This window comes from Ostrinia nubilalis, chromosome 16 (genome assembly GCF_963855985.1).
Source record: "Ostrinia nubilalis chromosome 16, ilOstNubi1.1, whole genome shotgun sequence".
NCBI lineage: Eukaryota > Metazoa > Arthropoda > Insecta > Lepidoptera > Crambidae > Ostrinia > Ostrinia nubilalis.
The window spans coordinates 11,254,402-11,325,550 of record NC_087103.1 but is presented as its reverse complement, the minus strand read 5'-3'; the positions used below and the strand labels follow the sequence as shown (position 1 = coordinate 11,325,550).

The 71,149-nt window shown below is 39.8% G+C and overlaps 9 protein-coding genes across 10 annotated transcripts in view; 5 read left to right on the top strand and 4 right to left on the bottom strand.

Annotated features, from left to right (window-relative positions):
* The window catches only part of LOC135079413 (secretory carrier-associated membrane protein 1), an 8,915-nt gene extending 8,572 nt beyond the window's left edge, over positions 1-343 (top strand). Inside the window, exon 8 of the mRNA XM_063974072.1 lies at positions 1-343. This exon is cut by the window's left edge and continues 1,023 nt beyond it. The gene's annotated coding sequence lies outside the window, so the exon portion shown is untranslated.
* Positions 344-399: 56 nt separating this feature from the next.
* LOC135079410 (pre-mRNA-splicing factor RBM22) lies at positions 400-2,997 on the bottom strand. Its single transcript, XM_063974070.1, has 7 exons — positions 2,724-2,997; positions 2,582-2,635; positions 1,845-2,338; positions 1,585-1,758; positions 1,357-1,499; positions 1,137-1,249; positions 400-1,034 (listed from the first exon to the last, which is right to left on the bottom strand). Exons 1-7 carry the CDS (start codon positions 2,775-2,777, stop codon positions 840-842), a joined length of 1,227 nt encoding a protein of 408 aa, XP_063830140.1. The 5' UTR covers positions 2,778-2,997; the 3' UTR covers positions 400-839.
* A 4,101-nt stretch (positions 2,998-7,098) lies between these two features.
* Positions 7,099-9,281, top strand: LOC135079157 (superkiller complex protein 8-like). Its single transcript, XM_063973744.1, has 7 exons — positions 7,099-7,278; positions 7,353-7,465; positions 7,542-7,708; positions 7,903-8,138; positions 8,359-8,546; positions 8,886-9,057; positions 9,147-9,281. Exons 1-7 carry the CDS (start codon positions 7,261-7,263, stop codon positions 9,234-9,236), a joined length of 984 nt encoding a protein of 327 aa, XP_063829814.1. The 5' UTR covers positions 7,099-7,260; the 3' UTR covers positions 9,237-9,281.
* Positions 9,282-22,218: 12,937 nt separating this feature from the next.
* LOC135079414 (superkiller complex protein 8-like) lies at positions 22,219-34,841 on the top strand. The gene is made up of 7 exons (XM_063974073.1): positions 22,219-22,461; positions 22,562-22,650; positions 22,730-22,878; positions 22,962-23,197; positions 23,602-23,789; positions 24,359-24,527; positions 34,709-34,841. The coding sequence occupies exons 1-7, from the start codon at positions 22,444-22,446 to the stop codon at positions 34,817-34,819; spliced, it is 960 nt and encodes a 319-aa protein (XP_063830143.1). The 5' UTR covers positions 22,219-22,443; the 3' UTR covers positions 34,820-34,841.
* Positions 34,842-38,327: 3,486 nt separating this feature from the next.
* Positions 38,328-39,230, bottom strand: LOC135079401 (cuticle protein 8-like). Its single transcript, XM_063974057.1, has 2 exons — positions 39,203-39,230; positions 38,328-39,031 (listed from the first exon to the last, which is right to left on the bottom strand). Exons 1-2 carry the CDS (start codon positions 39,212-39,214, stop codon positions 38,393-38,395), a joined length of 651 nt encoding a protein of 216 aa, XP_063830127.1. The 5' UTR covers positions 39,215-39,230; the 3' UTR covers positions 38,328-38,392.
* Positions 39,231-41,803: 2,573 nt separating this feature from the next.
* LOC135079402 (cuticle protein 8-like) lies at positions 41,804-42,651 on the bottom strand. Of its 2 annotated transcripts, XM_063974059.1 has the most exons (3): positions 42,611-42,651; positions 42,034-42,471; positions 41,804-41,988 (listed from the first exon to the last, which is right to left on the bottom strand). In XM_063974059.1, the coding sequence occupies exons 1-3, from the start codon at positions 42,620-42,622 to the stop codon at positions 41,878-41,880; spliced, it is 561 nt and encodes a 186-aa protein (XP_063830129.1). In that variant the 5' UTR covers positions 42,623-42,651; the 3' UTR covers positions 41,804-41,877. The 2 variants fall into 2 exon arrangements, with proteins under 2 accessions (XP_063830129.1, XP_063830128.1); XM_063974058.1 differs by having other exon boundaries at positions 41,804-42,471.
* A 2,197-nt stretch (positions 42,652-44,848) lies between these two features.
* LOC135079404 (uncharacterized) lies at positions 44,849-48,972 on the bottom strand. The gene is made up of 3 exons (XM_063974060.1): positions 48,939-48,972; positions 48,053-48,742; positions 44,849-45,398 (listed from the first exon to the last, which is right to left on the bottom strand). The coding sequence occupies exons 1-3, from the start codon at positions 48,948-48,950 to the stop codon at positions 44,913-44,915; spliced, it is 1,188 nt and encodes a 395-aa protein (XP_063830130.1). The 5' UTR covers positions 48,951-48,972; the 3' UTR covers positions 44,849-44,912.
* A 1,208-nt stretch (positions 48,973-50,180) lies between these two features.
* On the top strand, positions 50,181-51,323 carry LOC135079400 (cuticle protein 8-like). Its single transcript, XM_063974056.1, has 2 exons — positions 50,181-50,270; positions 50,522-51,323. Exons 1-2 carry the CDS (start codon positions 50,259-50,261, stop codon positions 51,221-51,223), a joined length of 714 nt encoding a protein of 237 aa, XP_063830126.1. The 5' UTR covers positions 50,181-50,258; the 3' UTR covers positions 51,224-51,323.
* An 18,480-nt stretch (positions 51,324-69,803) lies between these two features.
* Positions 69,804-70,840, top strand: LOC135079399 (cuticle protein 21-like). Its single transcript, XM_063974055.1, has 2 exons — positions 69,804-69,874; positions 70,125-70,840. The coding sequence occupies exons 1-2, from the start codon at positions 69,863-69,865 to the stop codon at positions 70,785-70,787; spliced, it is 675 nt and encodes a 224-aa protein (XP_063830125.1). The 5' UTR covers positions 69,804-69,862; the 3' UTR covers positions 70,788-70,840.
* Positions 70,841-71,149: the final 309 nt, after the last annotated feature.

The following is a 71,149-nucleotide window of genomic DNA, read 5'->3' as shown; positions in this document are numbered from 1 at the left end:
TTATACTTGAAAGATTCCTTCACTGCACAATAATGGTGTAATATAAATAAAGTGTAAGTGACAACCAACTCTTACTAGTCACCGACTACATAGCTTTGAAAATTGACTTTACTAAAACCGCTTACAATATTTATAATTTTACATGACTGTCTTTAAGTAGGATACACTCAGTAAGTAGTATTTATGTATCTGGGCCTAGTGTATGTACTGTAAATTATTTACCAGACCGTCCTTACCCAGATAATGGTAAGAGAAGGCGTGTAGGTTTATCTAAATGTTTACTGTTTTGTAACGATTAAGTCATGTTAAACTTATAATTAATATTAATAAATATAGTTTCAGATTCTATTGTTTCATTTGCTAATTAGGAGTAAGGAGTTCTAAATAATAGAGTTTAAATTTGTGTTCAGACATTTATTATAATTTTATATACAGAATCACACTTGCTTAATATTAACAATTTTGTTATATAAAATAATACATAAGTACTGTTACAAATGTTGGTAACTATTATCCACAATATTTTGGAGTCATAGTTCATAATTTTACAATATACAAATCAAACATCGAACACAATATTAAATTCATTAAAACTTATATCTAACAAAAAAAAGATGAATGGCAAAGCCAAACTAAAAAACTAGATTACAATTTGCGGCGTTGTCTGACTATGGAGATAACTCCGGTGCCAAAGGTGTGTCACAACATGCGACTTTCGCTCCCATCGTCGCCGACAACGGTGAGCCACTGGAGCGATAATCGTCGATCGGCCCGAAGAAAGCCGTGGCGGGTTTCGGTCAGCCGCTCGGGTGCCGGCTTGTCCACCGCCCGGCGATGCACTAGGTCTGGGGTGTATTTGCGTGAGCGTGGGCGCCCAACCGAGCGGGATCCTGGCTAGGGTAGTGCAACGGAAGAGGTGCAGGTGGTGGCGGCGCTGGTGGCGGAACACCACCCGCCCAACCACCCCAAGCGGCCGGCCCGCCGTAGTGGTGCAGATTGAAGAAGTCGTTCGGACGATTCGGCGGAGGTGGCATCTGTTGACAAAGAAAACGAACATTAATAACGTGTCACAAGTCGAAATAAAACAAATCGAATCAATCTCATACTAGAGGCATAAAAAAGTCGATGTAACATACCTGTGGCGGGAATGGATGTAGGAACGCCGGCGGTGGTGGCAGAGTCCCTGGTAGTCCAGGAACAGGCTCCAAAACTGGTGCTGGCTCGTTCTTGTCGTTGATGCCTTGCCGTCCTAAAAAGACAAGAAAAATTGGTTAGTACAGTTAATATAATGACAAAATATAGGTTAATAAAATAATATTCAAAATAAATGAAATAATATACTGAAAGATAAATTACCTTGCGATTTGCCCCATTTGATGGTAAGGCGTTTTCCTCCAATAACAAGTCTGTTGAAAGTCTTCTCAGCAGCATGCTCTGCAGCGCTTCTTGTTGTGTACTGGACGAACGCACATTGCGCCCTCGGCACCAAGGTCAGCGATCTGCAAACACATTGAACATTAGAATCCCATATAACAAAGAGTGAGAAATTAATTAAATTTTATAATTTTCTGGGTTGATACGAACCTAATTTCTCCATATTGGTAGAAATGTCCTCGGAGCTCCTCTTCAGTGATGTTATCAGGTAAGTTGCCAATGTAGAGGGTAGTGACGGTTCTGTCTTCTGGCGGAGGCAACGCTGGCATGGCAGCTGCTCTACGCATTAGCTTCTCTGCTACAGGATCATTCACACCGTAGTATCTGTGAAAAAGCACAATTTATTAGAGAAATGAAAACAAAATGGGTAACTAATACAAAAAGTAATTGTAGATAGAAGGGTTAAGTACCTGTCTTTGATATTTTGGTCTGCAAGAGGATCATCAGGATCTGTTGGCTTCTCGTGTCTGTATGGGCACTCTTCGCCTCTCCTGCATTCTCCTTTCACCCAGAATGAACACACATGGGGTCTGTTTCTCTTGTAGTATGGGGCAGTCCTCGCTAAGCGCAACAACAAGTCCGATGCTCCCTTAGACTTGAGAGCAGAGTTGCTGGGTTGCGTAGAATCAAACTTAGACATCTGACTATCTAAGTTCTGGATGTAATACTCCTTATTCACTTCATTCCGTGGAAGATCATCTTGGATTTTGAGTGCTGCATCTCGCACTTGGATTGGAAGCCCATACTCAAGGTCTAGAAGACAAGTTTGACAGACATTCTTCAGTTTTGAGCACGTTTGGCAGATTTCAGTCTTCTTGAAACGCATCCTCGCTCCAGGGCACCAGCGGAATACAGTGAAGGGACGTGCACATATCTTACACTCCTTGCCATATTTTTCTTTTGTCTGAAACAAAATAATAACAGTTGTAACATCATGATAGAATGAAAACCAAGGAATTAATAGGAATTATACTTTAAATTACTATTAGTAGGGAGAAAAAAAGGAACAAAAATAACCTCCCATCACTTTAAATGGACACAACATTTAAATATACATCAAATAACTCTAGGGGTCGTTATGTAAATGAAAATGTATTACATAGTCAAAAAGCATGCTACAATTTAAAAGGCATATGGAAAAACTTACCATTCGAATATAGGGGTTATCTCCAAGACAGGTCTGGCACAAAATGGGAAAATCCTGCAATAGAAGAAACCTGTGTTAACAATTTGTTCAATTTTCAAATGAAATACAGTAAAAAATTCACACAAAAGGTCAAATAACTTACGGAATCTTCCCAATTCTGACGATTGTAAGTGTTAGTTGATTTCGATACTGCCATTGTGATTCACGAAACACAAGTTCAATTCAACGTTATCACAGTAAATATAATAAAGTTCGTAATAAACACACAGAATTATTGCTTGGTTAAGGCAAAGATCAACACAAAACTGTGGCTTCACTTTTCAGACACAAACAGAATGATGACACCTCGTAGATGCGACCACAGACAGCGCGACCGTTCACGGCTGACGCAACGCACACACTGACGAAAAACGGGTAACGTCAGGGCCTTTTATACCCAGTGATGTCCGCTGCGAGTATTTGATCGAGTGAATGAATCATTTGTTAATCGATAAGTGACTAAGCGATTACAAGCCTTAAGTTGATTATGGTTGTTTTTACTTAATAAAATATAGTAATTACATAACTAATTATTTATGATTTTGCACTTACCTACACAAATATTATAAAGAGGAAAGATTTGATTGTAGGAAGGTATATTTAGACTATTATTTTTTTATTGGCGGTATGAAAGTCGCCGGTTAGGTTAGGCTAGTAATTGAAATATTAAGAAACATTCGCAATACTTATGATTTAAATAATGATTATTTAATATCAACTCAAACATCTTTGAATTTAAAATTTTTATAAGAAAAAAACCTGTAACTTGTATTTAGCCCACCTTTGATTCAAAATTCTTAGGTTAGCTATTTCACTACTTTTAACTGATAATTGTATGATGTATTGTGGTTCAGTAATGATACTTAAAATAGTATGATAGATTAAAAATATTTTTATAATAATAATCAAAATACAAATTGGAGTTTCGTTATCCTACTTAAAAAAAAGCTGCATTTTGCTACCGCAGAACTCCATCAATTTACTATATAAATCACGATTTGGTCCGATAAAAAATGTATTCGTTTAGTAGTTTCGTTTTCAAAGCAATGTAAAAGAAAAAAGTATGTACCTACAAATACAAAACCTTACTCATTATAATAATGTAGGTAATAATAACAAAATCATTTATTAGCAAGAACATGGTTACAGTTTGGTGATTTTGTGTTTTTAATCAATTCCAGCAACAGCATATTAGGTATTCTGTCGCATGCGACGAGTAAAAGTTCTTGTTCTTATTTATTAATTTAAAGACACAACGACAGAATATGTTATAGTTACTTGATAAATATAATTTATTATACTAATGAAGTTTTCTAGACTCAGAAGCTGTTGTTCTACTTAATGCTAAATCAGTCAGTAAACTAAGAATAAAAATTTAATACATATTAGAATAACAATGTGCCTCCGGTTGCTTGTGTTCAATATTATATTGTTTCTGATCAGTAATAAGAAATTCGATAAAGTATTATAGAAAAGAATACATTAAAATGTATTATGTTGTATGATTTATAGGTTTTACATCGGTATGTAATATAATTATTCTGCTTTATCAAATATTATTAGTACCTATCTTATGTCAATTATTACTTTTTATTGCGTATATTTTATTCTTTGACTATCAAAATTTGTATTCGTCATTAATGCAATACATTCGCATAAAGTTATACTATACTAGGTATTATTGTACCATCTGATAACAACATTAAGGCATGTTCATTATTTTTTGTCTTAAAAGTTACAAAAATATTTATGGATCATTAAGTAATTAGGTACTTTAATGTTTTCACGGATTGCTTAATCAACAACGTATCCATTAAGCAACTAAAACACGTGATTACATAAATACTTACGTGAGTCAGTAGTAGAACTTAGTAAGCAGACATTAATAACGTATGTAATTAACTTATTCTTTCATAAAAATAAAATAGACACGTGTCAATTATTCACAAAAATAGATTATACCTTTTGTTTTACAACCTCGGTACTCAAGTTCTTCGAAAATTGGCAAAAATAAGTCTTTGGCGGTATGAAGAACTTTCTTGATTCTAGGAATGAGTTGGATTATGGCATTAGTGATGAATGGCGATGTTTCTTAAGATTTTAAATGATGTATCGTCTAAAATAAGCCTAAATAGTTCCACATTATGATTTATATCATCGTGGTAAAACTTGGAAAAATATAATAATCTCATTTTTAATCCTTCTACAAAAGCATTTTTCACATTGTATTTTGTTATCTTTCTTACACACAAACCCGTAACCACAATACTTTGGTGTTATCTGTGCTTTGGTGAAAGTGCTAATTTGTTGTTAGTCATTCTTACACAAAAGAAAAGTCATTAGTGTTGGTGTTTTGTTATCTTTGTTTCAAAAAGCCGTAACAAAACTATGACGAATGTTTTAAAAGTGTAAACGTTATCTGGTGTTTTGGTTATTCTTACACAAAAGAAAAGTCATTAGTGTAGGTTTTGTTATCTTTGTTTCATAAAGCTATAACAAAGCTGTGGTGAATGTTTTGGAAAAATAAACGTTAACTGGTGCTTTGGTTATTCTTACCCAAAACTAAGTCATTCATTTTTCTTGTAATTATTTGTATATTTTCTTTCAAGAAGCCGAAAGTCGAAACCAAACTTGTATACTACAACTAAATATAAAAATTATACAAAAAATATTTTCTACACAAAATAAACATAATTAGGTAAAAGTGTTTTGTAATCTTTCTTCCAAGAAGCCGAAATAAGTTTTTAGTAATAATGTAGAACTTTCGAGATTCTACGAATGAGTGTTGGATTATTTGCATTAGTGATAAATGACGATGATTCGTAAATAAGTTTATAATTGTAAACATTATCTTTGCAGTCTGATATGCCAAATTTAACACCTCCATAAGTTTTGAAATTAAAGTGGGTATTCCGAATTTTACCGAGTTATAGATTTTAAACGATGCTTTTTAAATCTAAAATTCGATAAATAATACCAAGTTATGATAATTATTTTAGTGGCGCACATTCTGGGAAATTATTAATATGATCTACATATTTTTAATACTTCTACAAAAGCATTTTTATTGTATTTTGTTATCTTTCTTGCACAAACCTGAAACAATACTTTGGTGTTATCAGTGTGCTTTGGTGAACGTTTTCTTGAAAAAAAAAAGTGCTAATTTGTTTTGAGTCATTCTTACACAAAAGAAAAGTCATTAGTGTTGGTATTTTGTTATCTTTGTTTCAAAAATCCGTAAAAAAGCTATGAGGAATGTTTTGAAAATATAAATAACGTTATCTGGTGTTTTGGTTCTTCATACACAAAAAAAGTCCATTAGTGAAGGTATCTTCTTATCTTTGTTTCAAAGCCCTGTAACGAAGGGTTGGTGAATGTTTAGGAAAAATAAACAAGGATTAGCGTTTTTAGTCACACTTACCTACATAAAATAAACTTATTACTAGTGTGTTTTGTAATCTTTCTTCCAAGAAGCCGTAATAAGTTTGAAAGGTGCTTGAAATTTTGTTATCTTCTTGTCTATATTCACTACAAACTATGTCTCTCGGTACAATAAATTATTATTCTGTACAATATAAAATATTTATTTATTATACCATATAAATATAGTTGGTTTGGTACATACATAAGGCGAACTTATTGTCATTGAGCATTTTCTGCTAGTTAACCTTTGGGCTAAATAGGTAAAATTCATTCGGCAATTAGTTTAAAAGAATGAAATGAGAGGAAAAAATAAATCATATAAAATGCTTTATGTAGGTACTTATATGATACGATAAATGTTATCAATTGAAAATTATTAATTACCGACAGACGAGGTAAAAGTGATAAATTAAAGACATTCATCAGTGATTATTTAATCATGTAACCTTAGTAATAACGAATATCATAAAAGAGAACACCGGCTCGTGTACAGTTCTCGTATATAGCCACACATTTTGAACGTTTTGATATCATAAATATTAATGTAAATTGGCATAATGAGTTTGGATTGTTTCTTGAGTAAAATCACTTTTCCATAATGCCCAATTAACCAAATCATGCGTTTATTATTCATAATTTTCACATTTACCGTAACATAAACATAAATCTTAATGTATCATATATAATTCAATATAAATAGAAATTGAACTCGATTAATCATTATGTTAACAACACTACTATCCATAGACAAAATATATTTGTAACTTTCATATTATCAGTCTTGGCACTTATCGTATTTAGCCAATTAGATTCTTCAAGAGGAAATGTAGCATAAAAATATGGATTGTATTGAATTGCTAACTGAAATAATTTCGATATTATTGGTTAATGTTAGTGGAAATCGAGCTTAAGAGTAAAGCTCAAAGCTAAATAAAACCAAAAAAAATTGAACTGCCACTCTTTGTTGCTCTGTGGTTGCAGCACGTCAATGCACAGATTAGAGAGCTCTAATCCATATCCTCTAATCCATATCTGTGTCCAAATCTGTGTTAGAGAGTATGTGTCAATGTCAATTTGCTTGCTACTGTCAAAAATAGCGAGTTTTCGTGTTTGTGTTTTTTGATTTGATTGTATTTTGTGATCTTTAACTTTAATTTTATTGGACGATACAATTCCTAATATTAAGGCACCTATAATTTACAATCACTTAAAGAAACATGTCTATCACTACACTGGTAATCAAAAATTTTGTTAAAGTTATTACACGACCCACCGGCATTCTGTTTTCAATATTGTTTGGTTTTTTCAGTACTATTTACAACTAAAAAAAGAAAATGCTCATGAAGATTCTGTTTGGTGCTGTGGATGGAGTAAAATTGGTAACGAGAAGCCCAAAGACGATGAAAATGTTGAGCAATCTCAGTAAGTATTTTATAACCTTACCATCCATCATCCAGCGCAGTGTTGCAGTGAAACATTATGTATTATTTAATTTTAGGGACTCTAATCATTCGCAAGAAGCCGCAGAAACCTATGTAATCACTGGAGGTCTTGATGACCTGATTAAGATATGGCAGTTGGAAAATGGTAAACTTGAATTGAAACATAAACTAGAAGGCCATTCGCTTGGAGTTATCTCAGTTGCCGTAAGCCCCGACGGAAAAAGTAAGCCCGATTACACATTAATTTATAGTACAGTTTTTTGTAGGTATGATCTACTCATTACTTGTTTGTTGTGTCATGTCTCTTTTATTTTAAAATAATAATTTAAAATCAACATTGGCAAAACCAGTGTGCTTCAAATACGCAGCATTGAAGCTATTAGGCAGAATAATCAAGAGAACCAACTTTTTTTTCAGCTCTAGCCAGTAGTTCCCAAGATTCATCACTAATACTTTGGGATATTGCATCTGGTGATAAAATAAAGACAATGGAAACTGGGTCAACAGATGTGTGGACTTTAGACTTTTCCCCCGATGGCAAGCATGTTATTTCAGGAAGCAATGCTGGCAAGATATTGATTTTTAGTGTGGAGACTGGGAAGCAAGAACAGACCTTGGATACTAGAGGAAAATTCACACTGAGTGTAGCCTATGTAAGTTTTTTTTATAGTTTTACTAGAAATATTTATATATTTTGTACAATATCTTGTAAGCAACAATATTTTACCCATGGTACTGACCCTACTGCATTCTTTTCAATGACTGAAGTCTGCAGAGAAACAACTTTTAAAAATTTTGAGTGGTTTAACCATCATGAACTAACAGAGTAGTAAAACAGGCCCTTTAATAACTTTCAATTATGAATATTTTCAGAGCCCCGATGGCAAGTATATTGCCAGTGGAGCGTTGGATGGCATCATCAACATATTCGATGTTGCACAGGGCAAGATCAAGCACACACTAGAAGGGCATGCTATGCCGATCCGCAGCTTATGTTTCTCTCCCGACTCACAACTCCTTTTGACTGCCTCTGATGATGGGCATATGAAACTGTATGATGTGTAAGTGTAATTCTTCTTTCTACATAATGGTAACTTGTGTACAGACTTATGCTGTGGGAATAGGTGCTATTACAGATTTATGCTGAGGGAATAGGTGCTATTACAGACTTACGATGTGGGAATAGGTGCTATTACAGACTTATGCTGTGGGAATAGGTGCTATTACAGACTTATGCTGTTGGAATAGGTGCTATTACAGTCTTATGCTGTGGGGAATAGGTTCTATTAGACTTATGCTGTGGGGAATAGGTGCTATTTTGCTTCAAAAATTTATAGACTGTTTCTATACTTCCTATGTGTGAATAAAATTCTTCAAAACGATTCTACTATCATTTCCAGGGTCCATGCAAACTTAGCAGGCACGCTGTCAGGGCATGCATCCTGGGTGCTTTCTGTAGCATTTGCTCCTGACGGCAAGCGGTTTGTGTCAGGCAGTGCTGACCGGACCGTGCGTGTTTGGGATCTTGACAGCATGCAGTGCCAAAATGTGTTCAAAGAGCATACTGACCAGGTAAAACTGGAATATTATTGTTTTCAATTTTTTAAAGCTATATCACCATGAAATCGTAGCCTGACTGTACATATTTTTTTATGTTTCAGGTGTGGGGAGTTAAATTCAATGCAGAAAGCAACAAAATTGTATCAGTTTCAGAAGATAAAAGTGTAAATATTTATGACTGCCCATTATAGCGAGTTATAATAATGTGTATTGTAATATAATGTACTTTTTAAGGACTAATTGTTTTTTATTTCTTATTATAAATAGGTATGTAAATGCAAAAATGGGGGGGGTGCGCGATTGTCTTTCAATCTTCGAATTGGTAGGTAACCCCTCATCTGGGCAACTGGCTGACGAGCCCTAACACGTCTTTTTAGCTCGTCCCACATGTGCTCAACGGGGTTCATGTCTGGGCTTCTGGCTGGCCAGTCCATAACTGTGATGTTCACATCCCGAAGATATTCCCTGACGATGCCGGCCGCATGGGCTCTTGCATTACCATACATAAAAAGGAAATTTGGGCCCACATAGTCCGCGTATGGTATCACGTGAGGTTCTAAGCACTCACGAATGTACCTTTCAGCATTTAATGTTGGCAGCCGTGGTCCTGTAACAACCTCAAGTTGAGTTTTGCCGCTCGCGGATATACCGCTCCAGACAGTCCATGAGCCACCGCCATAAGCAACGCTCTCTTCAAAGCAGCATTCGCAGCATTGTGCGAAACGCCCTCCCTTACATCGGTAGACCTTTTTCCTTCCATCATTGCCATGTTACATTATCGTAGCATAAATATTTACGAAGATACAGATGTGTCAGCTGGGGACACGTGTCCTCAGCCTACACACAGAAAACAACTCATAGGTATGAAGTTCTAATGGGTCTAAATGAATGACTGAGAGGTTTGATGACTCTAATTAGGCTTTTATTGATGGTATACTTGGAATTGCTCTAGGGCAGGGATGGCGAACCTTTATGTCTCAACGTGCCACTTTTCCGAAAAAAATATTTGATGTAGTGTAGTCATAGACGTGCCATCAAATAACACCTAATGCTATCAATGAGGAGTATAGATAGTACAAGTTAAATTTTGTGATTGGTGGCGTGCCCTAAATATTGTGGCGCGTGCCATTGGTTCGCCATCCCTGCCAAAGAATATATTTACTCTGACGAGAAGAACGGCGACTCCCTAAAAAAAAACTGGACTTTTCTTAACGCCATCTAGTGAGTGACTTTGGTACTAACTTATTATCATGAAATATCATTGATCATGACATAAAAGATTAATATTATGTCATTGATTTTATGTTCTACCATTATATAATGCAAAAACTTTTCAGAGGTAACTAAGCCCGTCAATAAGATGAAGAAAATGATACTCAAAACAATTAGAAACACATTATTCTCTTTATTAAATATGATGTCTCGTGTTTTTATAAAATCATCAATCAAGCATCGCATAATCGAATGTGAAAAGATATTTTGCATAACTCACTATAGTCCGATTTTTAATTCGACGGAATTCTGACAGCTGTCATTTTTTGACAATTCAGATGTAATAAGCCTTTTTTGCTTTGAATTATTAATAGTACAAGTTTTACAAAACAATAAAACTTGTATTATTGAGCAGAGACGATGCACAGCATCTGGTGAGAGATGCGTCTACTTCCGGTGTAGTTTTTTAGCATTTTATACCTTAAATGACGTCATTTCCGCAATTATTTAATAGGAATTGATTTGACTTACTTCCGTTTGCCGCCATTTTAGTCACCTGGGGGCGAGCTTGCTCGGAGTTCTTCATAGAGAGCTCACCAGGAGGCCTTCTTGGGATGCTGTGCATCGTCTCTGCTCAATAATACAAGTTTTATTGTTTTGTAAAACTTGTACTATTATTCGGCATGTGACGATGCACAGCATCTGGTGAGAGACTTGTTTATTAGCTCCTGGTGACTACTTACCAATGGCGCTATGTGATGAAAGTTTTCGAGTTTCTGTAACAGAACTAGATTAGAACATGATTAATTTCAGGGTATTAACATGTTTTGTTCTAGCACATGCACAGTGAGAGCAGCACTAATATCACAAAGTAGGAGGGTTTGTACTTTTGTATGTTTGAAATGAATAAACTGGAAAGCTACTGAACTGAATTCAGAAATTCTTTCCTCATTAAAATGCAGATTGAGTGTGTATTGATATAATTTGCCCGTATGGCAGTAAGATTCATGCGAGTCATCAACATAAGTTTATAATACAGCCGTACGATGTGATTGAAGAGTATCCAACATGCATGCTTTAGATCTGTTGATTGAAAGTTATTAATTAAATAATATGTTATTTGGTGTATCGGTCGTAGATCAGTTAATAAAAGTGTCTGCCTTATAATATTGCTATTATTGTTCTGCCTACACCAATATCTCATCAAATAATTTCATCTATATGGCTAAATATCACCCAAATTAAAGATGCCAGAACGAAGTCAACAATGCCAGGAGAGGTTTTAAATCTAACATCCTTTATACTGTTTTTATCCATGTAGATTCCTAGCATTACTTGGTGTTGAAAAAATAAATAAATAATGTGTTATTATATTCCGCTGTTCGCCTCTGCTCGCCTGATTCCAGTAACTTACGCAACCGTAACAAGGGCATACCTATGTTGTTTTTTGGGATTTGCTGTCATTTTTCCCAGTTGTTTGTATGATGCCGTAACGGTGCCGAACTTACTCGTAGGTCAAGGTTTATTAACTTAATCTTGAAATTATTCAGGTGAGACTATGTTTTGTCATGTCTGCAGCTGATGTAGATGGTAGGAGAAAAATATACATATTAAGCTAGTCTACGAGAAGCCTCGTAAAGGTCACATTTTAGATACCTACTGTTGGGTTTAAGGCCTTTATCAGGAAGTGAAATTGGTTAAGCTTTTATGCTTAGTAAGAAAATTAAAGTTATCTTTAATATAGTTTTAGATTAGTAATACCAGCCCCCCTAGACAAGTAGCACTTTTTGATCGAATCGAAAATTGGATACGTTATAACTTCATATAGAAAAAAAGAAGGCTAATCGACCATCCCTCGACCGGTTCGCGACTCTAAAGTAAATTTTGTCTAGACCCACAGGGCATAAAGGTAGTAGAAGAGTAGATAAACGATTTAGTCTAGCAAATAAATCTTGCTGTCGAGCTTCAAGAGGTAAGTATATAGCTACGACTGTTTTCCTTAGGCCATTAGTTTAACCACCAAGGCCAGGTTATTTTATAAGTTTTTAAAGTGGATTTTTGCCAGGTATGTTTTAGGAACGATACCTTATTACCCCCAACTCAACATACTAAAAAAATTACATGTTACCTGATCCTGACGTGGAGGTCACCATGTGGTAAGAACATGGTGGAGATTCTGTATTTTGAGGGTCGGCTTCGAACCCTAAGAAAAGAGCTGAGAAAAGCCAGAAAGGTCATTTCGAGGTGCTAAGCAGGTACCTTTTGCTGTGGTGAGAAACGGGACAGCAAAGATTTAGCCTAGTTTACCACCATAGCCACCCTGGTTGAAGTCGTTGCAAAGGCTGCTGGTGAATCTCTGTGGGGTCTCTGGATATCCAGTTTCCCAAACTTTTGGAATATTTACCTTTGGATTTGAACCCAGGAGATGCCACTAAGTAGGTTGTTTTCCCCGTAAATCGACCTAGATCGTCAGATAAATTTGATTGAATCGACCTGGGAGATAATATTTTGCGCTGTCAGAGCTATTTTTACCCGACTGAACCGAAAGGAGGTGATGTTTTTCAAGTTGAAAAGTTAGAGAGACAGTTCCAATAGAGGCTCTGAATGTGCCCCTTCCTCCCTTAGTTTCGAGTATAGGCTATGCTTTGATTGTCCGATAGCAAAATTAGTGAACGCACATGAAATGAATGAAAGAATGAGAAATCCCCCATCGCTGATTATGATTCTGATATTTTGTAGACATCCAGATTGTTGTTAAGAGATGCTGAGCTGGAGTCTTGTGTATTGGATCGGTTGTGTGGGGTCGAGTTGTGATGAGCCCTCACTGGAGATCAAGCTTACCATTATAGGCACTTGTTGGGTCGTATAGATTTCGTATTTACCGACTAAATCCTTAGAGATGACGACTTGTTGAACCTGAGTTCACGTAATTGACAAGGTTTAAAGTGTTCCAGAAGATAAAATGTTACACACTAACCTTCCGTTCTAGTAGTTGCTGTCTCGTCTGGTTTGTCAAAGGTGACGAGGTTTAGTAAGTAGTTTGTGATTGTATTAATGTTTTTCGGTATGCAGTAGAGAACGAGAGATTGATAATTTTAGGGTACCTTGACAAGACATGCGGAGAGGCCCGCGGTGTCTCTGTGATCGGTATCTGCATCCAGATTTAGAATTTAGCATTCAACTACTTCAGATCAGATCAATACTTACATAATTGTATCTACTGATTAGGACGTTTAATAGAATAGGTTGTTTGGTCTGTCCTTCTTGCGAAGGAATATTGTGAGGAGCAGGCTCATGCTGAGCGGTGCCTTATCTGGTAATTTCAGCACCTGTTTTAACAGGATTTCGGTTTATTTGGTCAGCGTTAGACAGTCAAGAGTGTTAAAACTAGAGATGAAACGGATAGTGGTTTGGCCGGATACCGGATACCGGATATCCGGCGAGCTGCTAGGCCGGATAGCCGGATATCCGGCGGCCGGATAGTTGGCCCATTGTCTCGTTGTATGTCGTGACGAGTTTAGCGCCACACAGGTGCTTCGAACGCGACCAGTGGGTCTAGTAGACTAGACAAGTCACACTTTTCGAAAATCGAATTCGTCCAAATAGGATGTCAGATTTTGCCACTTGTCTAGGGGGCAGATCAATTCGGGCGACTCATGATGAGTGTGTGGTTGAACAGGGAAAATTAAATTAGTTTACTTGCTGCGTAATCTGACTGAACTGCATCATGTCATCAGACCATCAGTGAAAAAAAGAACGCCCATTTTAATTGGCTATATTTCGACATTAACAGATATTTGTTTATTTAGTATTTGTCATTAGAGTGAAAAGCCCAGAAAAAGAAATTAGTTTTTTGAAAGGCCTTAATATGGCTTTTTTTGTAACTTTTTGGACTTTAAATAAAAGCCGTCATTATTATAAGACCCAGAACAGACGGTGAAACACAACTGCAACGAAACTGCAACTTTCTGATGATTCTGATAGTGTCCGACCGAAACTAGTTTTACGACCGAAACCGAAACCGAAAACGAATTTCGGCAACGGTGTCTATTTCGGCCGAAACCGAAACCGAAACCAAAACTTCCTTACAAGGCTCATATTTTGAGGGAAAAATAAAGAAAACGTTATTTTAATCAGTCAGTCTTTATTGTTTTCTCTTTAAATTACATTAAAATTGAACTTATAAAGCGCCTTTTTACTCTAAAAGGTATCAAATTATGTATTAAAAAATAAAAAGAAGGATTTATAGTCTAGATTTTTTTTAATTACTCGCAATATTCAGGACATCTACATAACCCGTCCCATGTTCGGGTCTTTTACCTTAATAATTTTTCAAAACAAAATTGGTAGTACGTAAGTTAGTATCTACTGTACTTGCCACTTGGATACCTTGGTGATAAATACTAAAATGAACTTTGAAACTCTGAATCCACAATGAAATGCACTATAGTCATTACTAACTACCTAACTAATGTTTGTTTACGTATAGCATTTGCGAACCAAAAAAAATATAGGTTAGATTAAACTTGATTATACATACTTTTATCAGTCATATTGAATATTTTTTTTTGATGTTTACTACCAGCTCTTATAACGACATAAAACGGGATAAAAGTTACCAAATTCAAAATAAATCACTCGAAAACTCGCCACCACAACAAAACAAAACTAACAGCAAACAAACAAGCGAGCGAATCACGACATTGGCTCTGATCGGACTCATTCACTCATTCAACGCGCCGAACATGCCCGATAACAGCGCGGAAACTCCCGAATGCACATTCGGTTTCGGTCGTAGTTTCGGCAAGTTTGCCGCCGAAAACGAAACTAAACCGAAACTCGTGTTTTTACCGAAAACGAAACCGAAACCGAACATTCGGTCGGACACTAGATTCTGATGAATGAAACTGAAACTGAAAGTTTCAAACTGGTCGCGTCATGTGTGGTCTCTCAACGGACGCTATGGCAGAAATTTAGATGCAACTTAAAAGTAACTAAGTAAGTAGCAGTTGCAGTTTCGTTGCAGTTGCGTTTCACCGTCTGTTCTGGGCCTTAGTCTTTTTATTGATATTTACCTCAAAGATTAATGTATTTCATTTTATTATAGAAAATTGTCGTAGTTTTTTAATATCCGGTATCCGGCCGGATAGTGAGTTACTATCCGGTATCCGGCCGGATAGTAAATTTAGGCCGGATATCCGGCCTACCGGATAGTTACCGGATATCCGTTTCATCTCTAGTTAAAACGCTGAATAAAGCACGGCGTTGAAGGGACAAGCACCGGCTTGGAGGTGAATGGCAGACGCATCCCTGGAACCATTGTCAGATAACAGGTTGACCTCCGCAGTCTGATGACGCCTGCCACTGCCTAGGATACGCTCAAAGGCAGCCTCCGTAGAATTTGCTGAGTGGAAAGTCACTTGACTTTGCTATTCTTATTTGGTCAGCGCTAGACAGTCAAGAGTGTTGAGACGCTGAATAAAGCACGGCGTTGCAGGTGCAGGGGCAAGCACCGGCTTGGAGGTGAATAGCAGACGCATCCCTGGAACCATTGTCAGGTAACAGGTTGACCTCCGCAGTCTGATGACGCCTACCACTGCCTAAGATACGCTCAAAGGCAGCCTCCGTAGAATTTGCTGAGTGGAAAGTCACTTGACTTTGCTATTATTATTTGGTCAGCGCTAGACAGTCAAGAGTGTTAAGACGCTGAATAAAGCACGGCGTTGCAGGGGCAAGCATCGGCTTGGAGGTGAATGGCAGACGCATCCCTGGAACCGTTGTCAGGTAAAAGGTTGACCTCCGCAGAATGATGACGCCTGCCAATGCCCAAGATAGGCCGGTATCATTTGACTTATTGGTCGTCAAGGGGACCTGAAGGGACTGATTTGGAATCCTTGGCTTTTTGTTCTAAATCAAAGGGAGTTATTTTGAGGCTTATGTATTTGCTTTAAAGATAATAAGATGTGTAGGTAAAGGTTACTTACTTATTAGTATTTGACGATTTGTAAGAACTAATTTAATCAGTCTAAGCAAATAAAGATATTATTATGTTTTGATTTTGCTTGAAGTGACCGGCTAGAGAACCAAGGTCGGATTATTTTGTAGATATCACTAGTACGAGCACAGGGTGATTTTGCCGAACAAAAATCCAGCACTGGGAGGGTGCTCCTCGCACAATGCTTATTAGGAATTTTAGCCAGGATACGCTCGTGACATGTTCAAATTCAAAAACGTTTATTGCATGTCACATTACAATTTATATGTTGTTGCAAAATAAAAGTATACATGTTTGATGCACTTAGCACATTTTTTCATACTTATTAAGCTTCTTGATTTGCAAAAAACATTAGAATTTATTAAGAAACTCGTACCAGAAAGAGTTATCGTTCGATTGTGGTGATGCTAACAACGTATTTTGATTGGTAATGTTTGCGATTGGGGCTGACGGGGCTGCCGTTAAAATTGTATAAGATGGTTGTGGGTACGTTATTCAATCTATTTATACAATATAGAGATTCGCGAGAATGCTCATTTGATCGAAAAGAGTGTTAAAGCTATCAGAATCCCACGTACCTCGTTTCATCCGTTTTGAATCTCGCCGGGGTCCGAGTTTCTCCGGTATCCGACGCTCTGGGTCCACCTGCTCGTCGTCCGGAAGACACTCGTCCCCTTTGGCGCCGACCACCATCACGTACATGTCGTTCGCGGTCACACACGCGCGGTCAATTGCACTTTTTAATTTTAAACTTAGTATTAGAACGTTGAGAAATAAATTATTTCAGTAAAAATCTGAGCAGAGTTTCTGCTTACGATGTTGCTAGTTTGGAAGTTAAAGACGCTATGAAGAACTCCGAGCAAGCTCGCCCCCAGGTGACTAAAATGGCGGCAAACGGAAGTAAGTCAAATCAATTCCTATTAAATAATTGCGGAAATGACGTCATTTAAGGTATAAAATGCTAAAAAACTACACCGGAAGTAGACGCATCTCTCACCAGATGCTGTGCATCGTCACATGCCGAATAATAAATAATATGAAATGAAATTTCATCAACTACAACTTACAAGAATGAACTATTGTTTGTTTCGTGAATTCAATGTACACTAATTATTATGTACATTTTAGAGAGTAAATAGAAAAAAACGTGTTTTTAACACAGTAAAACAACATATTAACATAAACGAAAATATGTATTGATCATCAATCATCATTATCGTCATCATCCCTTCGGCCGTGTATGATACCAGAGTTTGGTAACCAGTATCATACGAAGAAAAAATGATCGTCGTAGGATACTGGTATCCAAGTGATAGGATTTTTTACTTTTCTGATACCCTTCATCATGTTTGGTAACCAGTATCCAGTAAGGAATATAACATTCTGCCTATGAAACCAACTCGGCAAAACTGTGTTAAGCAAGGGTAGTTCCCAATTCAACACTAAGATGAGAACCCTAACTGGTTATGTCATTATCCACTTCTGGTTATATTATTGTCCTTTTTCATCCGAGTAAAAGCCATCGGATCGCATTCTGTACCTACGCTTATTGTAAAACCCTTGCTTTGTTGAAAACATACAAGAAAACAAGGAAATAGTTCAACTGTGAATCGTTTATTACCTACAACCTATTGGAATAAAATGGCGAAATGATTTCGATACAATGTCGAACACTAATTTCGTTTTCATTTAGCTGAGATATGGCGTCATTTATTTCTTCAGCAATTTCTTTGAACTCTCGGCTTAGTTTCGATTTTCTTTTGTATATGTATAATATACATTACGGTGGTTTCTTTTCTTAAAATGTCTAAGAGTTGTGCCAATGTCGGTCTTTTACGTCCAATATATCTGTTAAGGCGACTGTGCCAACCTTCTATATTATTGGTAGTACGTATTTTATATGATGAATAACAGCAAATTTTTTCGAAGTCATTCTTTGCCATCCATTGGTTATTGAAATATTTGTTAAACCTATGAGGACTTATTTAACAAACCCATCATAATAGTAGATTGGACATTTTGGGAATTGGACGTTTCGGGAACTGGACATTGCAGGAATTAGACATTTCGGGAATTGGACATTTTGGGAATTTGACATTCCGGGAATTGGACATTTTGAAAACGTTGGACATTTTGGGAATTGGACATTCTGAACCTGAAGGGTAGTAAAACCATGTACCGTCAGATAAAATATGCTTGTACTTTACCGTTGATGCAGCACGTTGATTGCAAAATAGTAGAATCTTCTTGTCGTCATCACTAAATTCTGCCAACAAGAACTTTTTGAATTTATCGAGTACTACGGCTTCAATCGAAGATTTGCTTCTCAATCTTGGTGCTCCTAATACTTTTATTTCTTTCGTTGTACAATCCCGTTTTGATGTTTTGGAATTTAGGAATTTCCCGTACAAAGTCAAGTCCTGCCTCTTCCAGGCTAAACACCATGTTGTCATATTGTTTTTGAATACTATCAAAATAATAACTACATTTTTCTTTCAAATTCTCTCTTTCAATATTTTATTACTTGCAAAGTCTTGTTTGCAGGTTTCCTTGTGAGTTTTGATCAGTTACATACGAGGAAATATTAAGTACTCACTTGTAATTATTTGATATTTTCCTGAGCTGATACTCGGTTACATAAAATGAAAAATCCCTATCACTTGGATACCAGTATCCTACGACGATCATTTTTTCTTCGTACGATACTGGTTACCAAACTTTGGTATCATACACGGCCGAAGGGGTCATCATAATCAACTTGGATAATAAAATTGGCATCTTGTTAAATTGATTATTTTATGAAGCTAAGATTTTATTAACAAAAGGATTTTCATAAAAAAGGTTTGTAACCCATGGATTATTGGCTAGGGAGTCCAGTAATAGAAAAATAATTTCCCAATTTTTTTTGTAACTTCTAAAATCTGATAATAAAAATTCAAATAACCATTTGGATATGATCAGTACATTTTTAAGCCTTAGTTTTTTAAGTGAAACCTTAAATTCAAGAAAGGATTATTTTTTAATTTGTGAAAATGCTCTCCATCCTTAGTGGGAATGTTTCAATGTTGGCAACACTTCAGAAATGTCAAAATTCCGTCGAATTAAAAATCAGAGTTTAGGCATAACATGAATCCTAAATTCCTAAAGTTTATTTCTAAAAAAATTCAAGTCGCGTAATAGGATGATGTGTTAGTCTTGTTATTCTTTAGCATGACTTTGAAGCATAATTAATGTTATGTTATAATTATTATATTAGTACCCATTGTGCATATTTCGAAAGCTTGTTCTGGCACATTAGTGACTACCTAAACACGAAACATTGAATCGTATTCTACGTAGACCGATTTAGATGCTGAGTGTAGCGAGTGAGAACAGACAAGCGAAGCGAGTCACCGACGGCCCGTGCGAAGGGTGCGAAGCGAGACAAGATGCGTACATGTATAGTTCCAAAATACTGGACTGTCCTGTCGATGACATTGACAGTGGGGCGCCACCGTCAATACCGGATCGCTGGTTCAGATTTTTGCTATGTTGGAAACCATATAGTTGAACGATGGTAGCGCCCCCCTGTCATTGAGTTTGGTGGGACAGTTCAGCGTGGGTCATCTATAGCATGCCTGTGGGTCTAGACAAAGTGCAATTATAATCGCAAACCAGTCGAAAAGTGGTCGAAAAGCCCCTTTTTTGTATGGAATTTGACGGATTCGATTTTCGATTCGATCAAAAAGTGCGTTTTGTCTAGGGGGGCTGCTTACCGATTAATGTCAGTATTATAGTATTTACTGTATTAAGAATAGACTCGAGCCTATGATAGGTCCAAACATTGAGTTTCAACCACAGATAAGGATAGATGCAGCATGTGTCAAAAATTGTATGAAGCCGAGCGTGCCACTTTTTAAACGTCATTAGTGTCATTTTAGCGAATTTTAGTGATTGCCGCAACGTAAAAGTAATCGTATCATCGTACTGCATTCGCAAAGTCATCGAATGATATCGTGTGACTCGATTCAAAAATTAATTAATTCCGATAAAACTGATATTTTGTTAAATTTATAGCTAGTCTGACTGTGGATTAAAATAATTTTGTAGCGGTAGACGTTATTCTACAATTCTACATTATTAATTTGCAAATAATATTTTTGTTGTGCCTAATGTTTATGAAAGTAATGATCGTTATTCCATTATGTTAAATTTCTTTTCTTCTTTTACTACTAGTAATTCATACTTAATTCCATACTTTTAAATATCCTAGTAAGTAAATGACCTAGTTTCATAAAATAAAGACTATTTTACTCAAGCTTTTTAAGTCATGTACCTAGTTTTGAAGATATTTCTGAACGACAAAATCTCGGGCGTCGTATACATAGACTAGTAATAGTGTATACTGCGATCACTGACCTAACTTCTTGATTTGTATATTTCGACGTTATACAGTGCACTCTGTCTTCCGCGATCACTGATCTAACTTGTTTTATAATTCTTCTACTGCTACTTTATTCTAATTAATTACATATTTGTTACTCGTTGCTGTTAATTACAATTCTCAATCCGTAAATAATTTCTTCTCTCTACCGTGTTCGTACTACTGTCCTCGTAAAATCATCGTATCCGATTGTTGTAATCGGATTACATGAACATCACTCGACCATGTATGTCCATTTGGACATATCGGAATGGCACGCTTTGACTAGCAACTTGCTGTATAGTTCCAAAATATTGGACTGTCCTATCGATGACATTGACAGTGGGGCGCCACCGTCAATACCGGATCGCTGGTTCCGATTTTTGCCATGTTGGAAACCATATAGTTGAACGATGGTAGCGCCCCTCTGTCATTGAGTTTGGTGGGACAGTTCAGTGGGTCTAGACAAAGTGCAAATTATAATCGCAAACCAGTCGCAAAGTGGTCGAAAAGCCCCTTTTTTGTATGGAGTTTTGACGGATTCGATTTTCGATTCGATCAAAAAGTGCGTTTTGTCTAGGGGGGCAGCTTGGGTCATCTATATCTACTCTAATCCATATCTGTGGTTTCAACAGATCACCTAAGCAGATCACAGACTTGAATCTTGAGTTTGAATCGAGTTACTTTTGCTTTATATGGTAGTGTGTGTATGTGTGGTAATAGTTAGACAAAGGTGAGATTAATGCGCTAGCTTTTTTCCTTATTAGTTAGATAAAAATAGATAACAAAATGATATATTTTTTTTACCTGATAGATTCGATTATACATAATTTTCATAATATTGTATAATGATAAAGTAATTTAAAACATTATGACGTACATTAGTAAATGAAGCAGATTAAAAATAAGATATAAGGAAGTAAGAAATAACGATTACTTAATTGATATGTAGAATCAAAAACTAATCATGAACGATGTTTAGTGATGATAAATCGATTCGAATTTGGAGAATTGCTTGCAGTCCGAGCCTCAGAGCGAACGGTCACGATTGCCTTACTGCAGTTACTACTGTTGATCCTAAATCCCAACTGGATTTGTAGTTTTCATCATCATTGCTCAGGACTTCCACTCTTAAACAAAGGCCTCCTCAAAACGTGTCGAGATGTCTAACTATGTATTTGACACTGGCCATTGTGCAAACTGCACAAAGCTATAGTCTGGTCTGCGAGCTGCTGTCGCGCTTGCTCACTCACTGCGGCTGCCCGTCGCTCAGTCGCGACAGCAATATATATATTTTAGCTAGGACATGGCTAGGACCAAACGAAACTGAAAATACAAGGTGGGCCAATAGATGTGTCCAGAAGTGTATTTATCAGATTGAATTAAAATGAAAGAAAGATGAAAGTTTGAGATTTGAACCTTTTGAAACAGATTTCATTGTTGAAAATCAAAATCGCTTGTCGCTGCGATCGGCTCTACTAAATTTCTGAACGTTATCAAGTACTATCACTGTCAATATGAATTACTTTTCTCTATGAATATGACATTTGTGGTGACATTGAGCCTGTTCCATTTTTTGTGTGATTTTCCTTTTTTGATAAAATTGTTATAGCTGTTGTGATTTAACGAGATTTTCATACATATTTTCTACAATATTTATAGTTAAATGTATTTTCAACAAAACTCATTTCAAAACAAAACAGCTGTTTACTGCTTGGGACTGTTTGTTTTTCTAAAAGGATTTTGTTTAGAATTAATTAATTTATTAACAAAGTAGTATATTTTTAACATGCCTGCAGCAGCAATCGTGAGTACAAAGACTGTGTCTAAATAAATATGTTGTTATTTTATTCGGTAACCTATAATCTTAGATTAATTAATCTAAGCCTATAATGTAATCTTTACAGTATTCTATATTGTTAAAAAAAGAAAATGCTCATGATGATCCGATTTATTGCTGTGAATGGACTAGAACTTGCACTACATCGGATCCCAAGTAAGTATATTGCATGTTTGGTAAGAGCCAGTTCCCTAAAACATTAATATTATTTTTATTTTAATACTCTAACCTACAGAGGTCCTTCGAAGGAGTTTGTCCTGACTGGTGGGTTGGACAACTTAGTAAAAGTATGGATGGTAGAGAACAACAGATTAGAGCTGGTTCAAGCTTTGACTGGCCATGAAATGGCTGTAATGTCAGTTGCAGTCAGCCCAGATGGACATAGTAAGTTTATTTAGTCCAAATTCTGTCAAAAAACGACAGTGTTATAGGTAGGCTTTGTATAACAATGTTTTATCTCTTTTTAGGCATTGCAAGCTCATCTCTAGATTCAATGCTCATTATTTGGGATTTGTTATCGGGCCAGAAAGTGCACGAGGTAGAAACAGGCGCTACAGATGTATGGAAACTTGTATTCTCACCAGACGGAAGCCAGGTGGCCACTGGAAGCCATACTGGGAAAGTTATTATTTATGGAATAAAAGATGGCACTGTAGATAGGATTTTAGACACCAGAGGAAAGTTTGTGTTGAGTGTGGCCTGGGTAAGCTTTTAATATAAGATTTGTTGCTCTTTCATTGATGCTTTAAACAACTTTTATACTTTGTTATAATATTACAATTTTAACTATTTCACCATTAATCCATTTTCTTATCAGAGAAAAAATCGAATTAGATATTGTGAAGTACAAATTGAGTAGGTTGGTAATGATATTAAGTCTTTGCTTGTGAATATCATAGATGTATTTGGGGACAGAGATATTTTTATTTTATTTTATTTTATTTTATCTTTATTAAAGAAACATACAGCCTTGTTTGATACATGTAGCTTAAAATTTTGTGGATTACATAATATAATATGCTTATTCTTTATACATATTTGATTTACATAAAAAGTTTTTTTTTCAAGTATTTATATTCCACGATTTATCTAAATTTTTTCACACAGAGTCCCAACGGCAAGTACATCTCCTGTGGCAGCGTGGACGGGACGGTGTGTGTGTTTGACGTCAGCCAGGGGAAATTGGTGCATACGGTGGAGGCTCACCGCCAGGCCGTCAGAAGCGTCGTCTTCGCGCCTAACTCGCTTGTGCTGGCCAGCGCTTCTGACGATGGAACTGTGAAATTACACACTGTGTAAGAAGCTTTGCTGTTGAAGCATTACTTAGTAGGTTTATGTTACGCAGAGGGCTACTATTAATTTGAATTTTTAATTGAAATTTTGTTTAATTAATTGACAGAATAAATTATTAGACAAGTATCTGTAGTCACCTACGTATTAGGCGACTTTTAAAATAAATCTTATACCCTAGTATTTGGTTAGAACAACTATCATTGTTAGTGGTTAGTAATATCATTATTTAGGCCTAGGACCGCGCCTAGGATGCGCGCCGCGATACGCTATTATCGCGCCGTTTTATCGATTTTTCGCGATATGCCCATACATTTTGACTTCTAAAATCGATAAGATTTTATCACGGCACGCATCCTATCATAATCATCGTCCTTTCCACTACTAAACATAGCCCTCCCCCAATCCCCCCTCCGATCCGGTATTGGATGGATTGACGACGTCAGAAAGATATAGCTGAATGAAAAAAAAGGCGGAAGATCGTGTTTTTAGAAATTCCTTTGAAATGATTGCTACCTAAATGGTATAAGAAATTAAAGAACCCAAGTTGATGGTAATCGTATTTCTCTACTAGCGCGAGTGCCGGCCACATAGCCACCTTAGAAATCAAGTCGATAGCGGTGTGCGTGGCGTTCTCTCCCGACGGCAGCCGGGTGGCCGCGGCCGCCGGCGATGGGACCGTGCGGGTGGCGCAGGCGGATGACCTGAAGGTGCTGCATACCTTCCATGAACACACTGACACGGTAAGTCTTGGAAATTAGGAAGATTTGATAGTATTCGTATGTGTACTAGCGCGAGTGTAGGCCACACAGCCACTCTGGAGATGAAGTCGATAGTTCTGCGTCATGGCGTTCTTTCCCGATAGCAGCCGGTAAGATATGGCAAGTCTTCAAAATAACGAAGATTTGATGGTATTCGTACTAGCGCGAGTGCCGGCCAAATAGCCACTCTAGAGATCAAGTTGATAGCGCTGCCGATGACAGCCAGGTGGCTGGAGACGGGACCGTGCGGGTGGCGCAATCGGATGACCTGAAGGTGCTGCATACCTTCCACGAACACACTGACACGGTAAGTCTTGGAAATTAGGAAGACTTGATGGTATTTGTAATTGTATGCCACCTTAGAGATCAAGACGATAGCGGTTTGCGTGACGTTCTCTCCAGACAGGCAGATGACCTGAACGTGCTGCATACCTTCCACGAACACACTGACACGGTAAGTCGAAATTAGGAAGATTTGATAGTATTCGTATGTGTACTAGCGCGAGTGCTGGCCACATAGCCACTCTGGAGATGAAGTCGATAGTTCTGCGTCATGGCGTTCTCTCCCGATAGCAGCCGGTAAGATACAGTAAGTCTTAGAAATTACGGAGATTTGATGGTATTCATATCAGCGCGAGTGCAGGCCACATAGCCACCTCAGAGACCAAGTCGATAGCAGTCTGCGTGGCGTTCTCTCCCAACGGCAGCCGGGTGGCCGCGGCCGCCGGCGACGGGACCGTGCGGGTGGCGCAGGCGGATGACCTGAAGGTGCTGCATACCTTCCACGAACAAACTGATACGGTAAGTCTTGGAAATTAAGAAGACTTGATGGTTTTTGTAATTGTATGCCACCCTAGAGATCAAGAAGAGATTCGATGGCAAAAGTATCTGTGTAGTGTACCAACGCCAGTGCAGCCCACATAGCCACTCTGGAGATGAAGTCGATAGTTCTGCGTCATGGCGTTCTCTCCCAATAGCCGCCGGTAAGGTGCGGTAAGTTTTCGAAATTACGAAGATTTGATGGTATTCGTACTAGCGCGAGTGGCCGGCCAAATAGCCACTCTAGAGATCAAGTTGATAGCGCTCCCGACGGCAGCCGGGTGGCCGCGGCCGCCGGAGACGGGACCGTGCGGGTGGCGCAGGCGGATGACCTGAACGTGCTGCATACCTTCAACGAACACACTGACACGGTAAGTCTTGGAAATTAGGAAGACTTGATGGTATTTGTAATTGTATGCAACCTTAGAGATCAAGACGATAGCGGTTTGCGTGGCGTTCTCTCTAGGCAGGCAGTGACCTGAACGTGCTGCATACCTTCCACGAACACACTGACACGGTAAGTCGAAATTAGGAAGATTTGATAGTATTCGTATGTGTACTAGCGCGAGTGCTGGCCACATAGCCACTCTGGAGATGAAGTCGATAGTTCTGCGTCATGGCGTTCTCTCCCGATAGCAGCCGGTAAGATACAGTAAGTCTTAGAAATTACGGAGATTTGATGGTATTCGTACTAGCGCGAGTGCCGGCCAAATAGCCACTCTAGAGATCAAGTTGATAGCGCTCCCGACGGCAGCCGGGTGGCCGCGGCCGCCGGAGACGGGACCGTGCGGGTGGCGCAGGCGGATGACCTGAAGGTGCTGCATACCTTCCACGAACACACTGACACGGTAAGTGTTAGGAATTAGGAAGAGTTGATGGTATTTGTAATTTTATGCAAACGCAACGCGAGCGCTGGTTACATAGCTACCCTAAAGATGAAGACGATAGCGGTTTGCGTGGCGTTCTCTCCAGGCAGGAAGATGACCTACTTTTCACGAACACACTGATACGTTAAGTCTTCGAAATTACGAAGATTTGATGGTATTCCTATCAACGCGAGTGCAGGCCACATAGCCACCTTAGAGATCAAGTCGATAGCAGTCTGCGTGGCGTTTTCTCCCGACGGCAGCCGGGTGGCCGCGGCCGCCGGAGACGGGACCGTGCGGGTGGCGCAGGCGGATGACCTGAAGGTGCTGCATACCTTCCACGAACACACTGATACGGTAAGTCTTGGAAATTAGGAAGACTTGATGGTATTTGTAATTGTATGCCACCTAGAGATCAAGAAGAGATTCGATGGCAAAAGTATCTGTGTAGTGTACCAACGCCAGTGCAGGCCACATAGCCACTCTGGAGATGAAGTCGATAGTTCTGCGCCATGGCGTTCACTCCCAATAGCAGCCGGTAAGATACGACAAGTCTTGGAAATTACGAAGTTTTGGTGGTATTCGTATCAGCGCGAGTTCCGGCCAAATAGCCACTCTAGAGATCAAGTTGATAGCGCTCCCGACGGCAGCCGGGTGGCCGCGGCCGCCGGCGACGGGACCGTGCGGGTGGCGCAGGCGGATGACCTGAAGGTGCTGCATACCTTCCACGAACACACTGATACGGTAAGACTTTGCAATTAGGAAGACTTGATGGTATTTGTAATTGTATGCCACCTAGAGATCAAGAAGAGATTCGATGGCAAAAGTATCTGTGTAGTGTACCAACGCCTGTGCAGGCCACATAGCCACTTCTGGCGATGAAGTCGATAGTTCTGCGTCATGGCGTTCTCTTCCAATAGCAGCCGGTAAGATATGGCAAGTCTTCAAAATTACAAAGATTTGATGGTATTCGTATCAGCGGGAGTGCCGGCCAAATAGCCACTCTAGAGATCAAGTTGATAGCGCTCCCGACGGCAGCCGGAGACGGGACCGTGCGGGTGGCGCAGGCGGATGACCTGAAGGTGCTGCATACCTTCCACGAACACACTGACACGGTAAGTGTTAGGAATTAGGAAGAGTTGATGGTATTTGTAATTTTATGACAACGCAACGCGAGCGCTGGTTACATAGCTACCCTAAAGATGAAGACGATAGCGGTTTGCGTGGCGTTCTCCCCAGGCAGTAAAATGAACTACTTTTCACGAACACACTGATACGTTAAGTCTTCGAAATTGCGAAGATTTGATGGTATTCATATCAGCGCGATTGCCGGCCACATAGCCACTCTAGAGATCAAGTCGATAGCAGTCTGCGTGGCGGTATCTCCCGACGGCAGCCGGGTGGCCGCGGCCGCCGGAGACGGGACCGTGCGGGTGGCGCAGGCGGATGACCTGAAGGTGCTGCATACCTTCCACGAACACACTGATACGGTAAGTCTTTGAAATTAGGAAGACTTGATGGTTTTTGTAATTGAATGCCACCCTAGAGATCAAGACGATAGCGGTTTGCGTGGCGTTCTCTCTAGGCAGGCGGATGACCTGAAGGTGTTCCATACTTTTCACGAACACACTGATACGGTAGGTCTTGGAAATTAGGAAGACTTGATGGTATTTGTAATTTTATGCCAACGCAACGCGAGCGCTGGTTACATAGCTACCCTAAAGATGAAGACGATAGCGGTTTGCGTGGCGTTCTCCCCAGGCAGTAAAATGAACTACTTTTCACGAACACACTGATACGGTAAGTCTTCGAAATTAGGAAGATTTGATGGTATTCATATCAGCGCGAGTGCAGGCCACATAGCCACCTTAGAGATCAAGTCGATAGCAGTCTGCGTGGCGTTCTCTCCCGACGGCAGCCGGGTGGCCGCGGCCGCCGGAGACGGGACCGTGCGGGTGGCGCAGGCGGATGACCTGAAGGTGCTGCATACCTTCCACGAACACACTGACACGGTAAGTGTTAGGAATTAGGAAGAGTTGATGGTATTTGTAATTTTATGACAACGCAACGCGAGCGCTGGTTACATAGCTACCCTAAAGATGAAGACGATAGCGGTTTGCGTGGCGTTCTCCCCAGGCAGTAAAATGAACTACTTTTCACGAACACACTGATACGTTAAGTCTTCGAAATTGCGAAGATTTGATGGTATTCATATCAGCGCGATTGCCGGCCACATAGCCACTCTAGAGATCAAGTCGATAGCAGTCTGCGTGGCGGTATCTCCCGACGGCAGCCGGGTGGCCGCGGCCGCCGGAGACGGGACCGTGCGGGTGGCGCAGGCGGATGACCTGAAGGTGCTGCATACCTTCCACGAACACACTGACACGGTAAGTCTTGGAAATTAGGAAGATTTGATAGTATTCGTATGTGTACTAGCGCGAGTGTAGGCCACATAGCCACCCTGGAGATCAAGTCGATAGTTCTGCGTCATGGCGTTCTCTCCCGATAGCCGCCGGTAAGGTGCGGTAAGTTTTCGAAATTACGAAGATTTGATGGTATTCGTCCTAGCGAGAGTGCCGGCCAAATAGCCACTCTAGAGATCAAGTTGATAGCGCTCCCGACGGCAGCCGGGTGGCCGCGGCCGCCGGAGACGGGACCGTGCGGGTGGCGCAGGCGGATGACCTGAAGGTGCTGCATACCTTCCACGAACATACTGATACGGTAAGTCTTGGAAATTAGGAAGACTTGATGGCATTTGTAATTTTATGCTAACCCAACGCGAGCGCTGGTTACATAGCTACCCTAAAGATGAAGACGATAGCGGTGTGCGTGGCGTTCTCTCGAACATACTGACACGGTAAGTCTTGGAAATTAGGAAGACTTGATGGTTTTTGTAATTGAATGCCACCCTAGAGATCAAGAAGAGATTCGATGGCAAAAGTATCTGTGTAGTGTACCAACGCCAGTGCAGGCCACATAGCCACTCTGGAGATGAAGTCGATAGTTCTGCGTCATGGCGTTCTCTCCCAATAGCCGCCGGTAAGGTGCGGTAAGTTTTCGAAATTACGAAGATTTGATGGTCTTCGTACTAGCGCGAGTGGCCGGCCAAATAGCCACTCTAGAGATCAAGTTGATAGCGCTCCCGACGGCAGCCGGGTGGCCGCGGCCGCCGGAGACGGGACCGTGCGGGTGGCGCAGGCGGATGACCTGAAGGTGCTGCATACCTTCCACGAACACACTGACACGGTAAGTCTTGGAAATTAGGAAGACTTGATGGTATTTGTAATTGTATGCCACTCTAGAGATCAAGAAGAGATTCGATGGCAAAAGTATCTGTGTAGTGTACCAACGCCTGTGCAGGACACATAGCCACTTCTGGCAATGAAGTCGATAGTTCTGCGTCATGGCGTTCTCTCCCGATAGCAGCCGGTAAGATACAGTAAGTCTTAGAAATTACGAAGATTTGATGGTATTCGTTCTAGCGCGAGTGCCGGCCAAATAGCCACTCTAGAGATCAAGTTGATAGCGCTCCCGACGGCAGCTTGGTGGCGGCGGCTGCCGGCGACGCACAGTAGTTTGATTTTAAAAATAGGTGGACATACGATCGAAAGTCATAATTTCACCGAAACAAAAATTGTTTTGGATAGCATTTTGAATGCTGATCAACATTTGTCATTATGCATTTTTCGATAAAACGAGCCTTTCATGCTTAAAAAAAATATGACAAGAAAATTTGTATGGAGAAAAATCATTTTTATTTTTTTTCTGGCTACTGTTACAAACTGTAGCGGTCAAACCTTATGTAGTCGTAAGTACCTATGGTGCCAAATATTACTACATAAATACTTTTTGCGGGCACGCGCGGCGAAGCGAGTAATGGACATGCAAAATTTTAAATATTTTTATTTATGGATTATTGATTTTAATGCACTTAAATTAATTACACTCAGCGGCACGGAATTTGGCCCAAGCCTAAACACTCAGATATGAGGCCAAATAGGTGTTGCATACCTAAGTTTCGTGTAACATGTTAACAGAACATTTGTTTTTGTTAATATAAGAGGCTAGATTAATAAAAAAATGCGTCTGTTTAACTTTTTTGACTCTAGAAACGCATTTCGTTGTTGGAGCGTAAAGAGTACAGGTAAGTTTAAATTCGATATTAAATGTTGTAAGGGTTTGGCGTTTTGTTTTTTGTTTTTAAATTAATCTTAGGGTTATTCTCGTTTCCATAAATTAAGAATAATGTCCATTATTCCAGTTCAAGTTGCTCAAATAGTGTTGCTTAGAAGACAAGGGCGTATGCAGCGGGAGATGGCTGAAACTTTCAATTTATGGCGTACAAACTTAAGATACACGTTAAAAAGGCACGACCAGACCGCCTTTTACACAAGAAGACCAAGAAATGGGGAATTAAGGTGTATGTCAGCGCGCGATGACCGATTATCGTGCTTGCAATATCAAGAAATCGGGTTCTCACTACGTTTGAGATACGCCAGCGTTTACAAACAGCAAGCCCAGTGAATATCAGTGAGCACATAACAAGAAGAAGAATGGAGGATCATAACCTGCATACTCGAAGACCAGCTCGAGGACCAGAACTTCTCCGATACCTTCGCGAAGTGCGACTTACGTTTTCTAGAGAACATGCAAATTGGACGCAAGGCTAATGGAGTAAAGTTCTATGGATTGATGATTGCAGAGTCACCTTAAGAGCTCCAGAAGGCCGTGGAAGTGTATAGAGAAGGTGCGGAGAAGAGTTACTACGCAAACAGACAGTTTTCATAAAGAGTCTAACCATTAGTCTAACGTCCAATTTGCATGTTCTCTAGAAAACGTAAGTCGCACTTCGCGAAGGTATCGGAGAAGTTCTGGTCCTCGAGCTGGTCTTCGAGTATGCAGGTTATGATCCTCCATTCTTCTTCTTATTATGTGCTCACTGACATTCACTGGGCATTCTGTTTGTAAACGCTGGCGTGTCTCAAACGTAGTGAGAACCCGATTTCTTGATATTGCAAGCACGATAATCGGTCATCGCGCGCTGACATACACCTTAATTCCCCATTTCTTGGTCTTCTTGTGTAAAAGGCGGTCTGGTCATGCTTTTTTAACGTGTATCTTAAGTTTGTACGCCATAAATTGAAAGTTTCAGCCATCTCCCGCTGCATACGCCCTTGTCTTCTAAGCAACACTATTTGAGCAACTTGAACTGGAATAATGGGCATTATTCTTAAATTATGGAAACGAGAATAACCCTAAGATTAATTTAAAAACAAAAAACAAAACGCCAAACCCTTACAACATTTAATATCGAATTTAAACTTACCCGTACTCTTTATGCTCCAACAACGAAATGCGTTTCTAGAGTCAAAAAAGTTAAACAGACGCATTTTTTTATTAATTTAGCCTCTTAAATTAACAAAAACAAATGTTCTGTTAACATGTCACACGAAACTTAGGTATACAACACCTATTTGGCCTCATATCTGAGTGTTTAGGCTTGGGCCAAATTCCGTGCCGCTGAGTGTATTAATATAAAAATATACTTAGTCTAACTTACTACAGCCCCCTATTACCTCATTTCACGCCAAAATCTTTCAAACTAGAACCTACATTTGTAGGTACTAGGTAGCCTAAGTCGATCATTGACAATAAAATATTCACTACTGGTCTACTGGTTATGGTGTAAGGTAGATATCTACCCTTTACCTAGCTATGTACCTACTTCTTGGCACTTATAATACCGACAGACATGATTAAATAAGTCTTCAAGCAAGAACCTTTGACTTCAATGGTTATGAAAGATTTTTTTACTTTCTAGAGTAGTCCTGAATAGATCCTTAAATCATTTTGACTGTCATAATCGATTACAGTAGGTAGCGAGATAGTTTCAATTTTGATAGAACTGTAATAATTTCCAGTTCTTCTGTTGAATAGTCTTGTACTTTCGCAAAAATATTCTTTTTTTTTTGCTTCTTTAAAGAGGTGTGAGTTCCTTTCCCTTTATCTTTTTAAAAAGATAACGTACATAACATCTTCATCAAGTAGGTCACCTTCTTTTCAAACATAAGGTTTGAAATATAACACCTTTATCCAATCATCAAACCGAGAAAAATCTGAAATCCGACTTTAATCACCTTCTTCCATTCATGTCTTCAATTATTATCTTCGTTCGAAAAACAACCAAAAAAGATATTTTAGCCTAATTCACTTATCTTGAACAGAGTGTTCAAAATAATCAAGGTCACTCACATACTTACTTTTTCCGAAAGAATCCAATAGGCAGTTATGCAGTACACCAAAATGTTATCACATTATCTGCATCATGTATCAGCAGTTTTTGTGTACGTTAGTTGGCATATAAAACTATAGGTAGATGTGAACATAATGGATCTGCAATACGGCTCGGAAACGTGACCTCTCAATATAGGCCTTATAAATAAGCTCAAAATTGCACAACGTGCTATGGAGAGATTGTTCGATTTTTATTTACGAGATCGAATCAGAAATGAGGAGGAGATCCATAAACGAACTAAAGTCGCTGACATAGCCAAACGGATTAGCAAGCTAAAGTGGCATAATACGCAGAAGTAATGGCCGATGGGGCAGCAAGGTTCTGGAGGCCACGTACCGGAAAGCGCAGCGTAGGACCCACAAGGTGGATCGACGACCTCATTAAAGTAGCAGGAAGGCCATAGATGCAGGCCACCACCAAGCGGCCATTGTGGAAATCATTGGGGGAGGCATATGTTCAGCAGTGGACGTCCTAAGGTTGAAATGATGATGGATGATGAATAATGTGTGGAGGAGGGTTACGGATATTCCCATTTATGATGGAATTATTCGACTAACTTGAATAAAGAGCCATAAAAATGTATTGTTTACTATATGGGTTGAAACTCTTACTGAACCCACTACCTACTGTAATCGATTATGTCAGTCAAAACGATTTAAGGGATCTATTCAGGACTACTCTAGAAAGTAAAAAAAATATTTCATAACCATTGAAGTCAAGGGTTCTTGCTTGAAGACTTATTTAATCATGTCTGTCGGTATTATAAGTGCCAAGAAGTAGGTATATAGCTAGGTAAAGGGTAGACATCTACCTAATCTACCTTACACCATAACCAGTAGACCAGTAGTGAATATTTTATTGTCAATGATCGACTTAGGCTACCTAGTACCTACAAACGTAGGTTCTAGTTTGAAAAGTTTTGGCGTGAAATGAGGTAATAGGCGGCTGTAGTATGTTAGACTAAGTATATTTTTGTATTAATAATTACTTTAAGTGCATTAAAATCAATAATCCATAAATAAAAATATTTAAAATTTTGCATGTCCATTACTCGCTTCGCCGCGCGTGCCCGCAAAAAGTATTTATGTAGTAATATTCGGCACCATAGGTACTTACGACTACATAAGGTTTGACCGCTACAGTTTGCAACAGTAGCCAGAAAAAAAAAAATGGTTTTTCTCCATACAAATTTTCTTGTCATATTTTTTTTAAGCATGAAAGGCTCGTTTTATCGAAAAATGTATAATGACAAATGTTGATCAGCATTCAAAATGCTATCCAAAACAATTTTTGTTTCGGTGAAATTATGACTCGATCGTATGTCCACCTATTTTAAAAATCAAACTACTGTGCGACGGGACCGTGCGGGTGGCGCAGGCGGATGACCTGAAGGTGCTGCATACCTTCCACGAACATACTGATACGGTAAGTCTTGGAAATTAGGAAGACTTGATGGCATTTGTAATTTTATGCTAACCCAACGCGAGCGCTGGTTACATAGCTACCCTAAAGATGAAGACGATAGCGGTGTGCGTGGCGTTCTCTCGAACATACTGACACGGTAAGTCTTGGAAATTAAGAAGACTTGATGGTTTTTGTAATTGAATGCCACCCTAGAGATCAAGACGATAGCGGTTTGCGTGACGTTCTCTCCAGGCAGGCAGATGATCTGAACGTGCTGCATACCTTCCACGAACACACTGATACGGTAAGTCTTTGCAATTAGGAAGATTGTTATTTGTATTTGTGTACCAACGCCAGCGCTGGCCACATAGCCACCTTGGAGATCAAGTCCATAGCAGAAGTAAGTTTTCGGATATCACGAAGATTTGATGTCGACTGCAAACCTTTAAAATGTAATGCGTTATGTGCAATAAATTATTTTTAACCTTTTATTACACTTTCGTCATTAATTGTTTCGGTCGAGGTCTGCAGTTGACTTTAATAACAATAATTCGTAAAGGTGGTTTACTTTGCATTACCTACTATTATTGTATGTCGATATTTTTAGATAAACATACTTCAGCCTATTTATATAGCGCCTGAAAATAAACTCTTATGAATCAAAGTAGGTATACATTTTCGATTATATTTACTCGGCGTTATATTATTTACACCCTGTATGTATAGCTACGTTAATATCTACTTATTAATCAAATTAATTAGTACCTACTTCTTTTCAGGTATGGGACATCCGATTCAACGGTAAAGGTGATAAGTTATTGTCTATTGCTAAGGATAAATGTATCAATATTTATGAATGCCCTGTGCCACAGAAACAAGCCAAAAAATAAATAATGCATTAAAACAAAAAAATCGTTTTATTACCATAAACTTATACCACAATAAGCTTTAGGTCTTATTATATGTCGTCTTTGACCAATAATTTAGGTTGAAAAATAGCGCCTATTTATTACGATTCCTCGTGTTTTGCTTTATTAGTCGCCGCCTGTATCTACTTATTTGTAATTCAGTACTTTCCTTGTCTTAACTGTTGATACATAATTGCTTTGAGTAACTAATGGCCGCATTAGATTTACATATTGACATGAGTAATGATGAATGATCGATAAGACTCAAGTGGAGGTAATGTGTGACCAATTTTACTTTCGGAATTGGGATAGGCTAAATCGGCCTTCGCTAATAAAACCAGTTGACAAGCGACATTGTGTCCACACACGAAGTTCGATATCGGAGGTATCGTTTTCGTAATCACGGCCGGCGGCGCCATTCAATGAGGTGAAATCACTATGCGGCGCTATGAATAATTCAGGTGCGGTGAACCACCCACAACCCACCACCAACCACCCTGTATCGGGGACGCGGACATTTTCGCATGTATGCTGGACCAATAAGCTTGTTAAGTCATATCCGATGTGGTGCTTGGGCGTTCGTTTATGTACTACGCTTCGCACCTAAGGCGCACCTAGGGAGTTAGGGCTAGGAGACGAATAGCAATGGCTGTGTTGATTTTGTTCGACAAAACAGTAAAATGTTGGTACGAACACGAGTGTGTGATGAAGCAAACTTGCCTAGGCATAGTAATTGTGCAAGTAGAGCTTTTGCTATGGGAGGATTGAAGACTTTTTCTTATGCAATATTGAAATACAGGTTAATAGATAAAAATCTATGTTAGTGCCAAGACATTAACATTAATATTTTGTGTTATTTCTATCTTATTTAATAGTCTTCTACGTAAGTCATAATATTGTCCGTGTCAATTACACTTCGGCAATCTTACAAACATAAAAGGCAGACAAAGATGGACACTGAACGAGATCACTAGAGTCCACCTTATCTATTTCAGTCGTTTTAACCATATCATAGTTTGTTCTCCATTCTAGTCTATCGGCGCAGAATAAAGCTTATACTTAGTTAGGATAGCATTCGTTTCAAATGATTTTGTGATTCCTCTTTACTTATTACTTATACCGAGTTATTATGGCTATTTCAATCAACCTGTCTTAAAATGTAATTAAATATTGAAGTAACCAATAATCTCTAAATGATAATGTAGCTTTATTTGAAAGCGGGCTAGGGCGGGCAGTTTTTATTCCCCTGGCGGGGGCGGGCGGCATCGCGGCAGGTAAAAATGAAGAGATTGCTTTTTATCTGTGCAGCGGCAAATTGAATGTAAAGTCGATTTCCCGGCGGGCGCGTAATGCCACGCAAATTAAGCCGGCCGATTCACTTCTACCAATGTAAATATTTTTGATAAATACCTCGCTTTATGTAACCAAAGCGATCAATTTCGTAGGCTGAATGGCACCACTGCGGTGTCGTCTTTAGTGGTTTTGAATAATGTTTTTCAGTGGCTTCAGTATTAAATTAATGTTGTGTATCTGTTACGGCTAAAGATAGTTGTGAACATAAACTTAAGTTTAGCCGGCTAAACTTAAGTTTAGCCGGCTAAACTTAAGTTTATCTTCGAGAAGCAGCTAAAGTACGATAGCATGTTAGTTTGCGTCGTGATATTCCATCTTTAGCCGGCTAATGTGCACATTAGCCAAAACGAAACGGCTAAAAATGTATTCGATGGGCGCGCCAGGCCGGCGGAGGGCTTGAGGGGGCAGTGGGGAGACAACGCGCGCGCAGTTTTATTTTGTTTTATTTTGTAATTTTAAATACCTACAGAAGATTCAATTGTAATGACCAAATGGTTCCTTATTATTTTATTTTAATGATTAGGTAGATATTTTGTTTTAAGTGATTAATATTTTGTAATTGTAATAATTGTAATTTTGAATACCTACATAGGTACATAAAAGTATGTGTAATGAAAGTGATTATTTTTTAACACGTTCCGCCGCGGTAACGGCACATACCTACAGTAAAGGTGGAATTCATTCATATTATGGCAGTACGGGTCTCGCCGTTTTCACGAAAATCAATCTAAAAAACACAAGGGCAACAACCGTCGATTTTACATTAGAGTTTCATTGAGAGCAGACTTGTTGTTGCAAAATATTGTGAACAACAGTACGCGTATAGGTGTATGAAACATTTATGTGAAGATTGTTAGTGTCATATTGTACTGGAGTACAGCGTCGGAACGTGTTAATAAAGTTTTCGTGTCAAAATAGTAAACATTATTACATTGTTTCCTTTTCCATATCCTTCTACATTTTTAGCCAAGGGCCTGCGGTCACACTTAAGTTTAGCCGGCTAAAGATAGAAGAAACTAACATTAACACCTCGTCGAAGATAAACTTAAGTTTAGCCGGCTAATCTTAAGTTTATGTTCACACCTATCTTTAGCCGTAACATATCAAACAACAAATTGCCTGGACATCTACTTCATTCACTTGTAGTTTCTTATGTTGACATTAATAAGTTTTTTGTTTTGATTTGTATTAGACTAGGTACCTAGTTAGACTTCTCCAAAAACTACGGGCTAGAATAGTCTTGTGTTTGTTTGTATGCGTTAGTGGCTAATGCTGGATTTCTATATTCAATCCTAATCCAAATTATACGGATTTGGATTGTCAACTGTCAAATTTTAATATGTTTTTGGCCAAAATACTCGTAACTGCGGTTTTTGATGTTTTTACATTTTTATATTGTTTATAAGACTATTTAAACAATATTAAAGTGTAAATGCATCGAAAATTTTGGAAATATAATCTAAAACTGAATTCAATTTGACAGTTGTAATCCGGATTTGGACAAGGATTGAATATGGGAATCGGGCGTAAAACTTCACAACTTTTACCTACCAGAGTTCGTGGTTTGTTTATCAAATCTAAACCTTTATCCAAAACAGAGTTTGAAGATTAGGTTCTTTTTAAACCTTAATACCTCCTATTAATTTCTATCTGAACTACCGTGATCTTCCTTATTCCAAAAAACCATCGCGATTACAAAGCTTTAAATTACAGTTGATCCACCCAAACTCCACGAAGGGTTATAAGATCGTTAATAATAGCCCTCAATCCGCTTACTGCCAAATTAATCAACGAACGTGAGCCCAACACTGGGGGAGATTGTAATATCTATCTAAAAGTAGTCGGACACCTTTCGACCCCATATTATAATTAAAAATAAATCTTGCAGAATAAGTAGGTGTACAAAGTGGTATAATTGAACACTAATAAGGTATACAAAAGTCATCATCGAACAGATTCTTAAAGTCTAGTAGGTAAGCTAGTACATTTGCCAGATTGGTTAGATCCTTACTCCTAACCTTATTCTATTTGCTATAAATACCTAGTCTGGATCTGGACACACGTCCTACGTAAAGTAGTTAGCAATTTACCTACCTTTCATTTGAACAATGGTTGAATGGAAGTCAAAACAAAAGAGTTAATTTGAAAATAATTTATTATCATCTAGCCATTTCAATAAATAACAACATCAACACTTATAACTTAGTGGTGGTAGGACACGGCGGGAGATGAGAATGTAACGTGGCCAAGGGGGGCGCTGTAAGCGACCTTGGCGATGGGGGCGGCGTAGGAGACAGGGGCGGAGTAGGCGACCTTGGCAACGGGGGCGGCGTAGGCCACGGGAGCGGAGTAGGCGACCTTGGCTACAGGGGCGGCGTAGGCAACCTTGGCGACGGGGGCGGCGTAGGAGACAGGGGCGGAGTAGGCGACCTTGGCTACAGGGGCGGCGTAGGCAACCTTGGCGACGGGGGCGGCGTAGGCGACAGGGGCGGAGTAGGCGACCTTAGCGACGGGGGCGGCGTAGGCGAGCTTGACGGGGTGCGCGGGCGCGGGCGCGGGGTGGCCCTCGTAGCGCACGACGGCGTTGAAGCCGTGCTCCTTGTCGGCGGAGTAGTCGACGACGCGCGTCAGGCCGTCGGGCTGCAGCAGCGAGTAGGAGCCGTGCACGGCGTCGCCGGCGCGCGCCTCCTGCTGCTGCTTGATGTCTCCGCTGTGCTCGTCGTGCACCGAGTACTGGAACTCGTAGTGCGCGGGCGCCTCCACCTCCGCGTACGCCACCTTCGCCACCGGCACCAGCGGCACGGCCGACGCCGCCACGGCCAGGGACAGGACCACGAACAACTGTAAGAAATTCATTGTTAAACTTTTTGACAACTTTTTTTCTAAGTGAAAATAGTGAATAGAAGTTCCAAAAGAGCACTGCGTATTGGAATTCAAATGCTTTAAAAATAGACTTCATGGTGTTCAGGTATTTTGTTTGTCAACCATAAAAATATCACATTGAGTGCTTACTTTAGCTGCCATGTTGTTGTTGAATGAGTCTGAGTTTGACTGTGACAATTTGTGAGGTGCGACACTTTTTATACGCGTGCGTGTGCTCTCAGGGTTGCGCCGTAGCAGTGCCTGCGGCAGCTTAACGCGGTTCCTACTCCTAGGTTACTACTCTAATTAACACTACAATGCCGGCGAGTTATGGCGGTCAATCCCAATCAGATCAGTGTGAAGTCCCTTGAAATAAACATCTAAGTATTTGCGAATTCTCACGCGTGAAAATAGTTTGCATAATTTTCCCGTTTTTGCAACATTTTTCATCGATGCTCCGCTGATGTTGGTCATAGCGTAGCGTGGTGTTATATGGCATAATTTAGCCTTCTTCGATAAATGGACTATCAACACAAAGAATTCTTCAAATCTCACCAGTAGTTCCTGAGATACGCTTACAACCAAGCAAAAACCTTTTCAACTTTACAATATTAACTACTAGCCTTTGCCCGCGGCTTCGCCCGCGTGGAATTTTGTCTGTCACAGAAAAACTTTATCGCACGCGTCCTTGTTTCAAAAACCGGGATAACAACTATCCTATGTCCTTTCCTGGGAATTAAAATATCTCCCTGGCAAATTTAATCAAAATCGGTTCAGTGGTTTAGGCGTGAAAGTGAGACAGACAGAGTTACTTTCGCATTTATAATATTGGTATAGATTTTAGATATAAATTAATACTAATTTGAAAAAAAGTATCCATAACACTACAATAAATGTCGCATTTATAATTTTTACCTGTTTGTTCCAAACGACATGCAGCGTACTCGTAATTTAAATGAATAATTGGGAACACCTTGATTTGTTTTTAACACGCTTTTATTAGGTCGTCGTAACTATGTAATGGAATCTAAGAATCTGAATTACACGCACTTCTAATTCTTGTATCATCATGAAAAGTGGCAATTAAACAGGGTGGAAACGATAGGTGATCTCACTCGATTATTTCTAAACTATACAAGATATCAAAAAACTAGTCTGATCCTGAAAGTGCTTCATGAGCTATAGAGCTCATAGAGATATTGGTAGCGTATGATAGCGCTATCAATAATAGGTTACAGAATAAACTGGATCTATCCGAAAATTCAATGTTTCCAGCCTCCATACATTTGGTAAAGCCACAAATTATTGAAAACTACTTACACAAGATATTATCGTATAACTGGTTACTGATCCTCAAAGTGCTTCACGAGCTCTATCCAACGGTATCAACAAAAGGTTACAGAATAAACTGGATCTATCCAAAAATTCAGTGTTTCCATTTTACATACATTTAGTACCTACTACCACTAGTCATGGCACTCATCTATTGATAATATTATAGCAAGTAAAGCCTAAAACTAATGTTTTCCATAAATAAATAATTTTCAATAAGAATGCAAATGATGAGTTTATTTTAAGTTTTTTTTTAAATACACTTTTAATATTGTGTGGTTGGCAATGTTGGCATACATTTAGTATGGAAGCTGGAAACATTGAATTTTCGAATAGTTCCAGTTTATTCTGTAACCTATTATTGGTACCATTTGAAAGAGCTCGTGAAACACTTCAGGATCAGTTACCAGTTTTTCGATATCTTGTATAGTTTAAAAATAATCAAGTGAGATCACTTAACGTTTCCACCCTGTATGTAGATTAGATGACAATACAATATTATAGTACCATCGAGCTGGTCTGATGATGGAATCGGGAGGTGGCCATAGGAACTCCTAAATGAAACGGCGGAAAATCATTGATTTTGGGTTCATTGGATTTGTTTCTAAGAGCACTTTAGTGCTAAACGATGTCCAGGGTCCTGATGATGGAGTCGGGTGGTGTCTATAGGAACTCCTAAACGAAACGGCGGAATCGCATCGAGTTTGGGTTCGTCTTTTAGTGCAGTAATTAAAAGCGTGTTTTTAGTTTTTTAACTATCATTATAGTGATGACCATCCAAGTTCTGAAACGTAGCTTCTCACTATAGGTCTTATACATAAGTTTAAAGTTGCACAGCGTGCTACGGAGAACTGAGAAGGCTATGCTCAGTGTTTCTTTACGAGATCGAATCAGGAATCATGAGATCCTGAAGACATAGCCCGGCGGATTAACAAGCTGAATTGGCAATGTGCAAGACACATTATACTCACACAATATGTATACATAGTACGCAGAACTGACGGCCGATGGGGCAGCAAGGTTCTGGAGAAGAAGCCATGTATTGGAAAGCACAGTTTGGGACATCCACCCACAATGCAGGCCGCTACCAACTGGTCAATATGGAAATCATTGTTCTACACTACTGTACCTATGTTCAACAGTGGACTTATATTTATTAAAAAATCGACGGTGTTCGTTCATGCTTCGCTGCTGATCATAACTGAAGATATTTCGTCAGATGTATCTATTGTTATTAGTACTATCTGAAGCCTCTGTAGTGTGGTAACAAAATTCACCCTACTTACTTAATTCATCGTTGATTTCAATGTAGGCTTCGCTAGCTAGCTAGGTAGATGCTACCGTATTTTTGTAATAACTAAGCATCTATTACTGATACGAAAATAGTAGAACCTAGAGGAGTTGGGAGTCAGTAAAAAATTGTGTCAACTTTTGTAATAATTTATTAGTACCTAAGTATTCGTTTCAATAAATAACAGCATCAACAAAATAACTTAGTGGTGGTAGGAGACGGCGGGGGAGGCGAAGGTAACGTGGCCAAGGGGGGCGCTGTAAGCGACCTTGGCGACGGGGGCGGCGTAGGAGACAGGGGCGGAGTAGGCGACCTTGGCAACGGGGGCGGCGTAGGCCACGGGAGCGGAGTAGGCGACCTTGGCTACAGGGGCGGCGTAGGCAACCTTGGCGACGGGGGCGGCGTAGGCGACAGGGGCGGAGTAGGCGACCTTGGCGACGGGGGCGGCGTAGGCGAGCTTAGCGACGGGGGCGGCGTAGGCGAGCTTGACGGGGTGCGCGGGCGCGGGCGCGGGGTGGCCCTCGTAGCGCACGACGGCGTTGAAGCCGTGCTCCTTGTCGGCGGAGTAGTCGACGACGCGCGTCAGGCCGTCGGGCTGCAGCAGCGAGTAGGAGCCGTGCACGGCGTCGCCGGCGCGCGCCTCCTGCTGCTGCTTGATGTCTCCGCTGTGCTCGTCGTGCACCGAGTACTGGAACTCGTAGTGCGCGGGCGCCTCCACCTCCGCGTACGCCACCTTCGCCACCGGCACCAGCGGCACGGCCGACGCCGCTACGGCCAGGGACAGGACCACGAAGAACTGGAAGGAATTAATTTAAATTAGATTTTATAAGTTAATAATTTAAGGGGGATTTATAAAGTGAATTTACATTTTTGAAATTCGTGTATGAACAATATGAACTAAATCAAAAACTAGATTGTGAAAGCCAAATGCTTACTTTGGCTGCCATTGTTGTTGCTGATTTGCGAGTCTGAGTTTGACTGTGACAATATGTAAGGTGCGACACTTTTTATACGCTACGGGGCTGGTTTTGCAGGAGACATCGCCTGCGGTTGCTGACCTTACATTAATTAAGCCCACAATTGATTGAGAGTTTAAGGTCGCAAAAACCGCTTTTGTGCGGCCGGCGAGATGGTGGTCAATCCCAATCAGATCAATGATGTAATCACTTGTTTATGATTAATAATTTATGTAGCTGTGAACAAAAGTATTATGCACCTGTTTACATTCTTCAGTTCAATTTTTGCGGGGAAAGCAAATTTTTTCTTTTATCCATTAGGTATAATCTGATGACTTCTTCGCAATACTTTTTCTTTTTATTACGTATTGTGTAGTAAATTATTAGTGTATTTGCATAAAGTTCATTGATCATCGTATCGCGGAGTTACTTAGACCGTAAAGCTCTCAAAACTGGTTTTAAAAGTATGGGCACAAGTATAATTATTTAAACACGGTACGACCAAATACTGAAACGTAATTAATTGCTTACAATTTTTTCCTTCATTCAAATCATAATGAAGTCTCATCGTGAGTCCCAGCGTAACAGCCAACATGCATGCTTCCAGCCTATTTCCGGTGCATTTTCAATCAGCCTTTACCAGTATCTACTATTATACGGGGAAGTAAATATTTGTTTTATGATGTTGATTACAGAAACCAAGATTTGTTGTATTAATACAATCTTGATGGGACAGTTTTTTTTACATATTTTATAAAGAAACTAGTAGTTCCTGCGATTAGCGCGTTCAACCAAACAAACAAACTCTTCAGCTTTATAATATTAGTAGGTAAGTAGGTATAGATAGACCGACTTTTATATCTCCAGCTCTCTTCTGGCAATATAGCCTCCTCCTTCAACATAAATCAATATGCCCTTTTCCAGAAAATTAATTACTTTTATGCAAACAGCAACTTCGTATACAAAATGTCGCTTTACTAACTAAACCGAGAATCGAACCCGGTTTCTTTACGCTCTGAGGGATGAACTGAGGTGATTTATCGCCATCGTACATAAAACTTATTATCTCCCGACGATGAGTCTTTTATTATAGTACTTTATGTACCTAGTACCTACCTACTGAACAATTGGTATCTAATGTAAAGAAAGTATTCAATTAAAATTCTTTATTGCTCCATGTTATCCATAAATCTAATTTTCTTTCTTCATTTTTTTCCATGATATTGATTTTCACAAAAATAAATTATGTGCACTTCACCTAGTCTATTCTCAAAATAATAAAATCATCCGATTTATATTTCTATTCATCGTGCTAGTTATCGTAGTTTGCGATTAGGACTAATAATATGCTAGAGATTCAATCTCCGCACAGTACAAAATATGTGCATGAACTAATTTACTGCTTGTATGGTTTTGGTCTAAGCGTTTGAGAAAACGCTTTATGAAAGCCTACGTACAAAAAAATAATTACTTTTATTAATTTTTTGACTTTTATGTTTGGTAGAAGTGCGATTAAAAAGTACTCATATTTTGCTATCTTAAACTGTAGGACCTATAGTCAAATCAAATAAAATTACCTCAAATCAAATCATTTATTTAGCAAAAACAGTTGCATTATTAAATACCTCCTAGTTAACCATATAATTTTGAGGTAAAGTCTATTTGTATGGCTTAAGTAGGATAGGTACAGGAGAGCCTACATTTTACCTGACCAGGCAGGTGAAGCGATAGGGCACTGTCTACCTATTCTCGAAATGTTTTGACGTTGTTTTTAACCCTTTTAACTTGGGTTTTGTTTATACTAGATAAACCAAATTCTCGGGATATGATAATGTCAACAGTGAACTCATTAAAAGTTTCAGTTATTAAGCATTTTATTGATATCTAAAAAAACCCAATTTCGTTTCTGGTTGAGTTTCCCTGTTACCCTGTATTGAATATGACGGGTAAAACAACTCGTGATTTACCTAATTGCGAATTTAAGTGCGAACCACGACTGACTCTTCAAAGCTCAGGTTTTCCTATTTCGAAGGTCAGCAACAAATTTGCTTTACACGAAGTTTGTTAATTAATGTGATTAAGATTTTAAGGTGTATTAGTGTTATGGTTTGGAAATAAAATATTTATTATTATTAATCTTTACGTGTAATTTAATTTAAATACCATAATTATGTCAAAATCATTTACAGCAGGTTGATGGAAGTCAAAACAAAAATATCAGTATGAAAATAATTTATTAGCATCTATTCATATAAATAAATAATAACGTCAACAATATAACTTAGTGATGATAGGAGACGGCGGGAGAGGCGAAGGTAACGTGACCAAGCGGTGCGCTGTAAGCGACCTTGGCGACGGGGGCAGCGTAGGAGACAGGGGCGGAGTAGGCGACCTTGGCTACAGGGGCGGCGTAGGCTACAGGGTTGGCGTAGGTGACCTTGGCAACGGGGGCAGAGTAGGCGACCTTGGCGACGGGGGCGGCGTAGGCGAGCTTAGCGACGGGGGCGGCGTAGGCGAGCTTGACGGGGTGCGCGGGCGCGGGCGCGGGGTGGCCCTCGTAGCGCACGACGGCGTTGAAGCCGTGCTCCTTGTCGGCGGAGTAGTCGACGACGCGCGTCAGGCCGTCGGGCTGCAGCAGCGAGTAGGAGCCGTGCACGGCGTCGCCGGCGCGCGCCTCCTGCTGCTGCTTGATGTCTCCGCTGTGCTCGTCGTGCACCGAGTACTGGAACTCGTAGTGCGCGGGCGCCTCCACCTCCGCGTACGCCACCTTCGCCACCGGCACCAGCGGCACGGCCGACGCCGCCACGGCCAGGGACAGGACCACGAAGAACTGTAAGGATTTTTGATTTAATATCCATTATAATTAATTTTGTTGGTCATAATTATTAACCTAGTTGTTATTAGTTACGTTTTTATTTATTTCAGTAGTTACACACAGTTATTGTACGAAAGAAACAATGTCAAAAGCTTACTTTGGCTGCCATAATGACTGTTGTTGTGCGAATCTGAGCTCGACTGACAATATGCGGAGCACAACACTTTTTATACAAGCGCTTGCACTTCAGGGTTGCGAACTTGCGGCGGTGATAGCGCCCGCGGCTGCTGACCGGACGAACTCTAATTAAACCTACAATGCCGGCAAGATATGACGGCCAATTACAATGGGATCAATTACATAATCGCTTGCTTCTTAATTCTTATTTTTTATAGCAATTTTAAGGGTAAGTAAGTGTATGTCTTGTTGGTTGTCCTATTAAATAAATAAATAAATAAGTGTGTATGTTATATTAGCCTGCCATTGAATGTTAAAATGCCAACATCGCACGTTTAAACTCGATCAGGATCAATTAAGTCAGATAGGTGCATGTTATTACATTTTCTATTGAAATTACCTACATAGTTATTGTTATCCGTGAAAAATTGCCGCTTTTTCTGTGGTTTGGTAAAACCAAAATTTGATGGGAGTTCCCATTTTTCAGTGTAAGATCTTTTTCAGTTACTCTTTCATTGATTTATTTCAGTTCGGAAATTACCTATCCAAACAGGTGAAAGTTATAATAAAAGGACCAGTTTGTGTTAGTGTTACAAAGAAACTAAATTATTTTGAATACAATTTACATAAAATCGGATCATATTCAAATTTATCTCGTCTCGCCTACTTAAAATTTTGTTTGTTTTATGTATTACATTTGGGATGATTAGTTTTAAATAATAAATTTGTAGGTACTTAAACATATTTTATATTTAAATATGCGATACCATTTACCGCGTTCAAAGAATTTTTATTAAGTACTAGCTATGCCCGCGACTTCGTACGCATTATTTTCCTTTACTGCTCCGTCCTTATTGACTGTAGGGTGACGTTATACAGTGTGAGTCACGTTAAAGTGAACATATGAAAATAGATGAAACTAGACATATTTTTATCGACAAAAAAGATGTCAAAAAATTTTTGAGATTTTTTTTAAATTTTTTATAGAATTTTTTTTCTTCCAATTACTTATTGTAAAGAAAACGTAATAACTTTTAAACTAAGCGGTATATCCTGATAAAATAAAAACAGTAATAATGGTAAATAACAGGCGATACTAAAAAAATACTTAAAATACATAAAAAATGCCAACAAATAATAAAAAATGATACTTTTTGAAAAAAATCTGCTTTTAAATTCGTGTTTTTTTGGTTATTTGATAAATTTCTCCAAAAAATGCCCCTATAACAGGTGGTTTTTATTACTTTGTATTATTCTCTATCGTATTATTTTTGTAAAACCAAAAATAGCATGTCTCTATCCCTATCACAACATTTGCTATGATACGTTACTCATTTCCCAGTTGAAATAAAACGACTTGATTCCTGATTCCTTAAACTAAATCCACCAGGAATCGAACCCGGTAAGTTTTTTTATGCTCAAAGTTGACACAGCGCGCCATATGACAACGAATTGTCCCAATATTGATTTTTCCAGATGGTACATCTTTCCTAATCATATGTACTAAATAAAATATTATTAGTAACGTAAAGAAAGCAACTGAATCGAATTAATTAATAAAAAAATGTTCTATACCTACACAAATAAACTGTAGAAGGAAAGCCCTCGCGATCTCGTAGGAGTTTGTGTAATTGATGATCACAAAATAACATGAATTACTAATTAATGTCCCCGCCCAAAAAACAATGTTATCAACACCAACAACTATTCTCAAAACAATCAGATTCACAATAATTAACGGTGGGTTCCCTAAGTGTGTTCGAAACACGTTTCTTAGAAAATTGATACACCGATACTTTTTGTAGAGTTCATAGTTTTTTTGTTTGGTGGTGGATTCATGATCAAAAGCGATAGAGGTGATAGAAGTAATATTATTTGTACCTATAGATACAACAATTGTAGGACAAGGTTTGAATATCTATAGAAAGCTTCTTGGCAAGTGAATATCTTCATGATAAGGAACTTTCAATCCATGTCTATTTGTTTGAGTAGCATTATTTTTAGAACTCCTTATCCAAAGCGTGTATACCACGTATAAAGTGGGAGCGATATGGGTCGGATACACGACGCGTCAGTTAAGCTCGACCCACGCACAGCTGTGCGTAAGATCAACATTTACTTGAAGATAATTATGTTAGTACCGAAATATTCATTATCATAAAATAAGATCATCAAAAATTATCGCTGAGATTTGCACAAAATTGAATTGTAGACAGAGCAACCCGTGCCTTAACTTTTTCTTGATTTTAATAGGTACCTATGTCGAAGTTTGCAGGTCATAAATGTTAAAACAAAAAAGTCAGTTTGAAAATAATTTATTATCATCTATCCATTTCAATAAATAACAACATCAACAAAATAACTTAGTGGTGGTAAGAGACGGCGGGGGATGAGAATGTGACGTGGCCAAGGGGGGCGCTGTAAGCGACCTTGGCGACGGGGGCGGCGTAGGAGACAGGGGCGGAGTAGGCGACCTTGGCAACGGGGGCGGCGTAGGCCACGGGAGCGGAGTAGGCGACCTTGGCTACAGGGGCGGCGTAGGCAACCTTGGCGACGGGGGCGGCGTAGGCGACAGGGGCGGAGTAGGCGACCTTGGCGACGGGGGCGGCGTAGGCCACGGGAGCGGAGTAGGCGACCTTGGCTACAGGGGCGGCGTAGGCAACCTTGGCGACGGGGGCGGCGTAGGCGACAGGGGCGGAGTAGGCGACCTTGGCGACGGGGGCGGCGTAGGCGACAGGGGCGGAGTAGGCGACCTTGGCGACGGGGGCGGCGTAGGCGAGCTTAGCGACGGGGGCGGCGTAGGCGAGCTTGACGGGGTGCGCGGGCGCGGGCGCGGGGTGGCCCTCGTAGCGCACGACGGCGTTGAAGCCGTGCTCCTTGTCGGCGGAGTAGTCGACGACGCGCGTCAGGCCGTCGGGCTGCAGCAGCGAGTAGGAGCCGTGCACGGCGTCGCCGGCGCGCGCCTCCTGCTGCTGCTTGATGTCTCCGCTGTGCTCGTCGTGCACCGAGTACTGGAACTCGTAGTGCGCGGGCGCCTCCACCTCCGCGTACGCCACCTTCGCCACCGGCACCAGCGGCACGGCCGACGCCGCCACGGCCAGGGAGAGGACTACGAAGAGCTGTAAGGAATTTACGCTTTTTAGAATTTAAAATTCAAAAATATTCACTCAACTTCATTAATTCTTCACTAAAATTCAATAATTGTCACTCATTTTACCACTAATAATAAACAAAAACAATAGGTATTGTACCACCAAGTCGTTATTTGGATTTAGAATTTTGTATGGTATGATAGGCCTAGTAAAGACTACTCACTTTGGCTGCCATTGTTGTTGTTAATTTGCTAGTCAGAGCTTGACTGTGACAATGTGCGAGTGTCGATACTTTTTATACAAGCATGTGCACGTAGGGCGTAGAGTGACAACGCCTGGGGCTGCTGACCGCACTCGACCACTTGCACTCAAAGTGAGGTTAAGGTCACATTAAGGTATTTCGTTAATGTTTGTATGCGTTTAATTATATGTAAATAATAAGTGTAAGGGCTTCGTAATAACATTCTATGATTCATCCCAATTTTCTTGTCCGTTTATTGCATTTTGTCATTGGATACACTAGTGTTATGATAGTGATATTATACTTACTGTGAAGCAAAGGGTCGAATTTTCATGAATAAGTAAATTCAGGAAAATTACCCACTAAAGTATTTTAACGTTCACTGTAGTTGATTCCAACAAACCAGATGATAGATTTTATAAAAAGGACTGATAGACCTCTTACATACTAGGTATCGGGTTAACGTCTTATGAAAAGCTTAGATTGTTTTTCTTGAAAATTGAATTCGCCAATCAGTGTAGTATCTGAGATAGATCAGTTCCCTCCAACTACTACGGTTGCTACCAACACGTCCATTATCCACGGATGAGCTATTTATTATCTAATCTATCTATTCTTCTAAATATAAAAGGAAAAACTGACTGACTCACTGACATATCAACGCACAGCCTAAACGGCTAAACGTAGGCACTTGAAATTTGGAAGGGACGTAGCTTAGGTACCGTAGAGGTGCACTAAGAAAGGAATTCCCGAAATTCCCAAGGGAACGGGAATTAGTGGGAAAATCCTTTTGTATAAAAAATCTAAACCACTTAAGTTAGACGCTTGAAATTTGGCATGCAGGTACCTTAGTAAACTTAAAGCTTAATTACAACAGGATATTGCAAAATTCCCACGGAAACGGGTTCCCAAAGTCAGCGGGAAAAAACATTTGTATGAAAAAATCTAAACCGCGTAAGATAGATGAAGGGTGTAAAACGGGATCCACGCGTACAAAGTCGCGGGCCGCTAGTTAGTAGTATATTTTAGTGATTTATTGTTTACAAGTAGCAAAAACATTGTGTAGCAAGGTGTTTGTTTCGATCCATATCGGTAATCTACATCTACTTAGAACCGACTGACCCTAACCGTGGCGACCTTCACCTGCAAAAGATATTTCGGCGTGATAACATACATGTAGATCACCGCCGCGGGCGACGTCAACTCTGTCACCAGCCGAAGCCGTAGGCGCATGTTCTTGAATAAAAAGTGCCGCTATTCGCAGGAAGTCATAGTCGAGCTTTGACAATCTTATTAGCAACAATGGCAGCTAAAGTAAGTTTAGTACCCATTTCTTATTCAATTTAAATTAAGATTGTAAGAAAAGATATCGTTAAACAAATCATATGTAAAAGAACATAACATTTAATAGAAACTCTCGTCTTAATTTTGATATGATTTTATTCTCTAAAGTATACCTATAGTAGATGGATTTCATTATAGGGTTAAAAATATGTTATGTTTAATACAAGCAGCGATCTAACTAAGTACTTAAAAGATAAATTCTGATAAATATGTTTTTCCAGTTGTTCGTGGTCCTGTCCCTGGCCGTGGCGGCGTCGGCCGTGCCGCTGGTGCCGGTGGCGAAGGTGGCGTACGCGGAGGTGGAGGCGCCCGCGCACTACGAGTTCCAGTACTCGGTGCACGACGAGCACAGCGGAGACATCAAGCAGCAGCAGGAGGCGCGCGCCGGCGACGCCGTGCACGGCTCCTACTCGCTGCTGCAGCCCGACGGCCTGACGCGCGTCGTCGACTACTCCGCCGACAAGGAGCACGGCTTCAACGCCGTCGTGCGCTACGAGGGCCACCCCGCGCCCGCGCCCGCGCACCCCGTCAAGCTCGCCTACGCCGCCCCCGTCGCTAAGCTCGCCTACGCCGCCCCCGTCGCCAAGGTCGCCTACTCCGCCCCTGTCGCCTACGCCGCCCCCGTCGCCAAGGTTGCCTACGCCGCCCCTGTAGCCAAGGTCGCCTACTCCGCTCCCGTGGCCTACGCCGCCCCCGTCGCCAAGGTTGCCTACGCCGCCCCTGTAGCCAAGGTCGCCTACTCCGCCCCTGTCGCCTACGCCGCCCCCGTCGCCAAGGTTGCCTACGCCGCCCCTGTAGCCAAGGTTGCCTACGCCGCCCCTGTAGCCAAGGTTGCCTACGCCGCCCCCGTTGCCAAGGTTGCCTACAGCGCGCCCGTAGCTCACGTCTCCTACTCATCCCCTGTTATCTCCTACCATCACTAAGCTGTTGTTGTTGTAGTCTAATAATGACTGTTATTATTTATTGAAACGAATCGTTATAGATAGACCTAAACAATAAAATAAAAAGAGTTGAAGAACATAATTAGCTTTTATTTATTCTAAGCCCAGTTGTTAGTCCAGCATTCAATCTACACTGCTTCGAGTCTTTAACCATGGTTACGGTAGTTAAGTCTGACGCAATTTCTCAAAAGTATGTAGACAGCGTGGCCGTTGACACAACTGGTCTTAATAATTTAAGGAACTCGATCGAATGTAAAGAGCATCGAAACTGTGTCAGTGCTACACATCAAGTCTCAGAAGTTTATATTAAGGACCGTATTCTTTAAAACAAGAACAGGGCGGTTTATTACTTCGTATAACAATGTAAGAATATCCAGCAAGCTCAGGCACATGGAAACTCCAGACATAGCGACGACAACACCTGTAGACGTAGTGATGAAATCTGAATGTGACCTTTGACCTCTAATGGTTATAAGTATTTTTAATGTATGCAATGCAAGTTGTACCATAATAGTCGCTGATCTGATACGGCTCATACTATAAAATTACCCTAGTTTATCACAGGCAAACAACTTTTTCGCAGGTAAAAATTTTTAAACAAAAGGTTTCAATTGAACTTGTTCTATAAGTTGTATGTAAAAATATTGTATTAAAGTTAATATAGACACAAAATATAACAGAAGGTAAACTCATGTATGTACCTCGCTTTGCATACCTCTCTCGCTCGCACGCTCGGCCGTCGCGCTAGGGTTGTCTTGTCATGTGTTGCGTTTATTTCGTTATGAATATGATAGAAAAATGTTACTCTTAATACTATGCAAGAAAGACAATAACAGATATCCACGTATACTTATTTATATTTAGTACGTTATTATAGTAATAGTTTGCAAACAAATACACGAGAAGGAAGTAGTATTTAGTTGAGTGGTTGACACTATTATCCAACTAATATTATAAATGCGAAAGTTTGGATGTCTGGATGTTTGTTGCTCTTTCACGCAAAAACTACTGAACGGATTTTGATGTAACTTTACAGTATTATTGTTTATAACCCAGAATAACATATAGGCTATAATTTATGACGATCTGTGACAAACTGAATTTCACGCGGGTGAAGCCGCCGGCAAAAGCTAGTTATCCAATAATTCATAAAACCTCTCTAAAACAATTCGATATTCCTAATAATTGAGTTGGCTTTCAATTTCAATTGAAATTTAAATAAATAACTTACTTACCTCCCCGAATCAACTGGTAATTTAAAAAATGAAAATTCGGTATTTAATGATGAGTTTAAGCAACCAAATACCGAACAATTATAATACGACTTTTTCTGTTCACTCATTTTCGTCAATTTCGCAAAACAAAATAATATCACAGGCGGTTGACCGGCGCGTGACTCAAGCGAACCACAGCGAACGTGTGGCGAACGTCTGTCGCGCTCGCATTCGTCCAAGACAGTCTTGCTAGAGCGGTGTCTATGTGTGCGTGGCTCGAGCGCGTTTAGTATGGAGTTTGTCTTCTGTTATATTTTGTGATATAGAGTTTTAGAATAGTCTAGTACCTACTATTAAGTACAAGTAAGGCATTGTGTTACAATCGTATCATCATTATAATAAAATCATTTTTCTAGCTGACTGTACCAAGATTCATGTTGTTTTGGTATTAGCACAGAATAATAATAAGTATGGCATTAGTTCGGAATAGATCGTACATTTATTAAAATTAATTTAAAGAGTGGTATCCGATCGGAATATCTATCTATACTTATAATAAATCTGTAGAGAAGTCAATTCTGTACATGAAATATATTTTCAAAATAACTATCAGGGGGTGATTAGTGATCGATACTGATGCCAAAAATGCAATCAGTAAAATTTTTGTCTGTCTGTCTGTCTGTCCGTCTGTCTGTCTGTCTGTCTGTCTGTCCGTCTGTATGTTCCTTATAGAAACAAAAACTACTCGACGGATTTTAACGAAACTTGGTACAATTATCCTTCATACTCCTGGGCAGGTTATAGTATACTTAAGAATTCCCACGGGAATCGGAATTAGTAAGAAAATCCTTTTGTATGAAAAACCTAAACCGCTTAAGTTAGTCGCTTGAAATTTGGCATGCAGGTACCTTAGTAAACTTAAAGCTTAGTTAGAACAGGATATTCCAAAATTCCCACAGGAACGGGAGTTAGCGGGAAAAAACATTTGTATGAAAAAATCTAAACCGCGTAAGATAGATGAAGGTGGTAAAACGGGATCCACGCGTACGAAGTCGCGGGCGGCCGCTAGTAAAATAATAAAGATTTAAAACAAATATCATTGGTATTAGATGATGGTATTGCATCGGAATAGATCGATAGGTGGCCTAGTGGTAACGTTGTTTACTCGTACATGCATGCCGTGGAAACTATTGTATACCTACTCGTATTAGAATGATTATTATGACTTAATCCCGTAAACTCTGTGATCCTTCAATTGTATGGAGAGAGTCTACTCTGTTAAGTTTTAACCGAAAAATGTTCAACAATAAAGATTAATTTGGCCATTACGTACCATTTACGGCGCGCCCTTGCCCAAGTTTAACGGGAAATGCAAGTAACACAACAGGTTTCGCGGATATTCACGGCGCCATATTCACGGGCAAAACAATGATGTAATTTTTGGCACAAGGTTCCGAGTCCGACAGAAATATTTATCGGAAGCAGATAAATTAATTACCTTCTTGCTCTAATGAAGTGGAAGTTTCTTTTTATAATAGTGATTTATTCAACCGTAAAAATATCCAAAACAAGTTGACAAAAATTTACAACGATTAGGTATGTACCTAAGAGTAGGCGCACACCGTTGATTTTTCGTCGGCCGATAGTTTAGTCGGGCAGTTGATCAATATGGGCATGTATGGGAGGGCGCACACTACGCCGATTTAATTTGGCCGATTCTTCATACAAATTAAAATCGGGCACAACTATCGGCCAACTAAAAATCAACGGTGTGCGCATCACTTTAGTCGTTGTAAATTTGTTTACGTATGTACGCAGGGCCGGATTAACCATCTCGGGGCCCCTAGGCACAGCTCGTTTCGGGCCCCCCTTTTTTTTGTCGCGGAGGAAATACTTTGCGCACCGTCACCACTGCCGGGGGACAGGGTGGTGAGTGGGACTCCCGGCGCCCTATTAGGGCGCCGGGTGCTCCGTCCTGAAAAGGACGGGGTATACCCACTAAAACCTCCGCGGCGTTCCGTCATCGCCCAAGTGGGGGTGTCGCGAGTATCGGGCCGTAGCCTTAGACTTCCGCGACATCACCGGCGACAGCTCACCTACACGGCGGACCTTACACGCCCCCCTTGTGGGGGTCCGACGGGAATGGCAGAAACGCCAAGCCGTTCCCGTCAGACGGAGGTGACAAGCCCCCGCACCCCCGGCCTGCTAGCCGCCACCTGGGGGCAGAGTAGAACGGTCGTACAACCGCCTTCTCCACCCCCTTCTCCGCCTGCGGAGCGATGAGGCAAGAGGATCGTTCTCCCGCTCGCGCTCCGCTGCCTCCTTCTGAAGGATGACCTCTTCGCAAAAGAAGGCGACCACCATCCAGCATCCTTCACTTCCCAGCATGGCGTTGACCAGGCTCGGAAGCGAAAGATCCCGGCCCACGACCGCAGTGAGGACACGGCGCTACTCCTCCCAGCCTGTGCAGACCGCGAGGGTGTGCTGCACCGTGTCATCCGCCGCGCCACATTTGTGGTACAGCGGGGATTCCTCTCGCCCGATCCTATCCAGGTACGAACCGAAGCAGCCATGCCCGGTCAGCACCTGCGCCAGACGGAACGTGAGGAACCCGTGCGGTCATTCCAACCATTGCTGCATTGGTCCAGAACAGGACCAATGGCGTCCAGAGTGCGGCGGCCAAACTGCGCGCGAGTCATGTCTTCCTTCCAGCGGCGCCGTCAGGCAGGAAGAGCGGTAATGTCGCGCTCTTCCTGCCTGACGGCGCCGCGCCGCTCCGGGGCCGGGCGCTTTCCATGCGCCTTCTGGTCTGCCATCCAGTGATAGATGACAGACAAGACCCCAGCTTCTAGCTCCCAAGGAGGAGTACGAGCGAGGACGCACGCCACAGCGTGCCCTACCGTGCGGTAGGTCCTTGCGACTTTCTGCGCTATGGCCCGCTGGGGCCTGCGCAGAAGGGCAGCATTCTCCCTCTTGTTGAGTGCGTCCGCCCAGATTGGGGCGCCATACAGCACCATGTTCCTCAGGACGCCGGCATCAAGTCAACGACACCTCGTATGTGGCCCTCCCGAATTCGGGAGGGGCCAACTCAGTGCGCCAGCTGCCTTGGAAGGCGTGGCGCTAGCCCGCTGAAGTGCGGGCTAAAATGCCACCTCCCGTCAAGTGTGAGGCCCAGTTATTTCATCTGGCCTTTGACGTCAATCCTAACGTCCTCAACCACAATGTGGGCGTCGGAAAGAAGAGGGCCTCAGTCTTCCCAGCGCGACTTTCAGGCCTAGGCGTCGTATTCTGCGAGCGACTAATGTGCCGCCCGCCGACGCCAGCCGTGCCGCGGCCCCAAATGTGTTCCCCCGGGCAGTGACCAGAGTGTCATCCGCATAGCATATGAGACTCATGCCCGCGAGAAGAACGCCCCGGAGGAGCCAGTTGAAGCCTAGGTTCCACAAGAGTGGACCGAGCACCGAACCCTGCGGAACCCCGCTGGCTACGCCTCGCCGTTTGAGCTGACCGACTCTGTTAACATGCAGGACTTCGCGGTCCCGTAAGTAATCGGCCAGCAGCGCTCGAAGGTACTGAGGCACTCTGTGATGTTTAAGTGCCTAGATTATGGTGGAATGACGGATGGTATTGAAAGCGTTGGCTATATCGAATGATACAGCCAACACTCCCTCACCCCTCTCCCTAACCTCCGCAGTGAGGCTTTTTTAGCCTCTGAAGGGCGTCAACGGTCGACCTGTCATGTAAACCAAAGCAGTAATGCCAACGTTACGAAAATGTATTAGGTTCCACAATATCGAAATATGACGATTGAATGTGTAAACCAAAATAAGGCGAAGTTTTGAGGTGGTTTGAGTTTTGTTGCATAAAAATAATCTATAACATTTTTTTTCATTTTTTTATCGGGAGTGCTGGGCCCCTGGTCATAGTGGGCCCCTAGGCACTGGCCTAAAGTGCCTTATGGATAATACGGCACTGTATGTACGTATCTATGTCTCGTCTGGGAATAGAACTTGGAAACTCCAGTTGAAAGAGTTACTTGACAATTCTTTAACCACGGGGCCACAGGGGCAAAAGTGCATGATAATATCTTTTTTACACTTGAAAAGTAAAGTGGAATAATTACCACTATACCAATGTGTATATTTTACCATTCCTTTAAGTCACACGGTTTTCCTTAGAGATTTGCTTTGCTTTACCTGGCCCATTCCCATTTTATTTGGGGTCCATTTTATTTGGTTTTCCTTAGAGATTAATGTATTTAATTCGAAAAAGTTTTGTATATTATTTTAATTAATACCTGTGCGTAGGTGGCTCTACCAAACACCAATCCCTATGAGCGTGACTGTACGTGGAACCACACACACTAATCAATACTTTGGAGTTGTAACGAATTGATTACAGAAACTTGAGAATTCGCACAAGAATTCGAGTTAGAAAACCAATAAACGTTGAATAACTTATTAATGGTAATGTAACGAACATTAGGCACTGTTTACGTTGCATTATTTAAATACTATAATATTCTTTGCATTATTTAAATACTATACCTAATATTCTTAAAAAACTAAACAAACTATACCTACCTCCATGACATTAATACATAAAACATATTATAAAAGAAGTAGTAAATTTTGAGTATTCAAAAGCGATATATTGTAATATGTTGTAACAAATACAACCACACTACCTACCTACACCTCAAAAGATCCATTACCAAACTTACGCGACTCCGTTTATTACTTACGGTCATAAAATAGTAGGAATGTAAAAGAAAACAAACTTTAACTTTTATTTTTTAATTTCGTTGAAACGTTCAAATAGTGAAACGTTAAAATAAACCGAATGATAGGATTGAATGAAAGGTGCGAGGCTCGCTCTCTCTCGTCCCAACTGCCATGACGTGCAGGTGTGCTCCGCTAAAGTTATTGGAAATAAACGGTGTATTTTCACGAAACTGAAAGCTGAAGTTTCTCTTGAGAACCCCAGCCCTACAACTCCTCGTCCGGGATAACGACTTTCATCAGGGCTGGATCTCTTGAGATTGTACGACGGAAATAATCGTGGAGCGTGGCGTGGACGGCGCCATTACCGGCAATCACGAGCGGCAACGTGCAGAAATTGGCAACGTAAGGCGGCAGAGCACCAACGACGACGACGGCTTATTTTACGACGCTTTTGAAGAAGACAATATTACGACGACGATGGCTGAAGAAAGAAACGAAGATTATTCTAAAAACGACGACGCAAAAACCATTACCGGTCACTACATAATGGACGGTATACCTAAATTCACCGGCGATGAATTAACGTACTCATCAACGAAATGGGTGCAAGATATTGATGACAACGCAGAAATTTTCGGTTGGACAGGCCAACAGAAACTCATCATCGCAAGGAGGTCGCTCGCCGGAACGGCACAACTCTGGCTGAGAACTGAAAAGGTATTTAAGACTTACGACGAACTAAAGACTGCGCTACAGAAAGAATTCCCTGAAGCGATCAACGTCAAACAGATGCACGAGATGATGAGCGCGCGAAAAAAACGTGCAGATGAGACGTACTATCAATACATGTTAATCATGAAAGAGCTTGGCAGAAGGGCGAAGTTCCCTGACTACGTGGCTATCCAGTACATCATAGATGGAATATCCGATTTCGAGTCGAACAAACTACTATTTTATGGCGTGACGACGTATCCAGTACTTAAAGAGAAAATTACACTTTACGAGGCGTTCAAGCAAAAGACAAAAAAGCAAGATGCTACAAGACGCGATTCAAGACCGAAACCTGCGAAAGTGATATATCCTGTAACATCAAAAGTGCAGCCACGATGCTACAAGTGCGGCGAGTGTGGACATTTGTCGAGTAATTGCACGAGAGGCGTCAAATGCTTTCGTTGCAATTCATACGGCCATATTGGAGCAGAGTGCAAACGGTCGTCGAGCGTGGAGGTGAGTCATCCATCGACAAGCGGAACAAAGACCGAACGAAAATCGATGTTCGTTCACGGCTTCGATCGGACGACGCTAGGTGGCGCTGACGCAGCGAATGAAGCAAGTCGTATTTCCGATGACCGAATGACGAATCGAGAAACGTCAATGTCAACGAACGACGCTGACCGAATGATGACCCGAGAAACGTCAATGTCAACGTCAACGTCAGATTACTCAAGCGGTTCTTCACTCATTCAGTGTCAAGATCGGCGTAGTGTCATGAACATAAACAATTGAGAATGTTACTAGGTATGCAAAATCACTTGAAACCTATGTTACAGTTAAGCTTTTACATTTACAAATACATTAGTTTTTATTTCATTCAAAAATACCCAGTAGTTATGATTTTATAGGCATTCAAAGTTCGCTTAAATATTGAGTCCCGCCGACGGTCACGTGACCCCGTGTGACGTACATTCACAGCGTCCGCTCACTAGAAAACGGATATAAACATACTTAAATATTTTTTTTTTGTAAATACAAACTTATTATACATATTAACACCCAGACCCATCACAGAAATTAAAATTGAACCAAATCCAAACTTGATGCGATTGTGTCGTTTTATTGCGAATTACCTTCCAGCTCCATCATTAGACCCCGATTACTATATAGAATTAAAATACTCATCAATACAAAACGAACGAGCCCAAACTCGATGCATTTAAGTCGTTTTATTATAGAGTTCCTGTGGCCACCTTCCAGCTCCATCATCAGATCAGCTCCATGTCATCATAATATTGCATGGTCATCCAAATCACATGTGTTTGCGAAATTTCAGCTTAATCGGTTGCCTGGAAGTGGGTCTTAATTCAGTTTGCAAGATTCCACCCATACAAATATGAGCCAGTCGTTGTAATATGACGTCACGCGCATAAAATGGAGGGCCGGCCGCCGCCCGCACTTTTAAAATTCAATATCTTGGAAACTAATTGACGTATCGAAATAATTCTTTCACGTGTATTTTTTATTTTTAACAGAGAATACAGAAAGCTAAAAAACAAAATTAGTGAACATTCTTCATTGCGATGTTTTCCACAATAAATCAATTAAAAATGCGAAATTATGCGGTCACGAGGTAAAGTGTTTAGTGGATACGGGCAGTGATTTAAATTTTATCAGTGACAAACTGTTTAATAACATAAAATGTCATGTTTCAGATTTCGAAGGAGAGAAAATGTCTCTCATAGGATTGGGATCGTGTAAGGTGCACTCATTTGGTAAGTTTACAGCTAGTTTAGTTATCGATGGTCACAAGTATCATGTTTCTTTTCACGTGATTCCCACAGAAGTAATTCCATATCAGGTTATTTTAGGTCAACCATTTTTAGTAAACACAATAGTCATTGTTGACAGGGGTGAAGTTGAGGTTAGGCCACAGTTTTATGACAGTTCATATCAGATGTGTATGTTTTCTAGCTGCGAAGAACAGAGTGAAATCCCAGTTATCCAAGAGATTATCGACAGTTACAAACCACTGAAAGTGAAAGAAGCACCAATCAAGTTGAAGATAGTGTTGAAAGATGACATCCCAGTTTCACAACGACCACGAAGATTGGCTTTGGCCGAAGAAGCATTGGTGAAAGAGCAGATTGATGAATGGCTAACAAAAGGTATTATTCGACCAAGCTATTCGGAGTATGCTAGTCCTCTTGTGATAGTGAAGAAGAAAGACGGGAAAATAAGAGTCTGCGTAGATTACCGGAAGATAAACCAAAAGATGGTCAAAGACGAACATCCATTGCCAGTGATTGACGATCATATCGACAAGCTGAGTAAAGCGAGAGTGTTCAGTACGTTGGATTTAAAGAACGGATTTTTCCACCTGCCAATAGAAGAAGAATCAGTGAAATATACAGCTTTTGTGACGAGCAACCCAGAAGGACAATACGAATTTCTACGTGCACCATTTGGGCTTTCAATTTGTCCAAAATATTTCACTAGGTACATCAACATAATTTTTTCTGATCTGGTAAGACGAGGCATAATTCTTATATTCATCGACGATGTAATTGTTTTAGCAGAGAATGAAAAACAGGGAATCGAGCGACACAGAGAAGTACTGAAGGTTGCAGCTGACTACGGACTCGAGATTAATTGGAAAAAGACGCAGATACTGCAGAAATCCGTCGAGTACCTCGGACATGTTATCGAAAATGGAACCGTAAAACCATCTCCAGAGAAGACGAAGGCTGTTTCAAAGTTTCCTGTGCCGAATAATTTGAAAGAAGTACACAGTTTTATTGGACTTACATCACACTTTAGGAAATACATTCAGGATTATGCATTAATCGCAAGACCCTTGAGTGACTTACTGAAGACGGGTAATTTCTACTTTGGTGAAGAACAAAAGCAAGCATTTGAAAAGCTTAAAGCGAAGTTATGCTGTGAACCTGTGCTGAGAATCTTCGACGTGCATCTCGAAACTGAAGTGCATACAGACGCATCTAAATATGGTTATGCGGCCATATTGCTACAAAGAGACCCCAATGATGGAGGAATGCATCCGGTTCATTACATGAGTAGAAAAACAACAGAAGCTCAACAAAAGTGTAGCAGTTATGAACTAGAAGCGTTAGCAGTGGTGGAAGGTGTGAAAAAGTTTAGAAGATACCTCATGGGCATACCATTCAAGATCGTTACAGACTGCGAAGCTTTTCAGAAGACTTTGAACAAGAAGGATGTTTCTGCGAAGGTGGCAAGATGGATATTGTATCTACAGGATTTCGACTATAAAATAGAGCACAGAGCAGAAGAGAAGATGAAACATGTTGACTCACTCAGCAGGAATATTTGTTTTGTTACTCTAGAATTGCAAGCAAAGGTAAAGAAAGCACAAGAAGAAGATGATCGTTTGAAAGCAATAAAACAAATACTCAGGGAGAAAGACTATGAAGATTATTATTTGGAGAATGATATTGTTTATAAAGGAATTGAAAAGAAATTAGTATTACCTGAAATCATGGACATGGAAATGATAAAAAGAGCTCATGGAATAGGTCATTTTGGAAAGAAGAAAATGAAAGATATCTTGGAACGAGATTATCACATTGATAAGTTAGATGAAAAGATGGAAAAGATTATCACGACATGCGTACCATGCTTATTGGCTACTAGAAAATCTGGAAGAAAGGAAGGATTTTTAAATGTAATTGACAAAGGAGACCTACCTTTTGATACACTACATTGTGATCATTTGGGACCATTGGATGCGACGAAGAAGCTGTACAACTACATTTTAACTGTAATTGATGCGTATACTAAATTTGTGTGGATCTATCCTGTGAAGACAGTTACAGCAAAAGAGACAGTGGAGAAATTGAAGTTACATCAGAAGGATTATGGTAACCCAAGACGTATTGTGACAGACCGCGGTACAGCCTTCACTGGAAGTGAATTTCAACAGTATTGTCAGGAAGAAGAGATCTCACATATTACCATCACGACAGGAATTCCACGTGGCAACGGTCAAGTCGAAAGAATGAACCAGATTATAATTTCAACTTTAGCTAAAATGTGTATAGAAGAACCCACACACTGGTACAAATATGTCAGCCAATTACAGAGAGTAATTAATAGTACTTACCAGCGATCTATCAACACTTCACCATTCGAACTACTTACTGGAACTCAGTTGAGATTAAAGGAAGATCTGAAAATATTAGAATATCTAGAAGAAGAGCATCGGAAGGAGTTTATAGAGAAGAGAGACAGTTTACGAAAAGAGGCAAAGGTACAGATTCTGAAAATTCAAGAAGAAAACAGAAAGACATTCAATAAAAAGAGAAAAGAAGGGCAGAAATATAGCGAAGGTGATATAGTGGCAATACAAAGAACACAGTTTGGAAATGCTTTGAAGCTAAGACAGAAATTTTTTGGACCTTATAAAGTGGTAAAACTACTTGGAAAAGACCGCTACGAGGTGGAAAAAATAGACAGAGGTAAGGAAGGGCCCATAAAAACTACAACTGGTGTGGACTACATGAAGAGGTGGCCTTGACTTCGCTTTACCTGTGTCTGACTATTTTGTTTTTAGTTTATTCACTTTGAAATAATTATTTTAGACACCCCTCCTGGTGTAGTAAATTGCATTTTTCAAAATTCTTAACAATGAGTGCCACTTCCACGATGTCAACCTGTATGCTATTTGTTGTACTAATATTTCTTCTATAACATAACTTTAATTTTATTGTGGTTACACAACCCTAAGATGTAATTTTCTGTGCCATATCAATTTCATAAACTTACCTTATAAACTTTTAAAAAAGTTGAATGTAACTTACCTTTTATAAACTTCAAAAAGTTGAATGAAACTTAACTTTTAAAGACTTCAAAAGTCGAATGTAACATATCCTTTAAAGACTTCAAAAAGTTTAATATTGTATACTTTTGTGTATATTTAGTTAAATCATTGAATAAAAAATGTACCTAAACTTGAAGCTAACAATAGTAACATGAATTGATAAAACGTTTAAGCTTACTTGATAATAATTACTTGAGTTAGAACTAGATTATTACCTGTGTAATACTGAAATTTACTTAAGTCTAGAATAAGTAACCATACTTTAACCTTTTTGTAGAGAGCTAGCAAGACGATGAATGAAAAGAGAGATTTTGTTTGTTAAAGTTATCTAAGCGGATGTAGTTTGAGTAATTATTTTATTTTAACTTGAAATATGCAGTTTTTCCTTTTGCAATGTATAATATAGAGTCATGTAGATTGTAGAGTCAATGTAAAATGTAGAGTCATGTAGATTGTAGAGTCAATTTGAAATGTAGAGTCGTGTTGAAATGTAGAGTCATGTCTAAATGTAGAGTTATTTTGAAATGTAGAGTCACTTTCTAATTCGTAGTCAATCTGAGGTCAGATCGAGTTGCAGGATGGCCGAGTTGTAGGAATGTAAAAGAAAACAAACTTTAACTTTTATTTTTTAATTTCGTTGAAACGTTCAAATAGTGAAACGTTAAAATAAACCGAATGATAGGATTGAATGAAAGGTGCGAGGCTCGCTCTCTCTCGTCCCAACTGCCATGACGTGCAGGTGTGCTCCGCTAAAGTTATTGGAAATAAACGGTGTATTTTCACGAAACTGAAAGCTGAAGTTTCTCTTGAGAACCCCAGCCCTACATCATCATAATAAATTAAAAATAGCATATATATTGGAAACACGTCTAAAATAAACAGGTATGTTACCAGTTATGCGTGAGCTCTCGCTTTCTACGTTATCTTGGGCAGTTGTACGAGCAGATCTTGGTTTGGGAGGTCTTGTTGGAGTGGCTGCGTGCGTGTAGAGAAATTAAAAGTAGTCTGGTCACTAATTTGACCCAGGCCTTGGCCTTGACCGACATGACTGGGTGGAGTTTATGATACATGTGTCACGAGTCAGATTAGTGAACTGCATAAATCGCCTATTGTTAAATTATGTCTGACATGTTCACAGATGTCAAGATAAGTATGTAGGTATTTTGTACTCCATTTATGTTCCGAGGCCCGCACCACCTGTTTTTTTATTTCGGCGTACCAAAATAGTCGTTCAATATTAAAGTTAATTGGATGAATGTTTCCTAGAATACGTCGAAGGGAAGGTTTTAAGAAAGATCATTAACAAGATTTTTTTTTCATTGGGTTCAATGTTATCAATCGAGGAAATATAAATAATTGAAACCCTGTTATTAAACTAATTACACTGTTAACATGTTAGTTTACTTTCATTGAACGATCTTTTAAAATGTTTCAATAATCTAGGTACAACAATCAGCTTTTATTATAGGTAAACGTCATGCCACATTTAGACATTTTCTAATCAAAAATATATCCTGTACAAATGTTGCAATGAAAAAGTAATTACCCGTGTAGGCTGCAAGCACACATTATTTCAAGTCGTTCATAATTACCACCAACCATTAAGGTGGCATGTGACAAATATCTAATATCTTACAATTAATTTGGACATTGGCAACAAAGATATAAAATATGGCTTTTGCATCAAACGTACCCACATTATGTAAATCAATAGTTTAGCAATTTAAAACTAGATCAATACTTTATGAGTAATATCGTGTACGTTTAGGCCCGTATTGCAAATCGTCGTCAAGTTGTGAGACGAGTTTTGGTGTTATTAGAGGCTAATATTTGAGAATTTATTGATTGGTAGCGTGCTGTGATACGGGGCTTAATTGGTAAAGATGTAGTTGAACCAGTTTGTACAAGAGGACATACAAGAGATTTCACGAAAATATACATGTGTAATGTGAGAATCTGAGCTCCAAATAAAGGAAATTGGGACATATAATACTAATGCGTTAGTGAAGGTTAACGAGTTATGCCCATAAAATTGAGTGCGTAAGTAGACTGTCGTCAACACCAATTAAGGATCATTTGCTACGAGATTGCGTTTAAGTCTTTAGTATTAGGACATTATTTTGCTACGAGCTACGGGAACAATTAAATGCTACAATAGCCAATTCTAGTTGACTTGTTGAATTTCTTAGATATCTATCGCTTATACGAGTGCAAAACGATTTACAATAGGTACCTTTTATTACACCTTTTATTAAGTGAACTGCATAGAAGTGATATTCTTAACAAATAATTGCTTTACCGAATAAGTGAGTTTCAGTATATTATGTACAATTGTACATTATAACTTTTCACATGTATTATGAGATAGAGTTCAAATGTGTATCTTCATAAATTGTTCTTAAACAGAAAACTTAATCATACTCGTCAGTTGTTTTACATTGGATTTAGCTATTTTACAATATTAGACATTAAGCCAATACAATTTGCACTTTTTTGTTTGCAACACTTTAACAACAATATAGCTCTTTTAACAAACCGTCTGACCAGCTATCGGAAACGTAAAAAAGTGCGCTTCCGTAACCAAGAGGAAGAGCGCTGTGTTTGCCGGCGATTATGCGCACGATACGTTTTGTGAGTGTGATATAATAATATAAGAATCGGTAATCACTGTAATTTGCGTGTTGTTTGTATTAGCACTGAAATATTTGGGGGTGTTACAAAGATACTTATTCGTTTTTTGCATTTCAGACATTTTCATAGGTAACTGAAATAAGATGACGTAACTTTAATGCTAACAATTTTTTTTTATTATGTCTTTTTCTTTTGTTTTATTTTGATAATTTGAATATTATTATGTACTCTACATAAAATTTAAGTAAGATTAGAAAGTTACAAAAAATAGCTTGATTTGATACACATAATATTGTTGATAGGGTGATTGCTATAGTAATTGGCCTGTACATAGTTATTGGCCACCTTGGCTAAAATAAAAATAAACAAGCATATGTACGTTATTAAGAGTGGAAAAGAGACACAAATACTTTCTCTGAGCAATACGCTGTCCAATGTAGTATGTCAGAGTAAGAACAGATGGCATTCTAAACAGCAGTAGCTTTCTTTCGACAACGAGTCGTCCGAGTAGCCGCATGCTTGTCAAAATTTTAAGGTAAATATTTATGAATATTGTTCGTAATTTAATTGTTTTTGCTTGTTATAGTAATTTTACTGTTTTTTTGTAAAGAGATAAATGGTAGCTTATGTAGATAGATTAAGTTACTTTGTTTTGGAATAAAATAACTTTAAAATTATACCGGCCAATAACTATACCACGTTTCAATTTATTTCAGTTATTGGCCATGGGTGGCCAATAATTAAATTTTACTTTTATTGTATTTTTATTCAAGATTAAGTTAATTTAACCCTTAAATATTTGCTATTAAAATACTAACGTCCTAACCTATTAGGATCAGTAATTAGCCGGGGGGCCAATTACTGACACTTATGCACGGCCAATAACTATTTTTATTGATTTACTTTACCTAGATTGTTACAAGATGCCGTAGGTAACACAGTATACTAAGGTTGGTATAAGTAGTTGGAACAGAAACACTTAATCAGTTTAAAAAAATAAAACAAATAATACCTGAAATGCAAAACAATGAATTTTTTTTATTCTCTATCGTTTGTGGGACTATTTATTATAAGCAAAATGGATTGGAAGCGGAAGTTACAGATGAACCTGAACCTGTAAGTCGGGAGAAAGAATCAACATTGAGTGAAATAGGAGAACTTCAAACTAGAGATAGAGAAAGAGAGATAAAAGACCCTAAAACTGGGACCCAAGAAGATGAGATAGGTACTTGTAGACGAACGAGAACGACGAGATGAACCGTTGGCCCAAGAAAAGGAAATAACAGTTAATGAAGCAGCGTTATCTGAAAATAGAACACAACAAAAAATAAATTTGACGACCTGGAAAAACTGAAACAAGGACTACCAATACTTTTATTAGTATCACAGCAGAAGTACATCCACTACCGGCTAAATTGACGAAAAAAAGACAATGATCACTAAAACGTACATTAAGGTGAAAGAAATAGAACGAAACAACTTTGATTTAATAGAAATAGAAAACGAAAGCTGTAAAGAAACTTTAGAAGCAGAAAGTGGAAGCTATGCTGATCTCATCACTTTTCGCATCACGCCAACAGGCAAAAAAAAATCAAGTCTGAAGGACTTTCTACGAGCCAACTCGAAAAGGGAAGAGAAATATATCGCGATTACCGTTTCACATATCAGGCCAGAATATCAGAGGATTCTGGAAGAAAAAGCTAAAGAAAAAGAAATCCTCGAGAAAGAAAAAAGGGAACGAAAAATTGAAAGAGAACAAAAAAGAGAGGACAGAAAACGGAAAGCTGAAGAAAAGAAAACTGCTAAAATAAAAAAAGTAAGAATAATGTAATCTGTATCCAATCAAATCTGTAATATTTGCAAAAAGCTTATAAAAAATAGACTTTTAGTATGCTCTGAATGTCACCGTGTCTTTCATAAATCTTGTGCAAAAGCATATTCCTGAAGAAGAAGGAGACAGTTATCTTTGTCACAATTGTTACAATGTTACTGAATGTACTGACGATGATGAGATAGATGAAGAAATCGATAAGAGTGATACTGATGACGAATTCTTAGCTAATCTTAAGGAAAGACAAAATGAGTTAGGATTACAAAGCGTGAAGTTTCAGTGATTTTTATGGGTTTTTTTTCGGTGGCTAATAACTGTACTTCTAGGAGCCAATTACTGTGTTTTTGGGGCCAATAGCTAAATTTAATGTGATCTCTGACATTTTTAAAATTATTATTGTAATTCTTATCGTATAACACCAAATAGGTACTAGCTTAAATAGCAGCAATATTGTTTTCTCATAATAAAATATAAAAAGTAAACAAAAGTCGAGTTTTTGTTACATTTCACACAAGTTAACTTACACAACGCTCTTAAAGGGCCAATAACTGTAGCAATCACCCTACCCGATTTCACATGCGTGGACCCCGTTTTTTTCATAAAATTGATGTCTATATTTTCTGAGATTTCGTATATCAGTAAGTAGTAGGTACACACTGTCGCATACATTTTTAAAATAATATCATTCACGCCAAGTCTAAAATTGCTTAAATGCTGTCGACTGTACATTAGAGTACAATAAAAATATTATTTAGATTGTTCTAGGGTGAGGCTGGAGTGTTTGACCCGACTGAGGTCCAGTCAATTCCAGTCAGTCACTGTTTGCCGACTCATTGAACTTTCAACGATTACTACACGCTTCGGGACAAAAGCTACAATTTTTGTTTAGTCGCTCAAAATTCCTGTTTTTTAACATTGAGGTTTTTGTTGTTAGGTTTATGAAAGTATTTTTACGGAAGAATATAAAAATTTGCTTTTAAACACTTTTCTGAGAATAAACACCCAACGACATTATGTCGTGCCTATTTTATTTTGTCACAAAGAAAACAGCCATTTAGCCTAAATCATTTATGATCTGATATCTGTCCAAGGAAAGGGTTGTCTCATGATTTAGTTTAAACGTTTTGCTACTGCGCGATTGTTGGTGAACAATAAACATCCTAAATACCAAAAATATCAATGCATAGTTCTGTGTAAATATACCCAGGGTCCCAGGATATTACAGCTTAACTAAAAACAGAGTGCGTTAGTGTCTTAGTGGAAAGCTAAGTTTTCATGGAACCTACAAAAGGAATGATTCAAAAGAAAATAAGAAGAGATCAAGTCTAAGGATCGACCCCCGTCAAGTGCAAAACAGAAGACAAAAGAAGTATAAATAGCCGCGAGCTACTGCCCACATGCATTTCTTATGGGCATCTACGTGCTATCTGCCAGTAGGTACATAGATATTTTTCGCAATGTTAAACAGCTTTTCCTGTAGCGACCGTGATTTAAGACTCCCCGCAGACCATCGACTGGCCGATAGTTGAACCCGATTAAAATTTGTATGAAGAATCGGCCGATGTAGTGTGCGTACTTTCATACATGACCATACTGATTAACAGCCTGACCCAACTATCGGCCAACTAAAAGTCGGTGGTCTGCGCCTAAGCTAAAGGTTGACGTTGATCTAGGTCTAAGTGTAGTCTAATTTTAATTTGTGATAGATCTTTGCGGTCCAGCTTGTCTGAAGTAACACTGGGTGTGGCACAAGTGTCTCAATTGAGGCACTCGTGTGTAAACACATTACGCGCCGGCCCGTAATAATGACCCCGATCGGGGCATTATTCATCGACTCTGATGAACTGATTAATTTGTTCCATTGTGCAATTAGGGAGAGATTAAGAGCCATCATTACTTAAATAGTAATGAATATGTTAGTTACTGCTTAAGTATGAACTTATTCTGTTGAAGACTATGTAGAGCAACACGAGGCTAGAGTGTGATGTTTCCCTAGTTTGATTTCTATTTAATTATTTTAGAAATATAGATACAAACTTACCAATGATCTTCAAAGATATAGAAAATTAGTTATATTGGTTTGTTATAAAGCCTATTGGTTCTATCAAAGTTTTTGTAAAGGGTTTATATTGAAAGAAAAATTATTGTTATTGTTAATTGTTATTATTGCACTCACTCATTTCAAACGATTTGGTTATTGTACGTAGATTGTCGTTAGCGAATCATTATACAGATTTATGATGCAAATTAGCACCGATTACCTACATCTAATTTATACAACATGCCTCAGCATTTAGTTTGATGAGCCATTTTCCCTAAATTGACAAATTTACTTTATCCTAGGTTTATTGCGTTCCCGGAAGATAAAAAAGTAACTGGATAACGTTTTACGAGTATGTGTGAAGAAGGGGTACTTAATCTAAAACTTTATTACCAAAAACTTCGATGTACTATTATGATATCGTAATTAAACCAATATCGATTACATTGATGGATCCCTCGCGTCCGTTAGTGAGTAACGCGTGGATCAATGAGTTACATAACCGATCCAGTTTGCGGCGCGTACGCAGCGTCCCCAAGCGTGGCCGTATAAAAGCAAGCTGCGTGCCGGCAGGGGCACACTTGCTCCAAATAACCAAAACAAACAACATGGTTGCTAAAGTGAGTTGAGATTAATAATTTGATTAGATTAAATTAATGTGTTAAAATGTGAATTCGGTTAATTCATCAAAACGTTTTAGGGATTTGTCAAATCGGGATGAAAGCTCAGAAGCTCTACATTTTTTGTCTTAAAAAACGATTACTAATAATCATAATATGAAAACTGATTTGATATTTGCCAAAGTTGGTTTCTATTTATTTGTGATCGATTGCTATGAAAGTGAAATAATGTATTTTCTTACTTTTACAGATCGCGGTCTTCTTCTGCTTCGTAGCTGCGGCAGCGGCTGTGGCTGTCCCAGCGGTGCCACTAGCCAAACTAGCGTACGCCGAGCCCGAGCACCCTGCTCAGTACGAATACTCGTACACTGTGGAGGACCAGCACAGCGGCGACATCAAGCAGCAGAAGGAGAACCGCAACGGAGACGCTGTCCACGGCTACTACTCGCTGATTCAGCCCGATGGCACCCAGCGCATCGTGGAGTACACCGCTGACAAGGAGCACGGCTTCAACGCCGTCGTGCGCTACGAGGGACACCCCACCGCCGCGCCCGCTCATGTCGCCAAGGTCGCCTACGCTGCTCCCGTAGCTAAGGTGGCTTACGCCGCTCCCGTGTCTAAGGTCGCCTACGCACAGGCCCCGGTCTCCTACGCCGCGCCCGCCCACGTCTCCTACGCCGCCGCGCCCGCCCAAGTCTCTTACGCCGCTCCCGCCCAAGTTTCTTACGCCGCTCCCGCTCATCAGGTGGCCTACGCCGCTCCCGCTCATCAAGTCGCCTACGCCGCTCCCGCTCATCAGGTCGCCTACGCCGCGCCCGCTCAGGTCGCCTACGCTGCGCCCGCCAAAGTAGCCTACGCTGCACCTGTCGGACACGTGAGCTACTCATCCCCCGCCTACTCTTACCATCACTAGATTCTAAGTGCCATATCGTTTATTTATTTTGTTAAATACAACCACTTAATCAATTTCTGCCTCTTATTTTCCCCCGACTGAGAAAGAATTGCACAAGGAGGCGTCAAAACGGTATCCGATATCAAAACGCTCTAAACGAAGTTAGAAGGAAGCGTGCGGGTAGTGTCGGGGAAATCAATTGAATTATGTAGCATTATGAGGCGAGTGGCTCCGGTTACGCGGCACGTCCGCCCCCCGGGCCGCTCTGACGCATTGCTCTTGACACCTATTTATTCGGCTAGTTTAGTTTGCGCATCGAGGCCGATATAATTATGCCCGGGAGATGGCCGAGGGCGCCCCTCGCTCGTCCGCCGCAGCACCAG

Coding starts and splice junctions, on each gene's coding strand:
- LOC135079410 (XM_063974070.1), bottom strand. CDS start 2,777: ATGGCAGTATCGAAATCAACTAACACTTACAATCGTCAGAATTGGGAA. Junction 2,339..2,581: donor ATAACCCCTATATTCGAATG/GTAAGTTTTTCC, acceptor ATTTTGTTTCAG/ACAAAAGAAAAATATGGCAA. Junction 1,759..1,844: donor GACCAAAATATCAAAGACAG/GTACTTAACCCT, acceptor GCTTTTTCACAG/ATACTACGGTGTGAATGATC.
- LOC135079157 (XM_063973744.1), top strand. Junction 8,547..8,885: donor CATATGAAACTGTATGATGT/GTAAGTGTAATT, acceptor TATCATTTCCAG/GGTCCATGCAAACTTAGCAG. Junction 9,058..9,146: donor TCAAAGAGCATACTGACCAG/GTAAAACTGGAA, acceptor TTTATGTTTCAG/GTGTGGGGAGTTAAATTCAA.
- LOC135079414 (XM_063974073.1), top strand. Junction 23,790..24,358: donor ACTGTGAAATTACACACTGT/GTAAGAAGCTTT, acceptor TTTCTCTACTAG/CGCGAGTGCCGGCCACATAG. Junction 24,528..34,708: donor TCCATGAACACACTGACACG/GTAAGTCTTGGA, acceptor ACTTCTTTTCAG/GTATGGGACATCCGATTCAA.
- LOC135079404 (XM_063974060.1), bottom strand. Junction 45,399..48,052: donor ACGCCGCCCCCGTCGCCAAG/GTCGCTTACAGC, acceptor CCGGTGGCGAAG/GTGGCGTACGCGGAGGTGGA.